The 72,089-nt window shown below is 46.4% G+C and overlaps 1 protein-coding gene across 2 annotated transcripts; it reads left to right on the top strand.

Moving 5' to 3' along the window:
* The first annotated feature begins 24,903 nt into the window (after positions 1-24,903).
* Positions 24,904-60,797, top strand: LOC132385917 (nuclear factor 7, brain-like). 2 transcript variants are annotated; one of them, XM_059958153.1, is made up of 6 exons: positions 24,904-25,320; positions 25,929-26,024; positions 26,435-26,668; positions 28,478-28,500; positions 28,587-28,705; positions 60,205-60,797. In XM_059958153.1, exons 1-6 carry the CDS (start codon positions 24,910-24,912, stop codon positions 60,327-60,329), a joined length of 1,008 nt encoding a protein of 335 aa, XP_059814136.1. In that variant the 5' UTR covers positions 24,904-24,909; the 3' UTR covers positions 60,330-60,797. The 2 variants fall into 2 exon arrangements, 1 of the variants encoding a protein (XP_059814136.1); XR_009509336.1 differs by lacking the exons at positions 24,904-25,320; positions 25,929-26,024; positions 26,435-26,668; positions 28,478-28,500; positions 28,587-28,705 and adding exons at positions 50,922-51,026; positions 52,428-52,662 and having other exon boundaries at positions 60,205-60,341.
* Positions 60,798-72,089: the final 11,292 nt, after the last annotated feature.

The following is a 72,089-nucleotide window of genomic DNA, read 5'->3' as shown; positions in this document are numbered from 1 at the left end:
AACTCCAGCCATTGCTGCTCTGCTGTCCTTCCTGAAAATGTCCCTTTCCAGTCAACTTCAGCCAGTTCCCCTCTCATGCCAATGTAACTTCGTTTATTCCATTGAAATACAGATATATTGGATTTTATTTTTCCCTCTCAATCTCAATGTGAACACGATCATATTGTGACCGCTGTTCCGTAAGTGTTCCTTAAACCTAAGCGCTCTTATAAGGTCAGGATCATACCGAGGTGAGCGTTATCCCAGAGAACATTCTGAGTCTACAATAACGGCGTCCTTCCACGTGGGCAATTGGGCATTTATTCCACTAGGGTGATCACGGCCGATACCAACTCAGAATTGTCACCCCTCACTGGAGGACTCATTGAACCTTCCGAATCAGTTCACCCCTTTCCCTCGCTCCGCAGAATCCAGAGCAATTGTCTTTGAGGTTTTCGCCCCCAGCGATGGGAGACTCGGCTTGCAATTCGGCCCGCTGAACGTCGTCAGCATCCATAGCTATAGACCGTAATCACTTTAACGGACAATAGTTCAGCACAGACTTAAACACACGACCCACTAGCTCAATGCCCAGGGTAATCACACAGCATCCAAAGAAATCGATCGCGCACGATGTCCCCAGAATTGAAGGACTCTGGTCCCGTCGGCTGTGCAAGTCCAAAGAAAACAATCTCTGGTCCCGTCAAACATTCCAGACTGAGGTGCGAGCCCAACCCGAAAACAACTGTTTGTGTGGATGCTGCGTGAATCGTTACCCAGTTTTACCACGAAATTACAGATAGTACCCCGCACACAATCAAATGATTTAGCTTTATATTTATTAATTTGACTAAAGGGTCAGCTGAGAAAAAGCTGTAACACCCTGAGAACGATGTCACTGCGAATGTAACGGTCTTTCTGTAGAAACAGTGTTTGGGTTGTGGTTGGAGATAACGTGTGCTGTGGAATGTGAGCCGTCCCATGCCGGGGCTGCAGTTTCGAGCCGTGAGACCGACACCGGGATGATCCAGGTGGGAGATGAAGCGAGAAGCCGCCGGAGAGACTCGACCCGGAGCGGAGCCATGGTCCGACGAAGGCGGGGAGATCGAAGGCGGATCGGTGAAGGGGAAACCGTGAGCTCCAACTTGTACACATTCGATCGCTTCATTATAATGGGCCCTTATCTTTTTTTCTTCTCAGCTTTTTCTTCACTAACCCTGCAGTCAAATTAAGAATTAATATAAATCGTTTAATTGTACGCCGCTACTGATTAGTATTTCGTGGTGCTGATTTGCAACAGGGTAACAAATCTCGCAGCATCCACACAAACAGGGTTTTTTCGGAGTGGGTTCACACCTCAATCACACATGTCCGGCGGGGCCAGAGATTGCCTTCTCTAAACTTACGCAGCCGACAGAAGCAAAGTGTTTCAATTGTGGCTGTACCGTTCCGGGATCGATTTCGTTGAGCATTGAACCAGTGAGTTGTGTGTTTAAATCTGCGCTAAACCTTACAGTACGTGCTATGGATGCGGCCAGTGCTGAGTCTCCCATAGCTGGGGGCGGAGAATTCAAACAAAAGTTATGTTCGTTTCTGCGGAGCGAGGGGAAGGAGTGGGAAAAATTTTAAAAAGACCCAGTGAGGGGACTGCCTGGCGTATCGAGGAGAACACATTCCCAGCAATATATCAAGGAACACCCTAAAGAAAAAAAAACATGTTTCTGAAGGCTTAGAAGCTGCAGTGTATCTCTGTGGATTTATGCGAGAGCCATGCTTGATACAGGCGCGCAGATCACTTTGCCGTACCGTTCATTTTACAATCAGTATTTGACGCATACATCAGTGACGACACTCAGTACACCAGAGATCTGGGATCTTAGTGCGGGTGATTGACAGTATGACGGTAATTTGTCAGTGAAACTGCAGTCTTCAGAGGCAGATGTCAAACTGGCTAAGGTATTTGATAAATCAGCGCTGGTTTGTCCGGACCCTGTTGAGAGGGGCGGAGTTTCAATCCTCATGCGATCCAATGTCTCAGCTGTGGGGAGGCGAAAGGGAGCCTGCAAGGGGAGTGCTGGAGAGAGCTTTCTGTAAACAGTTCTGTTCACCCGGTGTTTCGAGGAAATGCGCGGCCGCACTCGGCCGGATAATGAGTTTAGACGGACGAGTGTGTGATTCACTCAGTCAAAGCCAGTCCTGTTATGGCTAACAGAAGTAGGGCGAGTGATGGGAAATCTCCAATTTTCCGGAATGCCTGAGGCTGAGGCCCTCCCGATGGTTGCTCCGAAAGACCACGAAGAAGAGTCGGATGTGCCTGCTGGGATACTGGTGAGGCCCGAACTACAGACACACTTGATTGTACTGGCGAACAGGATGGCAGTGATTGTCAGGAACACCACGAAGAATCAGATCACCTTCAAGCGGCGCTGTCCCTGGCGAATCTCTTCCCGATGACCGTAATATCCCGTGTTCCTGTGAGACAGGCGGCGAGAAACCATCTGCAAAAGGAGGGAAGATACCGCTGACTCCCCAGCTCCTCCGGGTTGGAAAAGAACACCGATGCAGAAGATGTGGAAATGGAAGGTGTTCTTCTACCTACGAGTTTGATGTGAGTTGATCCAAGGGCACTCGCCAGACTATCGGGGTGACCGAGGACACCCCGTTCAGAGAAAGCTCGCGGCAACTAGCCCCTGCAAAGGTGGAAGACGTTCGGCAGCATTTGTGCAAAGGGAAGGAAGCCCCAGTGTGTCCCAAATAGTATTGGCCTGGAAGATGAATGTGAAGATACGGAAGTGTGTGGACGACAGGCGTACCGTCCCAGACTAGTATCCGGTCCCGAGAAGCGAAGACGCGCTGGACTCTCTGACTGGTGAGCAGTGGTTCAGTGTACTGGACTTGAGGACTGGGTATTACAAGATCCTCATCCGTGAGGCTGACAAAACGAAGACGGGCATTTATATGTCTCCTGAGACTTTTCGAGCCTCTGCAACCTTCCAGTGTGTCATGGAGTAAACGGTGTGAGGTATGAACTTACGTGAGGTATAGGTGAATCGGGACGACTTGTTCGGTCCACCTGAGAAACATGAAGCGAGGCTACTGAAGGTGCTCGGTTGAGAGCTGAAAAGTTAAAATATTCCCTGGACAAGTGCCAGTTCTGCAAGGTCTGTCTGCTGTTTTGGGCTCAGAGTCTCACGAAATTGAGTAGCTACTGGAGTAACTTCCAGTGTTGTTGTTTATTTCATCTCCCTGCTATGGTTGCAAGGACGAGTCTGAGGATGAACCCTAGTGCAGGACAGAGGCGCGGAGGCAGAGTTGTGCGGCGTTAGCACCGTCGCGAACGGGGAACCGGTATCCAGGAGAGTCTTTACACGGAGACGAGGTTTATGTAGAGTATCCAGGAAATGATGCGGAGCTTAGAACTGACCGTCCCTAGGAATCAGGAAACGAGGTTCACTCACACGAGAGTCGAACAACGAACAGGCAAAGCCTGGCCCTGACGCCCGAGTTTTATCCTGTGTTCGCTAATGGGAACCAGGTGTGTTGTAATTAGTGGAACTGGGAATGATTGACAATCAGATGAGTGGATTACTGCCTAATTAAGGAGGTAAAAGCAAGATGGGGAATTGCCAGACGGGTCCATGATAGTACACCCCACCCCTTCAGCGGGAGCCTCCAGGCGATTCTCCAGGCTTGTCCCGATGGTCCGGATGGAAGTCTTGGATGAGGGTGTAAGCTTAAATTTACCAGACCAAATTACTGCACTACAAACAAGTTTTTATTTAATCTTTCACTCGTTTATTTGTTCGAATTCAGCCGGCGAAAAGGACTCGGAGCCGATCATAAGGAAGACTGAGTATCTCTCTCTCTCCCCGGCGGCTCGCAACAAGCTTTCTGTCTAACACTCAGAAACATGACAATTTATAGAACTGGCGGAACAAAGAACAGTCGGTTCAATGGATATTCCCACCAAATTAGTTACAGCAAAAAATAATTAATTAGATAAGTGTACATTAAATCACAGGTTTTACTTACAAATTCTAGCTTTATCATTAAAACTTCAACAGACAAAGGTGGGAACATAGATCAGTGACGTCACATTGTGGGGCATGATGGAGGCAGCCTAGGGCTAAGGGTAAAACCTTCAACCAAGTCAATCCAGTTTCTGGTGTAAGTTTGGCCAGCTGATCATTCACTGTACTATTGGCTGGTTCCACTATGCCGGCTGCTTTCGGAAGGCAGGAGCAGTGGATCTGCTGTTTTATAGCAAGTTTTTTGCAGACTTCCTCATTTATTTTGGCTGCAAAATGTGGCGCATTGATCGAGTTTATCATTTCTGGAAGTCCACAGCGAGGAATTATTGATTTTAGAAATATTTTCACAAGTCATGGTCGTATTATTAGTTGGAGGAACAGCTTCAATTCATCTGCTAAATGCATCTACTGTCACTAAGCAATACTGATAACAATGTAGGAAATTCTATAAAACCAAGCTGTAAACAAGAAAAAGGCCCGCCAGACAAGGGGGTAGATCCGGAAACACAAGGCACTTCCTTTCCAGCATTCATCCTTTTACAAAGTAAACATGCTTTGGCTCGCTCTTCAAGTCGTCACTTTTATTGTCATTTTTCCATAACTGCTGGTATAGTACATAGTTAAAATGAGCAACGTTTTTCAGGACCATAGTGTTACTTGACTTTACAAAAACTAGACTGAACTACGTTAAAAACAACACAGAGAAAGCTAGACTAGACTACAGACCTACACAGGACTGCATAAAGTGCACAAAAACAGTGCAGGCATTACAGTAAATAATAAACAGGACAATAGGGCAAGGTGTCAGTCCAGGCTTCGGGTATTGAGGAGTCTGATAGCTTGGGGGAAGAAACTGTTACATAGTCTGGTCGTGAGAGCCCGAATGCCTCGGAGACTTTTCTCAGACGGCAGGAGGGAGAAGAGTTTGTATGAGGGGTGCATGGGGTCCTTCATAATGTTGTTTCCTTTGCGGATGCAGCGTGTTCTGTAAATGTCAGTGATGGCAGGAAGAGACACCCCGATGATCCTCTCAGCTGATCTCACTATCTGCTGCAGGGTCTTGCGATCCGAAATGGTGCAATTTCTGAACCAGGCAGTGATGCAGCTGCTCAGGATGCTCTCAATACAACCCCTGTAGAATGTGATGAGGATGAGGGTGGGAGACGGAATTTCCTCAGCCTTCGCAGAACGTAGAGACGTTGCCAGGCTTCCTTGCTAAGGAGCTGGTGTTGAGGAATCCGGTGAGATTCTCCGTCAGGTGAACACCAAGAAATATGGTGCTCTTTACGATCTCTACCGAGTTGCCGTCAATGTTCACTGGGGAGTGTTCGCTCTGTGCCCTCCTGAAGTCAATAACCATCTCTTTTGTTTTTGTTCACATCAAGAGACAGGTTGTTGGCTCTGCACCAGTCCGTTAGCCGCTGCACCTCCTCTCTGTAAGCTGACTCGTTGTTCTTGCTGATGAGACCCACCAGGGTGGTGTCATCGGCAAACTTGATGAAATGGTTCGAGCTGTGTGTCAGCACAGTCATGGGACAGCAGAGTGAACAGCAGTGGACTGAGCACACAGCCCTGGGGCGCCCCCGTGCTCGGTTGGAGATGCTTTTCTCGATCCGGACTGACTGAGGTCTCCCAGTCAGGAAGTCTAGGATCCAGTTGCAGAGGGAGGTGTTCCGGCCCAGTAGGCTCAGCTTTCCAATCAGTTTCTGAGGGATGATTGTGTTGAATGCTGAACTGATGTCTATGAACAGCATCTGAACGCATGTGTCTTTTTTGTCCAGGTGGGTTAAGGCCAGGTGGACGGAGGTAGCAATGGCAGCATCTGTTGAGCGGTCGGGACGGCACACAAACTGCAGGGGGTCCAGTGAAGGGGGGAGCAGGGTCTTGATATGCCTCATGACGAGCCTCTCGAAACACTTCATGATGATGGATGTAAGTGCAACGGGACGGTAGTCATTCAGGCAGGACACTGAAGACTTCTTCGGCACGGGGACGATGGTGGCGGCCTTGAAGCACGTTGGAATGGTGACACTGCTCAGGGAGATGTTGAAGATGTCAGTGAGAACATCTGCTAGCTGGTCTGCAGGAGATGTTGTCCTGTAATTGGTGATGTCCTGGATGCCCTCCCACATGCGCCTCGTGTCGCCGCTGTCCTGGAAGTGGCTGTGGATTAGCTGGGCGTGTGCACGCTTTGCAGCTGCTTTCTGGAAATCAGGGTGCCAGCAAGATTGTAATAATGTATTAACCATTCAACCATTCCCTCCTTGTCCAGGCGTGTACAATTATGTACATAATCTATCACAATAGGTAAGAACACAGAGGGAACACAGACCTGACCTGCAGAGGTCACCCATAAATTGGTCTGCGGATTAAGGTGGCAAACCATGTGGGACCATAGTTCGCGCTCTCCTTCAGGGGCGTTTTCCTGAAACTTACGTATCTCCCCCATGTCTGGCATGCCCGTCCTTCGATTTTGTCTGATAGGAGCTTGCTGGGTTCATGAGGGGTCTAAACTTGTGGGATTCGAGGCTGTCTGTCTAGCTGCTGAATCAGCCCTGGCATTGCCAATAGATATCTCAACAGATTCCCCAGTATGGGCTGCACATTCCATAATAGACAAAACTCGAGGGAGCTGTAGAGTGCTGAGTAAGTTGTTTGCAAAGGCAGGTTAAAACGGGGTAGCCAAAACAAGTCAGGAAACCCTCAAAGCTCCGTAGTCTGTGCATAACGGGAGATTGTGTAAAAGTTCTCATTTAAATCTGTTGCTAGGCTACAGGCACAAGTCAGAGTGAGCAGCTCAGCCTTCTGGTCGGACACAGCTGTTTCGAAAGAGGCTTACGTCACTGTCCGTCATTATCACACAGCCAGAACATCGTTTCCTCGCTGGATTACCAGAGACCTTCCATCCTCATAAAACGTTGCCTCGGGCTTGAGGGGGTAATGCGGAAGGGGTGGGAGAGTCTGTCCTTCGTTCACGGTGATCCAAACAGGGGGGTGAATTTGGTGCCGCCGACTTCATGGACTGGAATTGTCCGGAGATGTGGTACGTCTTGGGTTCGGTCAATATTAAAAGCGTGCCTTACCAGATGTCCCGTCTTCGCCTCTGACTCCTTCCCGTATCGGCATTGGCCCGAGGCCAAGTCTTGCCAGTCTCCATTGGTGCTAGAGGCTTGTTTCGTCAGGGTGTAGGCAAGAAACTCACGCTCTTTAGCTTGAACCCAGGGCAAACCCGAATGGTGGTACGGGGCAGCACCAATCCTGTCTGTCACCGAAAAAATCTGGAACTTCGGCCAGTCATGCACTGCCGACTTTTCCTTTAACCTCTCCAGTCATCTCTTGAGTCTTCCAGGGTGCATACACAGGAATTACTGAGGGCTGTCCCTCCTCCGCTGCTCATGGATTAGGCAGCATTCGGGTGGGCAATTGTCTCTGCAGAGCCATTAACTCTTGGCTTTTATTGGATTCTTCCCTCCCTGACTCGGAATAATCCTCTGTAATCACTTTCTGGATCTGAGGGTATCGACAGCCTCCCCTTCCTCGCTGCCGCTGTTTTACCCGAGCAGCCGCCGTATCTGAGTACTGGGAGGCTTGGTGTTCGGGAGCACCAGGTGCACTCGGCCCCTGGTAAGGTGGGGAGAGTACATTGGGTGCCCACTGCTCATCACGGTCACCGTCCTCAAACAGGGTCGGTATCCGAGACATGGGTTCGGGATCCCTTGTTTCCCCGTCAGTTCGAACGTTAGACTGACGTTCCTGCCCTTCTCTCCTATCTAGGCCAGCCTTGGTTTGCTGATGTTGTTTTTCCTGCTCTCGTTTTCGGCGCCCATTCACCCACTCACACTCTACCTTTAGCGTCTCCCAACCTTCTGCAGTACGTACCTCTCTCCCTTTGTCACACGCATTATCCCTCCAACTTGCTCATCATGTACTGTTCAACTTTGCATCTGCCTTATCCTTCCATTGCCTTTTCAACAATTTCCACTTCTTCCCACAGTTCATCTTCCAGATCAGATTTACTGCGTGTTCTCAAGAGGTGATATCGCCGGCTCCCGCCCAGTGGCCACATTCTTTTCCCCAATCGGTTTATTCAGCGCTGCAGTCAAAATTCACAAATCTTTTTCCTTGTCTGGAAAACTCTCACACACATTGTGTAGGGCTGCTCTCGGTCCACTCGTATCACTCGACTCCATGCCCTCTAAGTAATTTACCCAGCAGGCACCAGGTGCTGAGTTGATAAATTTACCCAGCACGTCTGCCTCCTGCCCAGTTAGTAAAATTAACCCGGTACCGCCTCCTACTCAATTAATAAAATTTGCCTACCTTATACAAGTCTTCCGACAGATACTTTCCCTATCCTGTCAAGATATGCAAGCAGCCCTCAGCGAGGAACCGTGCCTCCAAAGGAACTGACGGTGAGTGACAAAAGGTGAAATACCTGTTGGGCACCCGGTCGGTCTCTGCAGTCCCCGGAGTGGTCCGGCCGCTTACTCAGTCTGTCTGCTTTGCATTGGGATCCTGTTCGTGACGCCCAATGTTAAACTCGGGAGACCAGTTTCCTCTCGGCACCACAGTTTATTGGATTCTCTTGCAAGAGTTTGAAACCCAGTTATCAAAGGGAAGGCATGTCAGTGCTGCCAACCATCTGACAAGTGGACTCTGTCAGTCAGGTTACAGCAGTATATTCATACATAGTAAGCCCCATACATCACTGTTGCAAGCTGCTATTAGAACTGGTACGCCCACCAAGTCTGTTGGTGCAAAACTTAATGTCTTAGATAACAGAGTGCACTAACTCAAGGCTTGAATACAGATGGATATACAGTCCAGTCCTTATCAGCTATTCCCTTTGCAAGGACCTGACTTCATTCCAGACAGATGTTCATTGCTGTCCTTATCGATGAGTCCTGACTCAAACACGAGTACAATATATATTATCAAATTCTCAATGTCCCTCTGACAATTAAAAGGAAACCAGTATAAGTCGCTTACTTTCTTAACTACTGAAGAAAGAGTTTACTTTAGTTCAAAAATTCCTGTTCAGTCCTAATTATTCTTTTATCTAGAGGTTACTTCGGTTCAAAATGATTTTTCATATATCCGCATTTCCTCAGAATGGTTTCTCCCCATTCTGAATTTGCTGATGTCTCGAGAGCTGAGATGAACGACTGAATCCTTTCCCACATTCAGAGCAGATGAATGGCCTCTCCCCAGTGTGAACTCGCTGATGTAACTTCAGTTGAGATGACTGAGTGAATCCCCTCCCACATTCAGAGCATGTGAATGGTCTCTCCCCAGTGTGAACTCGCTGATGCACCTTCAGACTAGATGACCGAGCAAATCCTTTCCCACATTCAGAGCAGATGAATGGCCTCTCCCCAGTGTGAACTCGTTGATGTAACTTCAGTTGAGATGACCGAGTGAATCCTTTCCAACATTCAGAGCAGACGAAGGGCTTCTCCCCAGTGTGGACTCGCTGATGCTCCTTCAGTTGAGATGACTGGGTGAATCCTTTCCCATATTCAGAGCATGTGAATGGTCTCTCTCCAGTGTGAATTCGCTGATGCACCTTCAGTCTAGATGACCGAGTGAATCCCTTCCCACATTCAGAGCAGATGAATGGCCAATCCCCAGTGTGAAGTCGCTGATGCACCTTCAGTCTAGATGACCGAGTGAATCCTTTCCCACATTCAGAGCAGATGAATGACCTCTCCCCAGTGTGAACTCACTGGTGTCTATGTAGTGTGGACGAGTGAGTGAATAACTTCACCTATTCAGAGCAGGTGAATGGCTTCTCCGCGGTGTGAACTCATTGGTGTCACTGTGGTCTGGTTGAGCGTGTGAATGTCTTCCCACCATCCGAGCAGGTCAATGTCCTCTCACTGGTGAACTTTAGGATATATCTTCAGCATCGACAATGGAATGAATGGCTTCCCACTTGCAGAACAGGTGGAGCATCTCACTGTGGTGTGAACTTGCTGATGTATCTTCAGGCTGGATGACTGAGTAGTTCCCCTCCCTCACACAGAGCAGGTGAATGGCCTCTCCCCACTGTGAACTCACAGGCGTGTCTGCGGGTAGGCTGTGAGAGAATCCCCTCCCACACTGAGAGAAGGAGAATGATATCTCATTCTGATCAATTCTTTGCAATTCAGAAAGTCAGACGTTTGAATCCCTTGTACAATCAATGCAGCTGAAGAACTGATCTCCAGTGAACAAATGCTGGTTCTCAGCTCCCCGGTTCCAGTGGATTTCACTGAGTTACAACAGAAAACTTCATTTCAGTGACAGAACACATTACCAGCTGGTATGAGATAATTCTTCATCTCTGTGGATCGACAACAGATGTGTTGGTGTTGCAAAGAAAATATTTGGTCACTCCTAAATTATCCAGACAGAGTCAGCAAAACTGATGTGTTGTTGTGTTTGAGATTCCCGTGCACAAGTGTACTGCCATTTCAAACCTGTAAAAATATTTGCAAAAGACTTCAATGGTTGAAGGACAGTATTTCAGGAGAGATTATAGTCTGTGGTGAGAACATAAGAACATAAGAAATAGGAGCAGGAGTCGGCCATCTGGCCCTTTGAGCATGCTCCACCATTTAATAAGATCATGGCTGATCTGGCGATGGACATCTCTACCTACCGTACTTTTCCCCATAACCCTTAATACCCCTGCTATGCCACAATCTATCCAACCTCGTCTTAAATATATTTACTGAGGTACCCTCCACTCCTTCATTGAGCAGAGAAATCCACAGATTCACCACCCTCTGGGAAAAACAGTTCCTCCTCATTCCCATTCCAATTTCCCCCAAATCTTGTGGCGATGTCCTCTAGTTCTGGCCTCATCTACCAGTGGAAACAACATTCTTGCCTCTATCTTATCTATTCCTTTCATAATTTTACACCTCTATATGTTCTCCTCTGAATGAGAGCTCTGGCATCACAATTTTACCAAATTCAACTCAAGTTGGGGGTACTCATCTTGAGATATACCGCAGGCTACCGTGGGAAATGAGGGAGGAAAATGCTGGACGTCAGCTGATGATCTTTGCACCATCAGTGGGGAGGGGAAAAGTACCAGAGGATGAGGAGACATTGTTCCCTTTTAAGGTCAGCCAGATAAGCCAGGAAATTACAGACCAGTGGTTCATACTTCAGAGGAGGGCAAGTTGTTGGAGAAGCTCCTGAAAGGGCAGCATTTATGAGCATTTGGAGAAGCATAATCTGATGTGGGATAGTCAGCATGGCTGTGTCTAGGGCAGATCGTGCCTTATGAACCCGATTGATTTCTTTGAGGATGTGACAAAACACACTGATGAAGGTCGAGCATTGGATGTAGTGTACGTGGCTTTCAGTAAGACTTTTGATAAGATTCCTCATGCCAGGCTCATTCAGAAAGTAATGACGCAAGGATCCAAGTAGACCTTGCTTTGTGGATCCAGAATTGGCTTGCCCACAGAAGCGAAAAGGTGGTTGTAGATGGTTCGTATTCTACATGGAGAACGGTGACCAGTGGTGTTCCGCAGGGATGTGTTCTGAGACTCCTTCTCTTTGTGATCCTTATAAATGATCTTGATGAGGAAGTAAAGGGTGGGTCAGTAATTTTGCTGATGACACAAAAGCTGAGGGTGTTGTGAATAGTCTGGACAGTTCTCCAGAGGTTACAGCAGGACATCGATAGGATGCAGAACTGGCAGATGGAGTTCAACCCAGATAAGTGTGCTGTGGTTTATTTCGGTACATCAGATTTGAAGACAGAAGACAATATTATTTTAGGACTTTTGGCAGTGTGGAGGATCAGCGAGATATTGGGGTCCATGTCAATTTTACACAAAGCTGCAGCGCTGATTGACATTGTTATTAAGAAGGCCTTCATCAACCATGGAACTTAGTTCAAGAGTGGTGAGGTAATGTTGCAGCTATATAAGAACTTATTTATACCCCACTTAGAGTATTCTGTTCAGTTTCCTCATTACAGGAAGGATGTGGATACTATAGAAAGAGTGCAGAGGAGATTTACAAGGATGTTGCATGGATTGGAGAACATGCCTTATGAGAATAGGTTGAGTGAACTTTGTAGCGACGGAGGATGAGAGGTGACCTGATAGATGTGTATAAGATGATGAGAGGCATTGATCGTGAGAACAGCCAGAGGCTTTTTCCTGGGGCTGAATTGGCAAACACAAGGGGCATTGTTTTAAGGTGCTTGGAAGTAGGTTCGATGGGGATGTCAGAGATAGGTTTCTCACACAGAGAGTCGCAGGTGTATGGAATACACAGCCAGTACAGGCAGATACCATGCAGACTTTTGAGAGACTCAGATAATTTTGTGGAGCTAAGAATACACAGAGTGCAATGCAGTTGGAAAATACGAGGCAGTTTCTGGAATAGGTTACATGGACGGCACACTGTGTATTATATTGTAGATTTCCATGTTTCCATAAGCACTCATCTTCTAACAAGGCTCGGATCAGACATTCTGACTGACCATCAAATTATCTGACTATATCCCTGTCTTTATGAGGATGGGCTGTTTCTGACTTCAATCAACCTGTGACTTGGCCCAATTTGTCTCTCTCCTTTGGGATTATTTCAAGTTCTGGTCATGTTCCACAATACTACAAAGATCACGTGTTACTGCATGTACGATCCTGGAGATTTACTAATTACTTGGATGGCCCCCTCCCCCCACCATCTGCTGATTGACAGTGATGAACCCATCGATGGCAATGCCAATGAATATATAGTGGAGGGCAGTGGTTATTCTCATTGGAGTGCGGCACCTTTGTGATCTGAAAGCCAAAAGTCACTTGTCATCGAGGCAAAGGTGTTTCATATCATTACTGATCCAGAGAGAACTAAATCGGACAGAAGGTTTTATTTCCGTACAGCACTAATTGACATTTTCACTGACTGGGAGGTAAACTCTTCAACCGAGCTTAACTGGGAACTATATTTTTGTTCGGAGTTCATAATCCTCAGATTTACATAGTGGAGCTCGGCAATGTTTGGGAGATACATCCGCTCGCGCTTCCTTCGACTGTACAGAACAACACCGGAAGTAACGCCCATGGCTGCCTCTTTACCCAGAAACCCTCACGAAGAGAAACCTCCATGGGCGCATCGAAAGGCCCGAGAATGCGCATGCGCCGTAAGATAAGCGGCGGCGGCACCGACGCCGGGGAATCGAAAGCTCTCTGGGGCCGTGTACGGATTATGGGGCTGAGAGAGAGGGAGAGGACCAGGACCGTCGTGGGGTGCAGCACCCGTATTTCTGGAAATCACAGTAATTGTCCTTCGGTAGCGTTTCAGACGCCGGTGAATTAGAACCTGCCCGGAACCCGCTCTTACCTTTGTCCGGTCGTTGTCAGACTCTGCTACTTAGCGCATGCGCGATATTCGGGATTGGTGGCCACGCATGCGCAATGGTTTATCAGGCGAGAATCTGCAGATACGGAAACCCAAACCAACAGACACAAAATGCAGAGGAACTCAGGGGGGCAGGCGGCGACTCTGGAGAGGAGTGAACAGTCGGCGTTTCAGACCGAGAGCCTTCTTCAGGACTGGAAAGGAAGGGAGGGAGTCAAAATGTAGGGGGAGATGGGTGATTTGTGAAAACGGGTGAGGGGGAGCAGTAAAGTCAAGAGCGGTGAAGTCGGTGAAAGAGATATAGGGCTGGAGAATAATAATAATAAATACTTTATTGATCCGGAGTGGGAAATTCTTTCGTTACAGCAGCAATATTTAAAATCACACTTAGCAGTGTGAAGACTTTACTAAAAATAGAGAATAACATACACAGTAATACTGTACCAATGTGCAATAATAATGTATGAAACAATATTGCAGAAACTATTGAACAATGATCTGTCGCAGAAAAAGGTATTGAATTGACTTTATTTCTTACATCCTTCGCATACATGTGGAGTAAAACTGTTTATGTTACGCCTCCGTCTAAATGTGCAATGTGCAATCGTAGTATTTCATAGTAATTTATAACAATCAGAACAAGAAGCTATCCGGGAGCCCGTTGGTCCTGGCTTTTATGCTGCGGTAGCGTTGCCCCGATGGTAGCAGCTGGAATAGATCATGATGACCGTGACTCAGGTGCCTCATGATCCTGCGGACCCTTTTTACATACCTGTCTTTGTAAATTTCCTGAATCATGGGAAGTTCACAACTACAGACGCGCAGGGCTGTCCGCACCACTCTCTGCAGAATCCTTCCACTAAGGGAGGTAAAGTTCCCATATCAGGCAGTGATGCAGCCAGTCAGGATGCTCTCAGTTGTGCCCCTGTAGAAAGTCCTTAGGATTTGGGGGGCCATACCAAACTTCCTCAACCGTCTGAGGTGAAAGAGGCGCAGTTATGCCATTTCCACCGCGTAGCTTGTGTGTACAGACCACGTGAGATCCTCGGTGATGAGGATTCTGAGGAACTTAAAGCTGTTTACCCTCTCCACCCCAGATCCATTGTTGTCACTAGGGGTTAGCCCGTCTCCATTCCTGTAATTCACAACCAGCTCCCTTGATTTTTCGAGATTGAAGGAGAGGTTGTTCTCTTGACACCAATGTGTCAGAGAGATGACTTCTTCCTTGCAGTTTGAGATTAGGCCAATCAATGTAGAGTCGTCGGCAAATTTAATTGACAGTTTAGAGCCAGTTAGCAGATGAACTGTTGTATGTGGTTATTACATCTAATAGGAAAGAGCTTCTGTAACGATCCTTGTGACAGCGGTGCTGAGTGAGTCTGTTCGAAAGGGTGCTCCGCTGCCTGTGCAGTCGGTCATGGAGAGGATGTGCCCGATTGTCCGTAATGGATGTCCATTTGTTTAGTGACACCAGTCCTCTCCACCACTCACTCGAAAGAGCCCCGGTTGTGGCCAAGGACGATTCCAACCTTTCTGATGAGTTTATTTTGCATCACCAGCACCGATGCTGCTCCCCCAACATAAAGCGGCAAAGCAGACTGCGGTCGCTACAACAGACTGGTAAAAGATCTCCAACATCCTGCCTGACACATTCAAGGATCTCGGCCTGTTTAGAAAACGGGGACCGCTCATCCCCTTCTTGTAAACAGCCTTACTTCTGTTACTTGTGTTCTCAGCGCCCGGTTCCAGTGGATTTCACTGAGTTACATCGAAAATATTTCAGTCACGTTTCCGGCTGAGATGAGATACTACTTCATCTCCAAGGATCAACAACTGATATATCGGTGTTTCAATGGAAATATCTGGTCACTCCTTAAATATCCGGACAGAGGTGTGTTGTGATTGAGAATTCCCGGACACAAATTGCTGTTTCTTTCCTGTAGAAAGATTGACAGAGGACACCAATGGATGAAGGACTGAATTTCGGGGACGGCATGGTCGTGTACTTTGGTAGAAAAAATAAAAGGACAGACTGTTTTGTAATTCCAGCATCACTCCTTCTGAAAGATGGGCTCTCCACTCCCGCTGCACGATCCTAACCTCTCTATCAAACCCGCAGATAGCGGAGGTGCTGTAGTAGTCTGTCGGACTGACTCCTACGTTGCAGAGGCCCATCGCCAACAGTCAGACACCTCCTCTTACTTACCCCTCGAACAGGACCCCAGTAAGGAACACCAGGACATCGTCTCCCACACCATCACCAACTATTTTGACTCTGGGGATCTCCCAGCACCACCACCAACCTCATACAGTAGCTGAGCCTGCTGGGCCTGAACACCTCCCTCTACAACTGGATCCTAGATTTCCTGACTGGGAGCTCAGTCAGTCCGAATCGGGAGGCAGCATCTCCAACACAATCACACTGAGCACGGGGGTCCCCCCAGGGCTGTGTGCTCAGTCCACTGCTTTTCACTCTGCTGACCCAGAGTCAGTCCACTGCAACACACAGCTCGAACCATATCATCAAGTTCGCCGATGACACAACCGTGGTGGTTCTCAACAGCAAGAACAACGAGTCAGCTTACAGAGAGGAGGTGCAGCGGCTAACGGAATGGTGTAGAGCCAACAACCTGCCTCTGAATGCGAACAAAACGAAAGAGATGGTTGTTGACTTCAGGAGGGCACGGAGCGACCACTCCCCGCTAAACATTGATGGCTCCTCGGTAGAGATCGTAAAGAGCAGCAAATTTCTTGGTGTTCACCTGGTGGAGAATCTCGCCTGGTCTCTCAACACCAGCTCCACGGCAAAGAAAGCCCAGCAGCGTCTCTACTTTCTGCGGATGCTGAGGAATGTCCATCTCCCACACCCCCCCCCCGCCCCCCATCCTCATCACATTCTACAGGGGTTGTATTGAGAGCATCCTGAGCAGCTGCCTCACTGCCTGGTTCGGAAATTGCACCATCTCGGATCACAAGACCCTGCAGCGGATAGTGAGGTCAGCTGAGAAGATCATCGAGGTGTCTCTTCCCGCCATCACGGACATTTACACTACACACCGCATCCGCAAAGCAAACAGCATTATGAAGGACCTCACGCACTCCTCATACAAACTCTTCTCCTTCCTGCCGTCTGGGAAAAGGCTCCAAAGCATTCGGACTATGACCAGACTATGTAACAGTTTCTTCCCCCAAGCTATCAGACTCCTCAATAGCCAGAGCCTGGACTGACACCTTGCCCTACTGTCCTGCTTATTATTTATTGTAGTGCCTACACCGTTTTGTGCACTTTATACAGTCCTGGATAGGTAATGGTAAGGAGTGAAAGTGAGCTTTGTAGGCACGAGAGTGGGGAGGGGGGAGGGACAGAAATGGATGGGTATGGAGTGGGAGGTGCCTCACCTCATCTTGCCTTGATGACGGATGCTGCTTTTCCTTTTGCTATGGCAGAGGTTGATAGACATTCGATCGGTCAGGGCATGAAAGGATACGCAGTGAAGGCCGGAAAATGGGGCTGGGAGGTAAAATGGATTTACCATGATGAAGTGGCAGAGCAGTTTTGATGGGCCGAATGGCCTAATTCTGCTTCTGTCTCCCATGGTCTTGTGGTCCAACAGCAGCCTCTCATTCAATGAGAGCAAGAGCAATGAACTGGTTCTGGACTTTGGAGGAGGAAACAGGAACCCATGAGGCAATCCTCATCGGGGCTCAAAGGTGGAGACGTTCAGCAACTTTAAATTCCACAACGTTAACATTTCAGAGGATCTGTCCCGAGCCCAGGACACAAGTGCAATTACAAGAAAGCAGGAAAACTCTATCCTCAGTAGTATGGCCCAGCTTATAATAGTGGATATGGCCCAGCACATCATGGGAAAAACTCTCCTCACAACTCTCCTCAGTTTAAATAAGACATAATTTCACGTAGCCATTGAAGATGTCTAGGAGGGGTAGACTCCTTCCATTTAAGCAAGAATGCTCTTCTTGCTAAAAGACAGGTAAAAACTAAGACCTGTAGGTTAGGAGTATTTAAAGTTATATCTTCATTTGCAATAATACCAAACAAGGCAGTAAGGGGATTTGGGTCAAATTGGACCCTAAAACGTTGAGAGAAGGTATGAAATACTTCCCGTCAAAACTTTTCAATTGCAGGGCAAAACCAAAACATATGAAATAAAGAGGCATCAGCAGAGTTGCATTTATTAGAAAGTGGAGAAACATTCGGGTAAAAACATAAAAAGAGCACAGAAAGATGATTTATTAACCCGTTTAAGAATTTTATTCCATCTATCATCAGAAATCTAACAATTTAGGTCATCCTCCCAAGCATTTTTTTATTTTATCTAAAAGGTCTTGTGTAGAATCAATCAACAAGTTATAGATACCGGTCATAAAACCAGTAAGGAAAGGTTTTAAATTTAAAAGATCGTCCAGTAAATTTTTATCAGGACTTACAGGAAAAGTAGCTAATTGAAAACATAGAAAATCTCTCATTTGAAGGTATCTGTAAAAATGTGATTTTAGGAGTGCACATTTATTTGACAATTGGTCAAATGATGCAGGAGATCCTGAGATAAACAAGTCCCAAAAACACTTAATACCTAGTTCATCCCAATCCTTAAAGACTTTGTCAGTCATGGAAGGGATAAAAAAATAATTAAGGAGAATGGGAGATTATAATGAAAAATTCGCTAAACCAAAAAAATTTTCTAAATTGAGACCAGATCTTTAAACTTTGCTATTCCCACAACCAATGGACACAATCAACAGCTCTTCATCTCATGTTCTTGATGTTTCTGTCTGGGTTATTTATTAGTTTTATTTCTTTTGTATTTGAATTTTGTTGTCTTTTGCACATGGTTGTTTTGTTTGTCCTGTTGGGGGCGATTTTTCATTCATCTTATAATGGTTCTTCAGTTTACTGAATTTACAATATAATCAAAACCCAGGATTATACATGGTGACATGCCTATACTTTGATAATAAATTTACTTGGCACATTTTAAATTGTACATTTCAATTTGTAAATAACTCTGAAACAGAAGAGCGGGTTGTGAGCTCAGTCTGCTGGGTAAATTATTTTGTTCTGATCTGAATGGTCGGCCCAACACTGTAACCTGTCTTTCGAGGCACACCAATTACTGGAAATATTCCTGAATTGAACTGGAAAGCCTCAAATATTCTGTCTCTCTGATCAAGCATGCGAACACACGTAGACACACACACACACACACACACACACACACACTTACTTAAAAACGTCGACAATCATACCAGTGCCCAAAAATACCAGGGTGACCTGCCTCACCAACTATCGCTCAGAGTCACTCACTACTGTGATGAAGTGCTTTCAGGGGTTGGTCATGGTCAATCAACTCCTGTCTGTGTGCAGGGACCCACTGCAATTTGCCAATCGCCACAATTCTCACTGGCTCACACTCGGCCTTAGGTCACCAGGATAAAAGCAATTTAGGCTGCTGATATCAGCTCAGCGTTCAACTCAATCGAACCCTCAATTGTAATCAACAAGCTCCAAAACCTGGGCCTCTGTACCTCCTTCTGCAACTGGATCCTCACCAGGAGACCACAGTCTGTGTGGATCAGAAATAACATCTCCTCCTTGCTGACAATCAACACCGGCACACCTCAAAGATGCGTGCTCAGCCCACTGCTCTGCTCTCTCTACACCACGTCAGTGTGTGTCTAGCCACATCTACAAACTTGCTGATGACACAACTATTGTTGGTGGAATTTCAGATCGTGACGAGGAGGAGTACAGGAGTGAGATAGATCAGCAAGTTGAGTGGTGTCACAGCAACAACCTTGCACTCAGCATCATGAAGACAAAGGAATTGATTGTGGATTCAGGAAGGGGAAGTCGAGGGAACACACACCAGTCCTCATCGTGGGATCAGAAGTGAAAAGGGTGAGCAGTTTCCATTTCCTGCCTGTCAACATCTCTCAGGAACTATCCTGGGCCCAACATATTGATGCAGTTACAATGAAGGCACAACATCGGCTATATTTCATTCGGAGATTGAGGGGAATCGGTCTGTCACTAAAGACACTTGCAGATTTCTACAGATGTACTGTGGAGAGCATTCTAACTGGTTGCATCACTGCCTGGTGCGGAGAGGCCACTGCACAGGATCGGAAAATGCTGCAGAAAGTTGTAAACTCAGCCAGCTCCTTCATGGGCACTGGACTCCACAGCATCCAGGACACATTCAAAAAATGATGCCACAAAAATGTGGCATCCATCATTAAGGACCCCCATCACCCAGGACATGACCTCTGCTCATTGCTACCATCAAGGAGGATGTACAGGACCCTGGAGACACTCTCACTGGTTCAGGAACAGCTTCTTCCCCACTGTCAGATTTCTGAATGGTCAAAGAACCCATGAACACCCCGTCAGTATTTTCCCTCTCGTTTTGCACTACATTTTAAATATAATTTTACACATTCTAATTGTAATCTGTAGTTTTTATTACTAAATATTGCATTGTACTGCAGACACAAAGAAACAGATTTCACCACAGATGCAGTAAACCTGATTCTGATACACAAACACACACAGCTGGGCTCAGACATACAACACTCCCACATTCCTCCCTTTGTGACACCCTGCTTGCTCCGTGGCCCCTGGTATGAAGCTCAAACTGTTGCAACACCTGCCCTTTAAATTCATGGCTGAGGCTGTGTTGTGTCTGTTTGCTGTTTGAGTTCGATATTAAATGAAGAGCATTGAATGGGAAGGAAGGTTTGAATAGAAGAATAAAGATCTCCTCTGAAGGTATATGGGGTCCTGGTGAGAGCGTACATGGAACACTGTGCACAGGTCTGGTCTCCCTCCCGGATTCAGCCTATGGGGTGAAGGGAATGAGGAGAAGCTTTCAGAGATTGATTTGGGGGGTGCGGTAGTGTCCTCAGAGAGATTACACTGACTGGGCCTGTGTCAAAATTAGAGAAATAACAAGTGGTCTGACTGAGACAGACACAGTCTCACAGGGTATTGACAGGGTGGGGCAGGAATGGCGTTTTTCCTCACTGGGTGTTGAATAAGGTCACAGACTCAGAATCCGATGACATCTGACAGGACTCAGATGAGGAGTGCGGCAAATCTTTGGATCTTTTCCCCACAAGGTTTCTAAATTCACAAGGAATATTGAAGGGCTGAGCGAAGATGGGAACGTTGGAGGAAAGTGTCGCTGAGGTCAAAGATCAGCCAGGATCGGAGCGTAAGGCAGAACTGGGGCAAGGGGCCGAATGGACACGACTGCTGCAGTTTCTTATTTTCTAAAGCACGAATTTACCTTTGCGCCTTGTTCTCCCTTGGCCTTCAGCCCTTCCGATTACCCAGGGGAGCGGTGAGATTACCGGAGATCCATCGGCTGCCGTTGCGGGTCAGATCCGGGCTCCCAGCAGCCGGAGACAGGTCTGGGAGGGAACTCCGGACAATAGGCCCTGATCCTCGGCAGGAAAAGACCGGCCACCCTCCGTGGTGCCTAAACATCTCACAGAATCTCTGCCAGTCTCTTCACCTCCGCCATGGGAAGGATTCACCCGGCCGGTGTTGCAGCCTTTACCCGAAGTGTAGCTCCCGATCTCCAGCCTCTCCCCGGGTCCACTCGCTCTGAGCTCCAAACCTCGGACCGCTCCGAACATTCTTTATCCCGCCTACTGGCACTCAGCCAATGGGAGCAAGACACTCCCAGCGGTGCCGCTGTTTGGCTGTAAGTGTGACTGACGGGCTGCTACCGGGAGCTGGAGATGTCAGTCACAGTTTGTTCTCGGAATCGAAGGAATTTCCCTGAAACTTAAACTTCAGAGTAAATTTTATTATCAGAGTACGGATAACTCACCACATACAACCTCGAGAAGCATTCTGCTGCGGACACAGAGAAGATCGACAGAATAGTAACTATAACTGGATCAGTGAATGATCAGCCAGAGTGCGGAAGACAATAAACTGTGCAAATTCAAATATAAATAATTAGCAATAAATAACAGGAACATGATATAATCGCAGCGGCTGCTGATGGAGCTCCGGAGCTCTCACCGCTCCCCTGTGCAATCCACCGGCAGAAGGCCAAGGGAGAACAAGGCGCAAAGCGGAACTCGTGTGTTATAAAATAAGAAACAGGAGGAGGCGTGGCTATTCGGCCCCTTTTGCCTGATCTGCCCTTCACTCAGAACATAAAACCATAAGACACAGGAGCAGAATTAAGCCGCCTGGCCCATCGAGTCTGTTCCGCCGTTCGATCATGGATGATTCTTTTTCTCTCCTGAACCCCAGTTCCCGGCTTCTCCCCGTAGCCTTTGCTGTCATGTCCAATCAAGAACCTATCATCTCCTCCTTAATGACACGCACTGACGTGGCCTCCACAGCTGCATGTGGCTACGAATTCCACAAATTTACCACGCCTTTATCTAGACATTTCTCCGCATCTCTGTTTTGAAAGGGATCCCCATACCCTGAGTCTGTGCAACAAATTCCACAGATTCACCACCCTCTGGCTAATAAAAATTCTTCGCATCTCAGTTCTGAATGGGTGCCCTTCAATCCTCAAGTCACGTCCTCTCGTACTAGACTCCCCCACCATGGGAAACAACATTGTCACATCCACTCTGCCCATGCCTTTCAACATTCGAAATGTTTCTGTGAGGTTCCCCCTCGTTCTTCTAATATGTTCCTCATATGTTAACCCTCTCATTCCCGGAATCATTCTAGTGAATCTTGTCTGAACCCTCTCCAATGTCAGAACATCCTTTCTTAAATAAGGAGCCCAAAACTGCACACAGTATTCCAAGTGAGGTCTTACCAGTGCCTTATAGAGCCTCAACATCACACCCCTGCCCCTATATTCTATTCCTCTAGAAATGAATGCCAACATTGCATTCGCCTTCTTCACCACCGATTCAACCTGGAGGTTAACCTTAAGGGTGTCCTGCAGGAGCACTCCCAAGTCCCAATGCATGTCAGACCTTTGAATTCTCTCTCCATTTAAATAATAGTCTGCCCGTTTATTTCTTCTACCAATGTCCATGACCATACACTTTTCAACATTGTATTTCATTTGCCACTTCTTTGACCATTCTCCCAAACTATCCAAGTCTCTCTGCAGACTCTCTGTTTCCTCAGCACTGCCGTCCCCTCCACCTATCTTTGTATCATCAGCAAATTTAGCCACAAAGCCATCTATTCCATAATCCAAATCGTTGATATACAACGTAAAAAGAAGCAGCTCCAACACGGACCACTGTGGAACACCACTGGTAACCGGCAGCCAACCAGAATGGGATCCATTTATTCCCTCTCTGTGTTTCCTGCCAATCAGCCAACGCTCTATCCACATATGTATCCGCAGTGCCATGGGCTCTTATCTTGTTTAGCAGCCTCATATGCGGCACCTTGTCAAAGTCCTTCTGAAAATCCAAATACACAACATCCACTGCATTTCCCTTGTCTAGCCGACTTGTAATCTCCTCAAAAAATTGCACTAGGTTTGTCAGGCAGGATTTTCCTTAAAGGAAACCATGCTGAGTTTTGCCTATCTTGTCTTATCACTCCAGATACTCCGTAACCTCATCCTTGTCAATCGACTCCAACAACTTCCCAACCACCGATGTCAACCTAACAAGTCTATGGATTTCTTTTTGCTTCCTTGCCCCCTTCTTAAATAGCGGAGTCCTCCGGAAATAGGCCAGAATCTATTGACTTTTGAAAGACCATTGCTAATGCCTCCGCGATCTCCACAGATACTTCCTTCAAAACACAAGGGTGCATTCCATCTGGTCCTGGAGATTTATCTACCCTTAGACTATTCAGTTTCCTGAGTACTTTCTCTGTCGTAATTGTGACTGCGCACATTTCTCTTCCCTGACACCCTTGAGTGTCCGGTATACTGCTGATATCTTCCTCAGTGAGGACTGATACAAATACTCGTTCAGTTCCTCAGCCATCTCCTTATCTCCCATTACAATTTCTCCAGCATCATTTTCTATCTGTCCTGTATCTGCTCTCACCTGTATTTTTATATACTTGAACAAGTCCTGCTGTTCCTTCCCCAATCCTGTCAATATCCTGTGAGATTGAGCTTGTCCCTTTTGCTTCTCTAATTCTGAGACAGGCCCAATGCGATCAGTATCAGTCAGACCACCTCCGATTTCACTCATTTTGTTACGATGATTCGTTGTGGGAGCATCTCAATGGACGGTAAGTGAGTGCAGTCATCCTGTGTTGTTCCCGAGCCTGATGGTTGAGGTGTAAAAACTGTTCCTGAGCTTGGTGGTGCGAGTTCAGAGGCTCTTGTACCTTCTACCTGATTGCAGCAGCGAGAAAAGAGCCTGGCCTAGGTGGTGAGCATCTCTGATGATGGACGCTGCTCTACTCCGACTGCGTTTCATGTCGATGTGCTCAGTGGTTGGGATGATCCACCCGGGATGTACCGGGCCGAATCCAACACCTTGTGTCGGTTCATCAGGAGGGCGATGCACTACTTTGATCATCGTGCCAAACGTTACCTGGGGAGAGGGAAATTGCTAATGCCTCCGCAATCTCCACAGCTACTTCCTTCAGAACACGAGGGTTCATTCCATCTGGTCTGGGAGATATATCTACCCTTAGACTGAAGGAAATGGCAATCGAGATTTCGAGTTGAGACAGTCCTGCTGAAGGATCTCGACCTGAAAGTCGATTTTACATTTCTCACCACAGATGCTGCCTGACCCGCTCAGTCCCTCGAGTTTCTTACTCGAGATTCCAGCATCTGCAGTCACTTGTGCCTCTCTTTTCAGAACTTGTCCCTTTCAGTCCTGCCTCATACTGAACCAAGCTCTTCTCTCCGGATTATTTCTGTTCTGCTTCTTCTTTAGCCCATTACTTCTACCGGGACACAGGCCGTCAACAGCAGCTCGTCAGAGTCCCCTGTCCAGGGTGAAGGTTACCGGCCCTGTGGCTTCTCCTTTCACAGCAGGACTTCAATCGTCTTCCAGGGGAAGGACCTTCCGGTATCAAGGATGAGGACTTTGGAGGTTCATTTGACATTTCTGTGCACTGCCACTTTTCGGGACGAGGTTGCAAACCCCAGGCCCAACGCCGCTCCTTTAGCAGCCGGGTTCAGGCAGTCCACGGCCGAGTATTCATTTATGTTCTGATCTGTTTAATGTGCTGCTGATCTCACCCTGCGATTGAAATTACCACTATTACTTCCCATTGAACACAACCAGCAGCAGAAGGTTCATTCCCTGAGACTGTTCCGACATGCTTAATCTGTTTGTGATCCCTCCCTGATAGAGATACAATTCCTCCCTCAGACAGCAACATAATGTTCATTCCCTGAGACTGTTCCGACATGCTTAATCTGTTTCTAATTCCTCCCTGATAGAGATACAATTCCTCCCTCAGACAGCAAAATAATGTTCATTCCCTGAGACTGCAGCGCCCGTAGTGGACAATCGCGGTACTGCAGGGGATCAGCAGCTCCCCGAAAGTGAAAGCATTCTGAATCAGGAAGTGCTGGGAGTTAACATGGCTTCGAAAGGACAGGCCGACAGTTTGAGCGAGGAGGTGATTTGTCCCACCTGCCTGGATTTCTTCACCGATCCGGTATCACTGGAGTGCGGACACAACTTCTGTCGCTCTTGTATCACACGGTGTTGGGAAAGGGAGGAGAGAAACTCCTGCCCGGAATGTAGAGAGGTGTTTGCTGACCGCACCCTCAGGGTGAATCGGGCCTTAGCAAATCTGGCTGAAAAAGTTCGGAATCTAAGCCTGAACCCGAAAAGGAAGGAAATTAAACATCACTGCGAGGAACATGAGGAAGAACTGAAGTTGTTTTGTGAAACGGACAAGACACTGATCTGTCTGGTCTGTAGAGACGCGCAGGAACACAGAGAGCACCGCTTCATGCCGATTAAAGAAGCTGTTAAAAACTACAAGGTAAAAACTAACGTTAGTTCAATACTTAACATATTATATTATATTATACTTAACAGCCCAGACCCACCCCTCCCCACAACTCTCCACGCTCTGTAACGATCGTAAGCTCTGTAACTCCCTGATCCATTCGCTCTTCCCCACTGATCTCCCTCCTGGCAATGTTACCTGCAAGTTGGACAAGTGCTACACCTGACTCCTAACCTCCTCCCCCGTCACCATTCAGGGCCGCAAACAGCCCGGTCCCTCCTGTTTCTTCCATGGTCGATTGTCCTCTCGTATTAGATTCCCTCTTCTCCAGCCCTTTACCTCTTCCACCTGTCCCCTCTCAGCTTCTCACTTCATCATCCTCCCCCACGTTCCCCCTCACGTTGTCTCACCCGTCACCTGTCAGCTGGTTCTCGTCCCCAACCTTTTCATTCTGGCTTCTGTCCCATTCCTTGCCAGTCCTAATGAAGGGTCTCATCCCGAAACACCGACTGTTTATTTCCCCTGAATAGATGCTGCCTGACTCACTGAGTTCCTCCGGCATTTTGTGTAATAATCGGGTTTGATCACCTGTTTCTTTTGATGCATCTTTGTTTCTATTTCCTTCACTCTCTGACTTCCAGGATCAGATAAAATCTTCCTTAGACTCTCTCACAAAAAAGAAATCAGACTTCCAGGAAAAGGAGCAGCAACAGAAAGAGAAGATTTCCGGAGTTCTGGTGAGGCATCCTGAGCGGAATTTCTGATATAACTGTCGAGTTTTGCTCCATTTAATGCAGAATAGCCGATTATCGCAGCTCCAGTGACCTGGGTTCGATTCTGACCTCTGTTGCTGTCTGTGTGGAGTTTGCATGCTCTCCCCGTGACCACGAGAGGCTCCGACACATCGCAAGGACATGCCGGATGAATGGCTAATTACCGTTAACCCTGAAAAGGTGGGGAGGGTGTGTGTGAATCAGATGGGAGTTTATGGGTCAATATGTGAGAGTAGGTTTCAGGAAAACGTGAGGGAATGGAGTTGACGGGAATGCACTCAGATGTAGCATGGACTCTGATGGACAGAACCTTATGACAAAAGGAAACAAAACACAGCAATGCAGTATATTAATCTTCACCTTTCCTTCGACAGGAACAGTCACACAGCGTTCAGTCCCACATCACATCCCAGTTTGCTGAACTGCGCCAGATTATCACTGAGAAAGAGCAGAGCTTACTGAGGGATCTCAGGGAAGAAGAGAAGAGGATTCTCAACCCAATGGAGAAAAATCTCCTAGCTCTTCAAGAGAATATAAGGATTATTCAGGGGGAAATCACTAAATTAAAGGAACAGATGGATCAAAAAGACAGTGTGATATTTCTCAAGGTGAGGGATTAAATTTCAATTTGTTTCTGTCAAAGGGCACTAAATGAACAGTGGTATATTTGAGATAAACACAGCACAGCGGCAAATTCTAACAAATCAATTGTAGCTGCTGGTGACCTCACACAAGTTGTTATACCTGCATGATGCGCCCTCCCATCACTCCAATAATGACATTTTAAAATGTCCAAGATACGCTTTCAGTCCTTCATTAGCAAAACACAATCTCGAAGCGATGAAACTTCAGGGTAATTCACTGTAAAGTAAGCTGCAACACAGCGGTCAAGAACAGAATGAAATCCGCCCATCTCCAGATCAAAACCGCCCAGAAGAAAGTACGGAGACGTAACATTTTCCCTTCAGTTTTACCACGTCCCCACTCACGTGACGAGTTACCATAATAAACACGTAACGCAGAATACAATGCAGACAGAAAACAGATGTGTTGCTCCTACACACAGCATTTACAAATGGCAGTAAACTGTTTCTCACCAGACAATTGATGTAACTATTCAGGGTTGTTGTTGTCCCATAATAATAAGATTATGAAGGGATTGGACACGCTGGAGGCAGGAAGCATGTTCCCGCTGATGGGTGAGTCCAGAACCAGAGGCCACATTTTAAGAATAAGGGGTAGGCCATTTAGAACAGAGATGCGGAAAACTTTTTCACCCAGAGAGTGGTGGATATGTGGAATGTTCTGCCCCAGAAGGCAGTGGAGGCCAAGTCTCTGGATGCTTTCAAGAGAGAGTTAGATAGAGCTCTTATAGATCGTGAGGTCAAGGGATATGGGGAGAGGGCAGGAATGGGGTACTGATTGTGTATGATCAGCCATGATCACAGTGAATGGCCGTGCTGGCTAGAAGGGCCGAATGGCCTACTCCTGCACCTATTGTCTATTGTCCCACAACTGGGCTTCCACAACTTCTGCACATCCCAGGACAGAATGCAAATTTCTCTGAAATTATTTACTCTGATCATAACACAGAGCTGCTGACTGTGTCCTTAAGTACGTTTAGTGTCCTCTAAAACTCTCATTAACTCCCATTTCTAGTCACAGGCTGTGAGTGTGTCTTGTGCGGTGGGTGTGAGGGTCTCTTTGTCAATCAGTAAGAACAAAGAATTTGACCCACACATCAGACTTATCTTCTGTATCTGGTTTCCATCAGATTAGAGAAACTATTATTGTTTCTTTACTTTTACAGATAACATTGAAATGAACGTTCAACTGTTCAAAACATAACCAGGCTATTCGGCCAATTTTCTCCTCTCAATTTCCCTGCTTCACAATCCTCCTGCCACTTGCTCACCACAACCAGCAACAGAGCCCCAAAATCTCTGGCCCCTCACGTGCTTATCCAGCCTCCCCATTACATTCAATCTCAAATGTTCCATTTCAACCACTCCTGTGGCAGCGAGTTCCACATCCTCCTCACTAAATTTCTCGTGGAATTTGTTAAAATCCATCTGGAACTACATCTCCCCAAGAGTCTCCCCATAAATAGAGGTACTTCCTCCACCCGCACATAATCACATACATCACTGATCTTAAATTCCTCCATCCTATCACCCTGATGTCATATCCAGATGATAATGCACAGCCTGTCCTGTCTTCCCTGTAAGTTTCATCCTCTCAGTGATGGTCTGACATTCAGAAACTTTCCTTGTAAGTTACCCTGTGGTTCTGTATTGTCCGTGTGTGTGAGTGATTGCGGGAGAGGGAATTTTCAACACTTTGTAATCATTTGGATGAAATTCAGGATGTGGACAGTAAGTCCAAGTCTAATCGCATTTGTGTTTTATTTATTTCAGGAGGAAGCTCGGCGGAACAGGAGGTAGGACAGGCTATTTACTGAAACCCTGAATGGATTTGAAAATAGTTCAGAATAGCAATTTATAACCAGCAGTTTAATATTTACAGGATTAATGACAATATCCAGGAATTGTCAGTGACAAATGAGACCTTACCTGTTGAAAAATTCGATCACCTCTATTTGTTGAACACAGTCCTGAGAGAAACGCTTGATGCTATTAATCGAGGTAAAACTTACAAAGATTCATTTCTCCTTGTTTATGTAGCTCAAATCAGTTCCAATTTGAGGCAAAGATTACCTGTAATACTGGGCTGAAGGGGAACTGAAGTTTATTCCACATCAACTCCACCGACTGGGGGACATCACTGTCACATGGTCAGCTGGAGATGTCAGACCACTGGAGACATCAGCACAGGGTCACAATACAACCAAATACACGGGACTGGCAGATGAACCACCGTGTCCCGATCCCAAGCACACTGCACTAACATACCAGGACATGAGTTGGATCTACCAGAGGAGCGGGGAATTTAATACTGACGATAATATTGTAGGGAATAAAAGAGGGTATCAGAGTAGTGACAGGGATTGTCAGGAAAATACACAAGTCCTTCATGTGCCCTGTGAGTGCAGACTCTGACTGACACAGGTCTTCCCCCTTCCGGATCAGCAACTCTCACTGTTGTTAGAGGCAGAAGAGGGGAGTGGTCGTGATCGGAGACTGAATCATCAGGGGAACAGACAGGAGAATCTATTGATGTGAACGGGACACCCGAATGGTATGTTGCCTCCTGGGTGCCAGGGTCAGGGATGGGTATCAGTGCATTAGGGAATCGTCAGGGGAACAGACAGGAAAATCTATTGATGTGAACGGGACACCCGAATGGTTTGTTACCTCCTGGGTGCCAGGGTCAGGGATGCCTCGAATCGTGTCCGCAGCATTTTAGAGAGGGAGGGAAAAGAGCCAGATATCTTGGTAAATTTATGACAATGACATTGGAAGTAAAAGCAAAGAGGACCTGAAAATAGAATTTGGAGAGCTTGGTAGAAAGCTCAGAAGCAGCACCCCCAGGGTTGTAATTTCTGGATTGCTGCCTGTGCCACGTGCTGGTGGGGGTAGAAACAGGATAATTTGACAGATAAACATGGCTGAGAAGATGGTGCTGGGGACAGGGATTCAGGTTCTTGGATCATCAGGATCTGTTCTGGTAGAGGAACGAACTGCTCAAAAGGGGTGGGTCGCACCTCGACCTGAGGGAGAACAATATTCTCACAGAGAGGTTTGATAGAGCTGTTGGGGAGGGTCTGAACTAATTTGTTGGGGGGGGGGGGTCGGGAACTGGAGTGAAGGGATAGGACTGATGGTAAAATGCAAAGATAGCGTGCAGTCAGACTGTCAGATATGGCGGACAGATGCGAGGACAAAATGTCAGCCAGCAGGGTGAGTGTCAGTGCATTAGAGATGCAGATTTAAAAAGGGTAGCAGATACAGTACACAAAGTGTTATATCTGAATGCATGGAGTATGAGAAATAAGGTGGATGATCTTGTTGCACCATTACCGATTGTCAGGTGTGATATTGTGGCCATCACGGAATCATGGTTGTAGTTGGGATCTGAATGTCCAAGGTTACACAATGTATCGGTGGTGTAGGAAGGTCGGGTGAGGGGGTGGTGTGGCTCTGCTGGCAAATCAGCAGCTAGATGTGACATAGGATTAGAAGATGTTGAATCCTTGTGGGTTGAGGTAAGGAACTGCAAAAGTAAAAATGACACTGACACCAGTCATATACAGGCCTCCCAACAGTCAGTGGGTTGAGGCCCACAGATTACAACTGGAAATAGAAAAGGCTGATGAAAAGGACAATGTTATGATAATCATGGGAGATTTCAACATGCAGGTCAATTGGGGATATCAGGTTGGTAAAGGATTTCAAGAGAGTGAGTTTGTTGAATGCAATGTGATGGCTTTCTAGAGCAGTTTGTCGTTGAGCCTACTCGGGGAACAGCTCTACTGGATTGGGTGTTATGTATTGAACCAGAGGTGAGTAGTTAAAAGAAACCTTAGGAGGCAGAGCTCACAACATGACCGAGTTCAACTTGAAATCTGATAAGGAGACAGTAAAGCCTGACATTGTAGTATTTCAGAGGAGTAAAAGAAATTACAGTGGTCTGAGAGAGGAGTTGGCCAAAGCAAATTGGAAGGAGATGCTGCCAGGGATGAGAGCAGAGCAGAAATGGTGTCTGTTTCTGGGAAAATGAGGATAGATGTACTCCAAAAATAAATAAATACTCAAATGGCGAAATAGTACAACCATGGTTGACAAGGGAAGACAAGTTAATGTAAAGGCAAAGGAGAGGGCATACAACTAAACAAAAATTATTCGGAAGAGAGAGGATTGGGAAGCTTTTAAATATCTACAGAGAGGAACTAAAAGGATGATTGGGTGGGAAAAAATAAACAAGAAATTGATTTGAATTGAACTGGCCTGGTTGAAGAAGCTGTCCCGGAGCCTGTTGCTCCCGGCTTTTATGCTGCGGTACCGTATCCCGGATGGTAGCAACTGGTACAGGTTGTGGTTGGGGTGACTCTGGTATCCAATGATCCTTCTGGCCCTTTTTACACACCTATCTTTGGAAAACAAGATAGCAAACAATATCCAATTATTTTTCAAGTATTGTAAAAAAAATAAAACAGAGATGAGAGTGGATATAGGACAGCTAGAAAATGAGGCTGGATGCATAATAACAGAGGATAAAGAGATGGCAGATAAGCCAAATATTTTGCACCAGTATTCACCGTGGAAGACACCAGCACTGTGCCCGGTGTTGAAGAGTGCGAGGGAAGAGAAGTGAGTGCAGTTACTGTTACAAGGGACAAGCTGCTCAAAAAGCTGAAAGCCCTAAAGTTACATAAGTCACCCAGACCAGATGAACTGCACCCTAGTGTTCTGAAAGAGGTCGCAGTAGAAATTATGGAGGCATTCCAAATGATCTTTCAAAATCATTGGACCCTGGCATGGTGCCAGAGGACTGGAAAATGGCAAATGTCACTTGACTCTTTAAGTAAGGAGGAAGGCAGCAGAAAGGAAATTATTGACCAGTTTGCCTCACCTCTGTGGTTGGGAAGAAATTGGAGTCAGTTGTTAAGGGTGAGGCTATGGAATACTTGGTGACACTGGACAAGATAGGACAAGTCAGCATGGCTTCGTTAAGGGAATATCCTGCCTGACAAACCTGTTGGGATTCTTTGAGGAGATTACAAGCAGGATCAATAAAGGGGATGCAGTGGATGTTGTATATTTGGAATCTCAGAAGGCCTTTGACAAAGTGCCACGCATGAAGGTGGTAACCAGATTAAGAGGCCATGGTATTACAGAAAAGTTACAGGCATGGTCAGAACATTGGCTGATAGGTAGGAAACAGCGAAGGAGAGTAAACGGAACCTTTCCTGGTTGGCTGCCAGTGACTCGTGTTCCACAGGGACACAGGTGTTAGGACACCTTCATTTTATGCTGTATATCAAGATTTAGCTGATGGAATAGACAGTAAGATAGAGGAGCAGAAAAAGGCCATTCGGCCCATTGAGTTTGCTCCAATATTCAGTCATGGGAAGACCCAATTCTTCCGGACATCCACACTCCCCTGCTTTCACCCCATATCATTTGATGCCCTGGCTAAATGAGAACCAGTACATCTCTGCCTTAAATATGCCTTGGCCTCCACAGCCACATGTCGCAACAAATTCCACAGATTCTCCACAGACACTGACTAAAGTAATTTCTCTGCATCTCAGTTCTAAAAGGACGTCCTTCAATCCTGAAGTCATACCCTCTTGTCCAAGAGTAGATGGCTTTGTTTCCAGGTTTTGCAGATGATACGAAGATTGGCAGTGGGGCCGGTAGTGTTGAGGAAACAGTTAGGCCTGACAAGGACTTGGATGAGGAGAATGGGAAAGAAATTGGCAAATTATATACAATGTTGGAAAATACATGGTCCTGCACTTTGGTCGTAGAAATAATGTGCAGATTTTTTTTTTCAAATGGGGAGAAAATCAAAAAAATCTGAGACGAAATTGGACTTAGCAGTCATTCTGCAGAACATCCTAAATGGTAACTTGCAGGTAGAGTCAGTGGTGAGGAAGGCAAATCCAATGTTAGCATTGAATTCAATCGGTTTAAATAGCATTCATTTCAAGAGCAGGGATGTGATGCTGAGGATTTATAAGGCACTGGTGAAGACTCACCTTGAGTATTGTGAACAATTTTGGGCTCCTCGTCTAAGAAAAGATGTGCTGGCATTGCAGAAGGTTCATTTCATAAGGATGATTCCAGGAATGAAAGGGTTATCATACGAGGAACGTTTGATAGCTTTGTGTCTGTACTCGCTGGAATTTAGAAAGATGAGGGGGAATCTCATTGAAACCTTTCAAATGTTGAAAGTCCTAGAAATCTTTCAAATGTTGAAAGTCCTAGACAGAGTAGATGTGGAAAGGATGTTTCCCATGGTGGTGGAGTTTAGGACAAGAGGGCACAGCCTCAAGACAGAGGGGGAATCTATTTAAAACATGTGGAGAAATTTGTGCCAGCAGCTAGTGAATTTGTGGAACCTGTTGGGTGTATTTAAGGCAGAGCTTGATAGGTTCTAGATTGGACACAGCATCAAAGGTTACGGGGAGAAGACCAGGTAGTGGGGCTGAGGAGGGAAAAAAGGATCAGCAATTATTGAATGGCGGAGCAGACTCGATAGGAAAATGGCCTAATTCTGCTCCTATGTCTTATGGTGATCAGACCACTACATTGAAGCATTGTGAGAATGAGCTCGGACTCACCAACAAGCATTGACATGGGTCAAGATTTCATCTCGGGAGAAGCACACACAGCATAAGCGGCCTGGCAAAGCTCCCTCACACACATACACAGGAAGGATTGGCAGATTGTAGTCAGAGCCTCAGCAATGTACGTTGTTATTTCCCTCAGTAACCTGGAAACCAGACTCTTCAGAGACAGTCATTTATTGATTTAAACAACTCAATCATGTGTGACACATTGTCAACACACACCAGACATGTGATGACACACTGTAACATAAAAACTTCTTCAATGTGCATACTCTCCTTCAGTGTGTATACACTCCACACGGATATTTACCACAATCAACACACACACACACACACACACACACACACACACACACACACACACACACACACACACACACACACACACGCACACACACACACGCGCGCGATATACTATCAGAGTGTGACACACAGCCACAGAAATAGGCACAAATTCCCATTTAGGATTGAAATCTGCCGTCCTTACCCAGTCTGTCTGTTCTGTGGCACTGAGCTGCCGTCTGACGTGACGTCACATCAACACTTCACAGGCAGACTCCGGGGTGAGATTCCTCAGGAGGATGATCTGGGAGGGTTTGATGGATGTTGAACTCACGGCCCACTTCATCAATCTGCAAGACTAAGATGTCTTCTTGAGCATGTCCCATTGGTGTGTGTTTGCCCCCCCCCCCCATCCCTCTAACCATTTCCCATCTGTGTATTTATTTTAAAATATGTTATTTTTTACCTGTTTCGACAGCGTCTGAGGGCAAATTCCGTTCACCAACCTCCCTCTCTCTGAGAATGTTACCCGATTTCCCATCTCACTTTCAATCGGAGGCCTCTGGTTCTGTACTCCCATTTCTCGGAAAAAGAACGTTATTTAAGCTCCTTAGAATTATTTACCTTGATAAGGGGTCATACCTGAACATCCTACACTACAGCTGAATAGCCCAAGCTTACTCTCTGCTTTTAACCCAAGCCCCCAGTCCTGGTAACATCCTCCTGAAGCCTCCTGTCCAGTGTAATGACATCCTCCCCATATTTGGGAACCGGAAAAGCAGACAATGCTCCAAGTGTGGTCTATCATCGACATCAAAGGCCTTGCTGAATTTCATGTGGACAGTGTGGAATAGGCTGATGAATACACGACTGAAGGTGGTTTTTTAGATTGGGACAAGAAGGGCGGCGTGGGAGCTAAATTCTGAAGGAAGGCAGTGCACATTAGCTAAAGGTTTAAAAAGTTCATGTGCTTGGTGAAGTAAGTGGGTGAGTAGACCTATCTTTCTTTGTTTCATTCCTGTAGAATTAGGTAGCATGACTGCAGGGTCAGTGCTTTGTTCAGGGTGTCAGATGTGGGAATCCTGGGAGACTTCCAGCCTCCCTGATAGCCACATCTGCACCAGGTGAACCGAGATTCAGCTTCTCGGAGACCGTGTTAGGGATCTGGAGCAGCAGCTTGATGACCTACTGCTTATTAGAGAAAACGAAGAGGTGATAGACAGGAGCTACAGGGCGGTAGTCATCCCTAGGCTACAGGGGTCAGAAAACTGGGTGACTGTCAGGAGAGGGAAGGGAAATGTCAGGGTAGTGAAGAGCACCACTGTGTCTGCCCCCCTCAGCAACAAGTATATCGTTTTGGATGCTGTTGAGGGGGATGACCTGACAGGGGACGGCCACGATGACCGGGTCTCTGGCACTGAGCCTGGCGCTGTTGTGCAGGAGGGAAGGAGGGAGAAGAGGAATGCGGTAGTCATAGGGGATTCCATAGTCAGGGGAACAGACAGGAGATTCTGTGAGCCTGATAGAGATACCCGCATGGTGTGCTGCCTCCCAGGTGCCAGGGTACGGGATGTCTCGGATCGGGTCCAGAATATCCTGAAGGGAGAGGGCGAGCAGCCAGCTGTCTTGGTACATGTTGGTACCAATGACACAGAGAGGAAAAGGGAGGAGGTCCTGAAGAGAGATTTCCGGGAGTTAGGAATGAAGCTGAGAAGCAGGACCTCCAGGGTAGTAACCTCAGGATTGCTACCTGTGCCACGTGCTAGCGAGGGCAAGAATAGTAGGATCAGGCTGATGAACGCGTGGCTGAGAGACTGGTGCAGGGGGCAGGGCTTCAGATTCTTGGATCATTGGGATCTCTTCTGGGGAAAGTACTACTTATTCAAAAAGGACGGGTTACACCTGAACCCGAAGGGGATCAATATTATCGCGGGAATGTTTAATAGAGCTGTTAGAGAGGGTTTAAACTAATTTGGCAGGGGGGTGGTAAACCGGAATGTTAGAGTGGAGGAGAGGGAATCTATAAATCTAAGATAGTGAGCAGTAAAGATGTCAGGAAGGACAGGCAGGTGATGGGGCAAATTTGCAGCCACTGGGATGAGTTGCAGTGCAATCAAAGCAAAACTGACCAAATACTGGACTTAAGGTGTTATACTTAAATACACACAGCATAAGGCATAAGGTGGATGATCTTGTCGTACAGCTACAGATTGGCAGGTATAACTTTGTGGCCATCACTGAGAGGTGGCTAAAGGATGCATGGCTGTGAGAGCTGAACGTCCAAGGATACACGGTGTATCGGAAGGATAGGCAGGTTGGCAGAGGGGGTGGCGTGGCTTTATTGGTATGAAATGATATTAAATCATTAGAAAGAGGTGACATAGGATCGGAAGGTGCAGAATCTTTATGGGTTGAGCTAAGAAATCGCAGGGGTAAAAGGACCCTGATGGCAGATATCTGCAGGCCTCCTAACAGCTGCAGTGATGTGGATTTCAAATTACAATAGAAAATAGAAAAGGCTTGCCAGAAGGGCAGTGTTATGATAATTGTGGGGATTTTTACATGCGAGTGGATTGGGAAAATCAGGTCGACACTGGATCTCAAGAGAGAGAAATTGTAGAATGTCTACGAGATGGCTTTTCAGAACAGCTTGTTGTTGAGCCCACTAGGGGATCAGAGGTACTGAATTGGGTATTGTGTAATGACCCAGAGGTGATTAGAGAGATTGAGGTGAAGGAACCGTTAGGAGGCAGTGATCGTAACATGATTGACTTCACTGTGAAATTTGAGAAAGAGAAGCCGAAATCCGATGTGTCGGTATTGCAGTAGAGTAAAGGAAATTACAGTGGCACGAGAGAGGAACTGGCCAAATTTGACTTGAAAGGGACATTAGGGGGAAGGACGGCCTAGCAGCAGTGGCTGGAGTTTATGTGAGGAGTGAGGAATGTGCAAGACAGATATATTCCAAAAAAGAAGAATTTTTCAAATGGAAAAAGAGAAGTCAAAGCCAAAGTGGCTGACAAGAGAAGTCAAAGCCAAAGTAAAAGCAAAGGAGAGGGCATTCAAAGAAGCAAAAATTATTGGGAAGACAGAGGATTGGGAAGTTTTAAAACGCTTACAAAAGGAAACTAAGAAGGCCATTAAGAGGGAAAAGATGAACTATGAAAGGAAGCTTGCAAATTATATCAAAGAAGATACTAAAAGTTTTGTCAAGTATATAAAGAATAAAAACGGGTGAGAGTGGATATTAGACAGATAGAAAATGATGCTGGAGAAATTGTAATGGGAGATAAGGAGATGGCTGAGGAACTGAACGAGTATTTGCATCAGTCCTCACTGAGGAAGATATCAGCAGTATACCGGACACTCAAGGGTGTCAGGGAAGAGAAGTGTGCGCAGTCACAATTACGACAGAGAAAGTACTCAGGAAGCTGGATAGTCTCAGGGTAGATAAATCTCCAGGACCAGACGGAATGCACCCTTGTGTTTTGAAGGAAGTAGCTGTGGAGATCGCGGAGGCATTAGCAATGATCTTTCAAAAGTCAATAGATTCTGGCCTGGTTCCGGAGGAGTGGAAGATTGTAAATGCCACTCTGGTATTTAAGAAAGGGGCAAGGAAGCAAAAAGTAAATTATAGACCTGTTAGATTGAGAAATGGTTGTAAAGTTTCTGGAGTCAATTGTCAAGGATGAGGTTACGGAGTACCTGGACGCATATGACAAGATAGGCCAAACTCAGCATGGTTTCCTGAAAGGAAAATCCTGCCTGACAAATCCATTGAAATTATTTGAGGAGATTACAAGTAGGCTAGACAAGGGAGATGCAGTGGATGTTGTGTATTTGGATTTTCAGAAGGCTTTTGACAAGGTGCCACACATGAGGCTGCTAAACAAGATAAGAGCCCATGGAATTATGGGAAATTTACATATGTGGATAGAGCGTTGGCTGATTGGCAGGAAACAGAGAGTGGGAATAAAGGATCCCATTCTGGTTGTCTGCCAGTTACCAGTGGCGTTCCACAGGGGTCCATGTTGGGGCCACTTCTTTTTACATTGTATATCAACGATTTGGATTATGAAATAGATGGCTTTGTGGCTAAGTTTGCTGATGATACAAAGATAAGCGGAGGGGACGGTAGTGCTGAGGAAACAGAGAGTCTGCAGAGAGACTTGGATAGATTGGGAGAATGGTCAAAGAAGTGGCAAATGAAATACAATGTTTAAAAGTGTATGGTCATGCACATTGGTAGAAGAAATAAACGGGCTGACTATTATTGAAATGGAGAGAGAATTCAAAATTCTGAGATGCAATTGTACTTGGAAGTGCTCGTGCAGGATACCCTTAAGGTTAACCTCCAGGTTGAGTCGGTGGTGAAGAAGGTGAATGCAATATTGGCATTCATTTCTAGAGGAATAGAAAATAAGAGCAGGGATGTGATGTTGAGGCTTGGACTTGGAATACTGTGTGCAGTTTTGGGCTCCTTGTTTACGAAAGGATGTTCTGACATTGGAGAGGGTTCAGAGAAGATTCACGAGAATGATTCCTGGAATAAGAGTGTTAACATGTGAGGAATGTTTGACCGCTCTTGGACTGTACTCCGTGGAGTTTAGAATGAGGGGGAACCTCACAGAAGCATTTCGAATGTTAAAAGGCATGGACAGAGTGGATGTGGCAAAGTTGTTTCCCATGGTGGGGGAGTCTAGTACGAGAGCATGACTTAAGGATTGAAGGGCGCCCATTCAGAACGGAGATGCAAAGAAATGTTTTTAGCCAGAGGGTGGTGAATCTGTGAATTTCTTGCAGCAGTGGAAGCCAAGTGATTGGGTGTATTTAAGACAGAGATTGATAGGTATGTGAGTAGACAGGTCATGGTGAGAGGGTGGGAGAGTGGGACTAAATGGGAGAATGGGAAAATGGATCAGCTCATGATAAAATAACTTCTGCTTTAAAAATCAAACACAAGAAAATCTACAGATGCTGGTAATCCAAGCTGCACGGGTCCTGATGAAGGGTCTCGCCAGATCTCTCTGACACCTGTCTGGAAAGAGTCGATGTTGGGAGGATGTGGGTGGGTAGAGAACGGTGAGCACAGCCTCCGACTATAGGGATGTCCATTTAGGACAGAGATGAGGAGGAATTCCTTTATCCACAGGATAGTGAATCTGCCACAGGCAGCTGTGGGGGCCAAATAATTGAGTATATTTAAAGCAGAGTAACACACACAAATTGTTGGGGGAACAGCAGGCCGGTAAGTTTCTATTGAAACGAGTAAACAGTCTAGGGTTCAGACTGAATTAATTCATCAATACCTGTGTTGCTTAAGGGTTCCTGCAAATTCATCCCCTGTCCTAATGAGGGGCTGCGGGGGATGGGGTTGTGGGAAAGGGGACAAAGTCATCCTCATCTGCCATCTTTGCCCTCTCCAGCTTCTCATTACGTCTACACACACAGATCACCCACAGGGGTTCCACCACTCCCCCTCCTGGTTCAATCTGCCATTCATCTCACCCATACTGGTTCCCATTGTCACCTCCTTTACTGTCTCAAACCATCACACTGCCCCACTTCACACTCACAAATGAATGTGAACATTGTATGACGGGCCTGTTCCTGTGCTGTACTGCTCTATGTTCTCTGTTCCCAGTTTCGAAGAATGAGAGGAGATCTCATGGAAACACAAAATTCTTTCAGGGATCAACAGGCAGGAGTGAGGGAGGATGTTTCCCCTGTCTGAGGAGTCAAGGGCCAGGGGTCTCTCTGCTCTCCGTCCAGCGGAAAACCCCCGATCCCCGGGGCCGCGCCGTCCGAGTCTCCCCCCGATCCACGGGGCGGCGCTGCCCGAGTCTCCCTCCGATCCCAGGGGCAGCGCTGTCCGAGTCTCCCCCCGATCCCCGGGGCCGCGCTGCCCGAGTCTCCCCCCGATCCCCGGGGCCGCGCTGTCCCAGTTTCCCCCGATCCCCGGGGCCGCGCTGTCCGAGTTTCCCCCGATCCCCGGGGCTGCGCTGTCCGAGTCTCCCCCCGATCCCCGGAGCCGCGCTGCCCTAGTCTCCCCCCGATCCCCGGGGCCGCGCTGTCCGAGTCTCCCCCCGATCCCCGGGGCCGCGCTGCCCGAGACTCCCCCCGATCCCCGGGGCCGCGCTGCCCGAGTCTCCCCCCGATCCCCGGGGCCGCGCTGCCCGAGTCTCCCCCCGATCCCCGGGGCCGCGCTGTCCGAGTTTCCCCCGATCCCCGGGGCCGCGCTGTCCGAGTCTCCCCCCGATCCCCGGAGCCGCGCTGCCCTAGTCTCCCCCCGATCCCCGGGGCCGCGCTGTCCGAGTCTCCCCCCGATCCCCGGGGCCGCGCTGCCCGAGTCTCCCCACGATCCCCGGGGTCGCGCTGCCCGAGTCTCCCCCCGATCCCCGGGGCCGCGCTGCCCGAGTCTCCCCCCGATCCCCGGGACCGCGCTGTCCGAGTCTACCCCCCCGATCCCCGGGGCCGCTCTGTCCGAGTCTCTCCCCGATCCCCGGGACCCCGCTGTCCGAGTCTCTCCCCGATCCCCGGGGCCGCGCTGCCCGAGCCTCCCCCGATCCCCGGGGCCGCGCTGTCCGAGTCTCCCCCCCGATCCCCGGGGCCGCGCTGTCCGAGATTCCCCCGATCCTCGGGGCCGCGCTGTCCGAGTTTCCCCCGATCCCCGGGGCCGCGCTGTCCGAGTCTCCCCCCGATCCCCGAGGCCGCGCTGTCCGAGTCTCCCCCCGATCCCCGGGGCCGCGCTGTCCGAGTCTCCCCCCGATCCCCGAGGCCGCGCTGTCCGAGTCTCCCCCCGATCCCCGGGGCCGCGCTGTCCGAGTCTTCCCCCGATCCCCGGGACCCCGCTGCCCGAGTTTCCCCCGATCCCCGGGGCCGCGCTGTCCGAGTCTCCCCCCGATCCCCGGGGCCGCGCTGTCCGAGTCTACCCCCGATCCCCGGGGCCGCGCTGTCCGAGTCTCCCCCCGATCCCCGGTGATTCTCTAATTCTCTGCTTCTCCCCCCGATCCCCGGGGTCGCGCTGTCCGAGTCTCCCCCCGATTCCCGGGGCCGCGCTGTCCGAGTCTCCACCCGATCCCCGGTGCCCCGCTGTCCGAGTCTCCCCCCGATCCCCGGGACCCCGCTGCCCGAGTCTCCCCCGATCCCCGGGGTCGCGCTGTCCGAGTCTCCCCCCGATCCCCGGGGCCGCGCTGCCCGAGTCTCCCCCACCCCGATCCCCGGGGCCGCGCAGTCCGAGTCACCCCCGATCCTCGGGGCCGCGCTGCCCGAGTCTCCACCCCCCCGATCCCCGGGGCCGCGCTGCCCGAGTCTCCCCCCGATCCCCGGGGCCGCGCTGCCCGAGTCTCCTCCGATCCCCGGGGCCGCGCTGTCCGAGTCTCCCCCTGATCCCCGGGGCCGCTCTATCCGAGTCTCCCCCCGATCATCGGGGCCGCGCTGTCCGAGTCTCCCCCCGATCCTCGGGGCCGCGCTTTCCGAGTCTCGCCCCCGATCCCCGGGGCCCCGCTGCCCGAGTCTCCCCCCGATCCCCGGGGCCCCGCTGCCCGAGTCACCCCCCGATCCTCGGGGCCGCGCTGCCCGAGTCTCCCCCCGATCCCCGGGGCCGCGCTGCCCGAGTCTCCCCCCCCCGATCCCCGGTGCCGCGCTGTCCGAGTCTCCCCCCGATCCCCGGGGCCGCGCTGTCCGAGTCTACCCCCGATCCCCGGGGCCGCGCTGTCCGAGTCTCCCCCCGATCCCCGGTGATTCTCTAATTCTCTGCTTCTCCCCCCGATCCCCGGGACCCCGCTGCCCGAGTCTCCTCCGATCCCCGGGGTCGCGCTGTCCGAGTCTCCCCCCGATTCCCTGGGCCGCGCTGTCCGAGTCTCCACCCGATCCCCGGTGCCCCGCTGTCCGAGTCTCCCCCCGATCCCCGGGACCCCGCTGCCCGAGTCTCCCCCGATCCCCGGGGTCGCGCTGTCCGAGTCTCCCCCCGATCCCCGGGGCCGCGCTGCCCGAGTCTCCCCCACCCCGATCCCCGGGGCCGCGCAGTCCGAGTCTCCCCCCGATCCTCGGGGCCGCGCTGCCCGAGTCTCCACCCCCCCGATCCCCGGGGCCGCGCTGCCCTAGTCTCCCCCCGATCCCCGGGGCCGCGCTGCCCGAGTCTCCCCCACCCCGATCCCCGGGGCCGCGCAGTCCGAGTCTCCCCCCGATCATCGGGGCCGCGCTGTCCGAGTCTCCCCCCGATCCTCGGGGCCGCGCTTTCCGAGTCTCGCCCCCGATCCCCGGGGCCCCGCTGTCCGAGTCTCCCCCCGATCCCCGGGGCCGCGCTGCTCGAGTCTCCCCCCGATCCCCGGGGCCCCGCTGCCCGAGTCACCCCCCGATCCTCGGGGCCGCGCTGCCGAGTCTCCCCCCGATCCCCGGGGCCGCGCTGCCCGAGTCTCCCCCCCCCCCCCGATCCCCGGGGCCGCGCTGTCCGAGTCTCCCCCCGATCCCCGGGGCCGCGCTGTCCGAGTCTACCCCCGATCCCCGGGGCCGCGCTGTCCGAGTCTCCCCCCGATCCCCGGTGATTCTCTAATTCTCTGCTTCTCCCCCCGATCCCCGGGACCCCGCTGCCCGAGTCTCCTCCGATCCCCGGGGTCGCGCTGTCCGAGTCTCCCCCCGATTCCCGGGGCCGCGCTGTCCGAGTCTCCACCCGATCCCCGGTGCCCCGCTGTCCGAGTCTCCCCCCGATCCCCGGGACCCCGCTGCCCGAGTCTCCCCCGATCCCCGGGGTCGCGCTGTCCGAGTCTCCCCCCGATCCCCGGGGCCGCGCTGCCCGAGTCTCCCCCACCCCGATCCCCGGGGCCGCGCAGTCCGAGTCTCCCCCCGATCCTCGGGGCCGCGCTGCCCGAGTCTCCACCCCCCCGATCCCCGGGGCCGCGCTGCCCGAGTCTCCCCCCGATCCCCGAGGCCGCGCTGCCCGAGTCTCCTCCGATCCCCGGGGCCGCGCTGTCCGAGTCTCCCCCTGATCCCCGGGGCCGCTCTATCCGAGTCTCCCCCCGATCATCGGGGCCGCGCTGTCCGAGTCTCCCCCCGATCCTCGGGGCCGCGCTTTCCGAGTCTCGCCCCCGATCCCCGGGGCCCCGCTGTCCGAGTCTCCCCCCGATCCCCGGGGCCGCGCTGCTCGAGTCTCCCCCCGATCCCCGGGGCCCCGCTGCCCGAGTCACCCCCCGATCCTCGGGGCCGCTCTGCCCGAGTCTCCCCCCGATCCCCGGGGCCGCGCTGCCCGAGTCTCCCCCCACCCCCCGATCCCCGGGGCCGCTCTGCCCGAGTCTCCCCCCGATCCCCGGGGCCGCGCTGCCCGAGTCTCCCCCCACCCCCCGATCCCCGGGGCCGCGCTGTCCGAGTCTCCCCCCGATCCCCGGGGCCACGCTGTCCGAGTCTCCCCCCGATCCCCGGGGACTCTCTAATTCTCTGCTTCTCCCCCCAGTCTCTGTCACCCTGGATGTGGAAACGGCGAGTCCGTATCTCGAGGTGTCTGAGGATCGGAAGAGTGTGAGATGTACCCGGACCCGGAGGAATCTCCCTGACACCGGGAAGAGATTCACACACTAGGAATGTGTGCTGGGATCGGAGGGATTCACATCGGGGAGACATTACTGGGAGGTGGAGGTGACGGGGATTCGGGTCTGGGGTCTGGGAGTCGCCGCAGAGTCTGTGGAGAGGAAGGGACCGGTCAGTCTGAGGCCGGAGACCGGATTCTGGGTCATCAGGCGGGTTGATGACGTGTTACATCGGGATTATGACGTGTCCCGTCTCGCTGCCGGTCCCATCCCCGGGAGGGTGGGAGTTTATCTCAGTTACGAGTCCGGGACAGTTTCATTTTACAACGCGAAGACCAAGTCCCATCTCCACACCTTCACTGGGAATAAATTCACGGGGAAACTTTATCCTTTCTTCGCGACCTGGGATGTGAACCAGTGGCTGAGAATCTGCTGCGGTTCCGCTCCGGGTCTGTAAACGGGTCGGGTCCCGGGACCGGCGTCAGGAGTAAAGTCCCCGTAAATATAAATGTGCGCAGAGTGCAGCAAAATACGTGGCTAAGGGGATGGTGCAGGAGGGAGGGCTTCATGTTTCTGGTCAATTGGGCTTTGTTCCCGGGAAGGTGGGACGGTTTGCCCCTGAACTGGGCGGGGGGGGGGGGAATAACATTCTTGCGGGTAGATTTGCCAGTGCTGCTCCGGGGAATTTAATCTAGGTTTGCAGAGGGAGGGGAACCAGAGTGTTAGAGCAGATAGTGAGGAGCAGGAGGATAAGGAACATGAGAGGACTGCATGTATAAACGGAAATGAAAAAAAAAAGCAGATGATATACATATTCTCAGGTACATCTATTTCAATGCACGGAGTATTGTCGGTAAAACAGATGAGTTTAGGGCTTGGGTTGACACGTGGGATAACGTCATTACTGCTATTAGTGAGGGGCAGAACTGGCAGCTTAATGTTCTGGTAAAATTGGAGAAGGGCCAATTTTGTGGAAATGAAAAAGGATCTAGGAAGAGTGGATTGGGATAAGTTTTTTTTTTCTGGCAAGGATGTGTTCAGTAAGTTCACAGGCATAAGAAATTAAATAGAGATTGGGTTGGAAATGTTATAGCAACTTCATTTAATTCAAAATCGAGAGGAGTTGCAATTTCGGTTAATAAATCTTTCCCAATTAAAATACAAAATATAAAAATTGATTCTGTGGGGAGATATGTGATTATACATTGTCAAATTTTTTCAGAATTATGGACTTTTATGAACATTTATGCACCAAATGAAAATGATGCAAAATTCATACAAGAAGTTTTTTTGAACTTGGCTGACGCAAATGATAAAATATTAATAGGCGGAGATTTTAATTTTTGTTTAGATCCAGTTTTGGATAGGTCAACTAAAGTTGTTACAAAATTAAAAGTAATAAAACTAACCTTATCATTAATGAAAGATTTAAACCTGATTGATATATGGAGAAAAATTAATCCAAGAGAAAGAGATTATTCATTTTATTCAAATAGAAATAAAACTTAGATGGAGATTTAATACAATTTTATTAAAACGTCAAGATTTTTGTGATTTTATGAAAAAACAGATTCAATTTTTTTTGGATACAAATTTACATTCAGTTGAGGATAAAATTGTATTATAGGAAGCGATGACAACATATTTAAGGGGTCAGATTATAAGTTATACATCTAAAATTAAGAAGGAAAATTGGGAAAAGATATCATAAAGTCAGAAAAAGAATCTCAAAGATATATGACAGAAGAAAAACAAAGACAACTTGTTAATAAAAAACTACAATATAACTAAACAGAAATATTACGAATTAGGTGAAAGATCACATAAAATTCTTGCTTGGCAGTTGAAAACAGAACAGGCTTTTAAAACAATAAATGTAATTAGAACAAGTGTAAATAAGGTTGCTGATAAACCTTTAGAAATTAATGAAACTTTAATTTTTTTTTATACACTGAACTATATCAATCAGAATCACAAAATAAGATTACTGAGATAGATAAATTTTTATCACAAATAACCCTTCCAAAATTTAATTTGGAAGAACAGAAAGGATTAGATATGCCCTTTCCATTAAAAGAGGTTGAAGAAGCTTTAGGATCACTTCAGAGTAACAAATCCCCAGAAGAAGATGGTTTTCCTCCTGAATTTTATAAAAAAATTTAAAGATATATTAATTCCTCCCTTTATGGAATTAATATACCAAGTGGAAAGAATGCATAAACCACAATCTTTTTTAACAGCGATCATAACTGTATTGCCAAAAAAAGAGATCCTCTAAAACCAACATCATATAGGCCTATTTCTTTGTTGAATACAGATTATAAGATAACAGTAAAAATTTTATCTAATAGAATATCTAAGTATTTACCAAAATTAATACATATGGATCAAACAGATTTTATTAAAAACAGACAATCAATGGATAATCTAACCTGGTTACTTAGTATAATTCATCTGGCACAAAAAAGAGAGGAAATGAGTGTGGCATTTGCTTTGGATGCAGAAAAAGCATTTGATAGATTGGAATGGGATTTTTTTGTTTAAGGTATTGGAAAAATATGAGCGAAGAAAATCTTTTATACAATGCATTAAAACCTTAAATACTAATCCTCAAGCTGAAGTAGTTACAAATGCTCAGATTTCAACACCATTTTGCTTAACGAGGTCAACTGGACAAGGCTGCCCGTTATCACCTGCTTTATTTGTATTGGCAAAAGAACCGTTAGCTGAATTAATTAGAACAGTTTCAGATATTGGCGGTTTTAGAGTTAATCAAGAAGAATATAAGATTAATTTATTTGCTGATGATGTTTTGATTTATTTAACAAACCCATTACAATCTTTGCAAAGATTATCTTTTAAATTTTAAGAATACGGGAAAGTATCAGGGTATAAATTAAATTGGGATAAAAGTGAAATTTTACCCCTTACCAAAGGAAATTATAATCAATGTCGATTAGTAACTCAATTTCGATGGTCAATAAATGGGATAAAATATTTAGGTATCAGAGTTGACAATGATGTAAAAAAATTATATAAACAAAATTATTTTCCATTATTAAAAAATTAAAAGAGGATCTTGACAAATGGATGATGTTACCAATAACATTAATAGGTAGAGTTAATGCTGTAAAAATGAATATATTCCATAGATTGCAATAGTTATTCCAAACTTTACCAATACAATTACCGCAGAAGTTTTTTCAAGAACTAAATAAATATGTAAGGAAATTTCTTTGGAAAGGAAAGATGTCAAGAATATCATTAGAAAAATTGAGATGTAAATTTGATTTAGGAGGGTTACAACTTCCAAATTTTAAGAATTATGATAAAGCAAATCAACTTAGATTTATTGCATCTTTTTTGATGAAAAAAAAAACCGGCATGGATTAGAATAAAATTAGATAAGATAGGAGAAAACATACCAGAAGATTTTACATATAAATGGGAATCCAAATTGATACGGGAAAAAAAAGAATCTCCTATATTAAGACACTTGATTGATTTATGGAATAAGGTAAATATGGACGATAAGATAAAGAAATCTTTATTAGCAAAAACAAACTTTAATTCAAAATAGGCTTATTCTTTTTACAATGGATAATAAACTTTTACATAATTGGTTCCAAAAGGGGATTAAATATATACGTAATTGTTTTGAAGGAGGTATATTGATGTCGTTTGATGAATGAAAAAATAAATATAAAATATCAAACAACACTCTTTTCTCTTATTTTCAATTAAAGGACAATTTACGAGAAAAGCTGGGTCAAACAATGTTGATGCCAAAACTTAGTGAGTTAGAAATATTAATTCAAAAAGGAAAAAATTTAAAAATTACATCTTGTATGTACAATTTGATTCAAAAACAGACTGAATCTGGAATTCATAAATCAAGACAAAAATGGGAAACTGATTTGAATGTTAAAATTGTTGGAAAAAGCTGGTCAAGATTATGTTCTGATAGTATGATAAATACAATAAATGTTCAAATTAGATTAATACAATATAATTTTTACATCAATTATATATAACACCACAGAAAATAAATAGATTAAATTCAAATATGTCTGACCAATGCTTTCGATGTAATCAAGAAATTGGTACTTTTTTACATTCTACTTGGTCTTGTTTTAAAATTCAACCATTTTCGATATATCTGACTTTTATTGGAACAAAGTACTGTAGTTCAACTCCCAAATAGTCCAATATTATTTTTATTAGGAGATATTGAAGGGACAATACTGAAAATTAAATTGAATAAGTATCAGAAAAAACTTATATATATTGTATTGGCAGTAGCTAAAAAAGTTATCGCAATTACTTGGAATTCTGAGTTATATTTAACTATGGATCAATGGAATAATGAAATATATAGTTGTATTCCACTTGAAAAAATTACATATAATCTAAGAAATGAATATATATTTTTCAAAATTTGGCTCCCATACCTACAAAAGAGATTAAATATATAGGTCCTTTGAAGATAAAATTATAATGTAATTGGGGAAAGTAAGAATAAATATTAAAATTATTTTGAACTCCATGGAGCATGTGGGTATCCTCCAATATCGAGGCAATCTTTTTCTTCTTTATTTCTTTCTTTAGATAAGGGTTAAGGTGGGGAGGGGGAGGATTAATATTATTTTTCTTTTTCTTACTAATTTTTCATTACATTTATTCTTTGTAATTTTCTAAAAAAATAATAAATAAATAAAAAGAGCATCTCAGTAATCCAACAGCCCACTCACCTTTGCTACCCTTTATGTTATTTCCTTATGTTTAACACAATTATTACGTGCCTTTTCCAGCTCAAACTGTGAATTGATTTAAAGTTAGTCCCATAATTTAATAGTTTTTATTTGAAAACTATCTACCCTCGCAAAGATTGTACTGAAGACTGCATTTGATTTTTCTTCAGCCTTGTACGCTTCACATTGAAATAGTATGCGTTTCGACAGTTTCATAATGACAAAATGTACACGACACAGAATGAAGTTTTCCAATTAGTTACAAGGCATAAATAAGCATAGTGTGGATATTTCTATGTCATGTGAATATCATTCCTTCCCTTGTTTTAAGCCCGTCTTCTGTAAACCCAACAGGTTTATGTATTCTGTAAAGGTGTCTGTCTTTACGTCCATTATCCTACGTCTCGCCATAAGCCCCTAATTCTTAACACTACCAACCTTTTAGCTTCTAATTTGCTAAGTGGCAAGTCTATATCCACAGCTTAACATTTAACAGCTTATGGTGCTAAACAGTCAACATCATCATTTCCCTCAACAGTGTGATGTGCAGAGCCCATAATGTGCAGACATATAAATCAAACTTTATATATGAAATACCGTTTGACAAGTTTCCAACAGTCAATCTGACCGACTGCCAGAATGACCTGTTTAAGACTCATCAAAACCGAAATATATTCTGAGCAAATTTTAAGGACCAATTTCCTCCCCCCACTGTAAGCCTAAACTGTTGGGAAAGAATTCTGCTTCCTATGCTGATAAATGGCTATAAGTCATTTCTTTATCATTACCTGCAATTCAGTCACACAAAAACAGGCACACCAACATCCCCAGTTAACTTATCATTTGATTCATCTGTAAAAATAGTTACTGTATGATAATAACTTTCATTAATATACTGATGAACCAACAGACTCTCGGGCAGAACTGAATCCGATCGTGTAACCTAAAATCAACTGAAGTCATTGGAAAAAACAAGGTAGGGTTACAGAGAAAGCTACAGTGGGACATATTGTATCATCAAATACACCCGTATTCCCAGCGTGGAAAGAACACAGCCACCCGAAACAAAAAAACACTCTTCTTGTGATGTCCCCAACCGCCCTCCAGCACACCTTTAACAGGATGATCATTTCCTTGCCCCCGCAAATTAATCCAGTATGTTGACATCAACTTGAACCTCTGCTACTTTGAGGGCAATTGTCCCATTGCAATCAGTAACGCCAAAGCAGGAGACAACATTACTGCACTAGAAAACAATCTGACAGTCTGTAATTGTATCACATACAAACATTTTTTTTTTTAATTTTAGGATGAAGCTGATCCATTAGCCACACAGACATAATCAAGAACAGATCAAATTAAACAAATATAATTGGTCAACAAAGATTTTCATGTTGCACCCAAGAATACCCACATAGATGCCTGAGGAGATTTAAAGCTCCTTTACATTTATCAATTACTTTACTGATAGGTGCTTCCACGTCAGCTTATTATCCATCCACATACTGAGAAATCTTACCACTGACACTTCCTCAAGACATTAATCATATAATTTAAAGTCAAGTGCAAGTCTGTTAATGCTGTTTGTAAACCACGTAATGTGTTTTAACAACTGAAAGCTTAAAATCCTCATCAATCTGTACACTGTTTGACATATTAATTGTAAATTGCAATCAATACCTCTAAACTATAAAGCTATGTCATCTGCATATTGTGATTTACTCAGGGTATCCCATTTTCCCATCACAGAGAAAATATCGTTAATCATAATATTAAATAATGAAGGGCTACAAATACTGCCTTGTGGGATCTCATTCTCTGTCTCATAGAAACACAAACATAACATGCCGACCCGTCCTTGCACAGTCCGTCCAAATAAAAAAAAACTCTGAAAAACTATACAATTACCCCTCACTCCCAATTTCCATAATTGAATCAAAACTCCTTCCTTCCATATCATTTACCCTTTCAGTATCAAGAAATACTGCTATTACAACATCTTTATTTAATTCTGTTTTCCGAATATCATCTTCCAAACCTAAAACTGAATCTAATGTCATTTCACCCTTCCAAAATCCACTCCAATAAAACACTTTGTCACTACTCTTTCCAAGATATAACTCAAGTGCTTGATTACCATACATTCCATCAGTTTACATAAATGAGACATTCACGATCTGGGCCCCGAAACCAGAAGGATCAAATGGGGATCTGCCAGGTTTTAGAATAGGCACTACTATTTCCATTTTCCATGAGGAAAGTAGATGCACAATTCAAACATTTCAAATATCACTCTTTCCTGGGGACACCTGACCTGCATTATTAATAGACTTCTCAAATTCATACAAAGAAATCTCTCCATCAGTGATACTATCATTGCTGCAGCTGACTTCCAGCACATCAGAGTATTCACTGAAAAACATATCCCTACATTGTTTAACCTCTTCACTTAAATTATCCTGATTATGTATCTCAGCAAATGACCCAGCCAGTAACACAACCTTCCCTGTTTTAGTACCAATCATTTTGCCCTCATTAATCAACACTGGAATATTATGATCCCCACAAATCCCCCCATTTTCTAAATCATATCCCAAACAATTCCAAGTTTGATATCCCTTCCAATATTATCTCCATATAACCTCCAGTAAATCACCTACTTCCTCACCACGGCCTTTGCCCTTTTATTGTTAATAATGTAACTCGGAGACTGATGCACCATCACATAAAAACTCACATTTCTCCCAATTTGCTTCCTGTCCCGTTATAAATTCAAATCCAAACTCATAAAGACAGGAAGGATGACTGACGTTCACATAAACTAATCACCCTCTGAGTTCCCATTTGAGCGACAGGCACTGCAGCCAATGACAGCAGGGATCAGTGTTACGTCTGAGCTGCGATAGGCTGGAGGAAATCGGCCCATCCTCCTCTTCCGCTCCATCGCCATGGCGGAGATCAGCGAGTCGCTTCTGTCGGTGTCGCCGGCCTCGGCGCCCACAAGGACGGGTGTGATTCCCCTTCGCACTCAGTGGGTCTGTTTCGGTGCCGTCTGTGGTGGCTGACGAAACATGTTTCGACAGGGAGCGAGCGAGGATCAATGACTACAACTCCCAGAAGGCCCCACTGATGACGTTGACGGTGTTGTTTCGGGGTAAGGTATCAAAGCAAAATGGAGGAAAATGTAATGCATTACGTTTTCTGTACTGTGTCGTGCCTTCAATAAACAATTAAACTAAAAGAGAGATTCCAGCGAGAAATAGAGAGAAAACAGAACAATACAGCACAGTACAGGCCCTTCGGCCCACAATGTTGTGCCGACCCTTAAACTCTGCCTCCCTAAACTTAAATTCCTCCATATACCTGTCTATAGACTCTTAAACTTCACCAGTGTATCTGCCTCCACCACTGACTCGGGCAGTTCATTCCACGCACCAACCACTCTCTGAGTATAAAATCTTCCTCTAATATCCCCCTTGAACTTCCCTCCCCTTACCTTAAAGCCATGTCCTCTTGTATTGAGCAGTGGTGCCCTGGGGAAGAGGCGCTGGCTGTCCACTCTGTCTATTCCCCTTAATATCAACTATACCTCTATCATTTCTCCTCTCATCCTCCTTCTCTCCAGAGAGTAAAGCCTTAGCTCCCTTAATCTCTGATCATAATCCATACTCTCGAAACCAAGCAGCATTCTGGTAAATCTCCTCTGTACCCTTTCCAGTGCTTCCACATTCTTCTTATAGTGAGATGACCAGAACTGGACAGAGTATTCCCTGTGGCCCAACCAGTTTTATATAGCTGCATCATTACATCGCGACTCTTAAACTCTATCCCTCGAGTTATGAAAGCTAACACCGCATAAGCTTTCTTAACTACTTTGTCTACCTGTGAGGCCACTTTCAGGGATCTGTGTACATGTAGCCCCAGATCCCTCTGCTCCGCTGCACTGCGAAGTATCCTGCCATTTACTTTGTACTCTGCCTTGGAGTTTGTCCTTCCAAAGTGTACCACCTCACACTTCTCTGGGTTGAACTCCATCTGCCAATTCTCAGCCCACTCCTGCACCCTATCAATGTCTCTCTTCATTATCCACAACACCACCAATCTTTGTGTCTTCTGCAAACTTGCCAACCCATTCTTCTACCCCCACATCCAGGTCGTTAATAAAAATCACAAAAAGTAGGGGTCCCAGAACTGACCCTTGTGGGATACCACTAGTCACAACCCTCCGATCCAAATGTACTCCCTCCACCAGAACTCTCTGCTTTCTGCAGGCAAGCCAATTCTGAATCCACCTGGTCAAACATCACTGGTTCCCATGCCTTCTGACTTTATGAATAAGCCTACCGCGTGTAACTTTATCAAATGCATTACTAAAATCCATGTAGATCAGATCCACTGCACTACCCTCATCTATATGCCTGGTCACCTCTTAAAAGAACTCCATCAGGCTTTTTAGACACGATCTGTCGTTAAGATAGCCATGCTTACTGTCACTGATCAGACCATGATTCTTTAAATGCCAATAAATCCTATCTTTCTGAATCTTTTCCAACAGCTTTCCCACCACAGATGTAAGGCTCAATGGTCTATAATTATTGGGACTATCCCTACTATCCTTTTTGAACAAGGGGACAACATTCGCCTCCCTCCAATACTCCAGTACAATTCCCGTGGACAATGGGGATATAATGATCTTCGCCAGAGGCTCAGCAATCTATTTCCTTGCCTCGGATGCAGAACTGGGAAGCACAGATGGAGTTCAACACAGATGAAGAGGTTCATTTCTGCAGGTCAAATTTGAACACAGAATATAATATTAATGATTAGACTCTTGGCATTGTGGACGGTCAGAGAGATCTTGGGGTCCATGTCCATACGACACTCAAAGCTGCTGTGGAGGTTGGTAGTGTTGTTAGGAAGGGGTCTGGTGTGATGGCCTTTATCAACCATGGGATTGAGTTCAAGAGCTGTGAGGTGATGTTGAAGCGATATTTCTCCTAACCTGTACATAAGTAATTGTACCCCAACACGGCAGGGCTGTGGGCTTAGTTGGATCCCACTTGGGAGTCCTGTGTTCCGTTCTGGTGGCCCCACTACAGGAAGGATGTGGATACTATAGAGAGTGTAGAGTAGATTCACAAGGATGTTGCTCTTGGATTGGAGAGCATGCCTTATGAGAATAGATTGAGTGAACTTGGCCTTTCCTTCTTGGAGCGATGGAGGATGAGAGGTAACCTGATAGAGGTGTATAAGATGGTGAGAGGCTTTGACCATGTGGATAGCCAGAGGCATTTTCCAAGGCTTGAAGTGCCTAACACATGGGGACGTAGTTTTAGCTGCTTAGAAGTCGGTACTGAGAGAATGTCAGAGGTAAGTTTCTTACACACAGAGTGCTGGGTGCGTGGAATGCACTGCCGGCAGCGATGGTGGAGGTGGATACAACAGGATATTTTAATAGACTCTTAGATAGCGTCATGGAGGTTAGAAACACAGAGGGCTATATGATCGGGAAATCCGAGGCAGTCTCTAGAGTAGGTTACATGGTCGGTACAACATTGTGGGCAGAAGAGCCTGTAATGTGCTGTAGATTTCTGTGTTCTGTGTCAAAGACAGGCAGAGGGATTAGTTTAAATGGACAGGAAGACAGCATGAGAAGGTTGGGCCGAAAGGCCTGTGTTAGCGCCGTAAGTGACGGGTTCTGTCCCAGCCATCGACTCTATTCCCCTCAACAGATGCTGCCTGACATGATAACATTCTTGAAAAGTTGCGTTCAGTTCCGTTTAGCATTCTGTACAAAGGATGTTTTGTGCTGGAAGAGTGCAGAGGAGATTCATCATGATTGAGGGGGCTTCTGTTCATAAGTCCATAAGGCATCGGAACAGAATTAGGCCATTCAGCCCATTGAGTCAGCTACCTTTCCATCATGGCTGATCCCAGATCGCACTCAATTCCAGATATCTGACCTCCCGCCATATCCTTTGATGCCCTGACCGATCAGGAAGCGATCAACTTCCGCCTTGAATATACCCACACACTCGGCCTCCACCGCAGTCTGCCGCAGAGCATTCCACAGATCGAAGACTCTCTGGCTAATAAAAAAATAAGCTGCTTATTTCTGTTTGAAAAGGTGGCCCCTCAATTTTGTGGCTGTGCCCCACCACAGGAAATACCTTCTCCACATCCACCTTATCCAGTCCTTTCAACATTCGGTAGGTTTCAATGAAATGCCCCCGCATTTTTCTGAGTTCCAGTGAGCACATGGTCAAAGCTGCCAAGTGCTCCTCATATTTTAACCCCTTTATTCCCGAAATCATCTTTCTGAACTTCCTCTGGACTCTCTCCAATGACAACACATCCTGTCTGAGATGTGGGGCCCAACACTGTTGACAATACTCCCAAGTGTGGCCTGACTAGAGTCTTATAAAGCCTCAGCATTATCTCGTTGCTGTTATATTCATGGGGTGAGATTGGACTGTGTTGATCTACAGGGGGATCTTGGAATCTGAGATCATAACTCCCAGATAGTGGTTCCATTGTCAGGCAGTTATGTTGCAGTTGTATAAATCTCTAGTTTATCCACATCGGAGAATTGCATTTGAAGACAGGAATAATGCGGAGTTTTTGGATGGTGAGTGGAAGAGGCTTAACAGGATGCTGCCTGGATAAAGTGAGACCGGACAATCTCGGGGAATTTTCTCCGGAGTGGCAGAGGCTGAGGGAGGTCTGACAGACGTTTACAGGAATGTGAGAGACACAGACAGAGTGGAGAGCCGAGATATTTTCTCTAAGGAGGAAATGTCCAATGCCAGTGGGCATGAACTTCAGGGGAAAGGGGGAACACATCCTCATTGGTCCTTTTTGCACTATTGTATTTTGTGATTTAGTGTAATTTTGTTTTTTCTCTGCATAGCTGCTGTTGGAGAAAAACAACTAGAAAAGACAATGATGTTAAAAACTTGACTCAAAATGTTTAAAGAAGATTTGCGGTTCAAGTTTTGTTTTTCATTCCCAGAGTGGTGGGTGTCTGGAGTGAATATCGGGTGGTGGTGGAGGCAGATGTGATAGAGGCTATTGGATACCACGTGGATGAGAGGAGAATGGAGGGATGTGCTCCTTGTGTTGGCAGAAGGGATTGGTTTAGTAAGGCATGAAGTGACCAGTTCAATTGGTTCAGAACAACACAGTGAGCAGAAGGGCCTGTTCAAGGACAAGTACAGCAAGCAGAGCAGGTAAACTGGATAAAGTGATCCCACTCAGAGAACAGACTGTGACGTCAGTGGATATATGCCGGCATCACAGTTCTCTCACCAAAGATACTTCACTGCTGGATAAAATGAAGTTTGTGAAGTTTATAAACAATCTGGTGAATTGTACTGATCAGGCATCTCATCCTACTGAGAAAATTAAAATTATTGTGAAAGCTGCAGAAAGGTATCTTGGTGTAACTGGTGTTCTGTGGGAAGCTGTAAATGAAGCTCTGAGTTGTGGGGTTTCTGCATCCCAGTCTACTTGTGAAGATATGTAATGGGATTGAAATATTGAAGTGAAATGCAAGAAGCCTGATTTTACATGGTCAACACTTTCAGCAGTTTATTTCTGATTTGTCAGATTCTTCCGATGTTATATCTGTTCAGGAAACCTGCACATTTTAAGTTTTATTGCTGTGCAGGATTATATTGTCGTTTGGCTTGACAGGTCAGTTGGTAGAGGGGTGGTGTTGTCAGTTTTATAAGGAAAGGGGCAGAGTATAGTGTTGTGAATGGGAATAAAATGCATCATGAACTTGTCGAAAATCTTGATTCAACAGGTATGTGTGTAATTTTCTTTTGAAAAATATTAGCTTTCTGAATCGTATTTGGAGGGTTGGCTATCCACTTTTCTCATGGAAAATGGTTGTAGTAGTTCCCATTCTAAAACCTGGATCTCCCCGTCTGATCCTCCTTGTAGGCCAATATCATTAAAGTCTCATTGTTGTAAACTTGTAGAATGTATGGTAATCGAATGTTTGAATTATATTTTCGATAAAAGAGGTAACTTCATGTTTTATCAGAGGAGAATTTGGAACGGTAGAATAAGACCATAAGAAAAAGGAGCAGAAGTCAGTCATTCAGCCAATCGAGTCTGTTCTGCCATTTAATCATGAGCTGATCCATTCTCCCATTTAGTCCCACTCCCCCACCTTCTCACCATAACCGTTGATACCCTGGCTACTCAGATAACTAGCAATCTCTGCCTTAAATAACATTGGAATCAGTTTGGGTTTGGAAGATCATAATAGGAAAGTACAGTTAAATAAAGATGTTGTAATAGCAATATTTTTGATATTGAAAAGGCAAATGATATTTATTGAAGGATGGACTTTTGATTAATTTTTGGAAATGCAAATGAGAGGGCTATTGTACAATTTTTTCTGATTGTTTCTATTTGTACGTCTTGTAAAGGTCTGGATGGGCAAGTATGACATTGAATTCATGTTTATATTTGGAAGATGGTATTAGTAAAGCCAGTTAAATATAGAAGTTGTAACAGCAGCATTTTTACTATTCAAAAGGCAGATGGTATTTATGGAAGGAAAGAATTTTTATGAAATTGTGGAAATGAGGATGGAGGGGCGATTATCTAACTTTGAGTTGTTTTAATTGAATGTTTTGTGTCAGGTATGGGTGGGAAAGTTATATTCAGGTTGTTATGAGATAGAGACTGGGATCCCACAGGCAGTATTTATTATTTTATATTGTTATGAATCCCGTAACTGGAGAACTTACCAGCAGAGATAGAGAGGTCCGTTGAAGTCTGATGTCACTATTTTCAAACGTTTTACTCGTAAAGGGACACAAAAGTAGGGTTAATACATACATTTAGATAGTGCACATTGTCAACATTCAATCTAAAGCGCGGGTATTGTAATCATCATCATTAAGAAGTGAGCTCTGCTGGTGTCTAGGGGTTAATAGATTGTCCGTTGGAAATATAAAAGTCACTCTGAAAGTCTGCAGGCCGCAGCCCTTTGAAAATTGCTGGGTTTTGCGTGGGGCGACCGAGAGAGAGAGATTGGGCGGGGGAGAAGAGAAAGAACTTGCCGAGTCTTGATGAATCTTCCGTGAAATCGGGGAAGCGTTGGTTCCCTCTCCCCGATGTTAGTTCAAAGCGGTTTCCTGTGATTCCAGCCACAAATTCCAATCCCGGAATCTAACGCACGTGGCTTCCTTCAGAATGGCATCCCACTACTGCGGGATCGCTCTCTCGTGTCTTCTGGGTGCGTCAAAGGGGCTGTCCCCCTGAGACTCTCCTTTATACTTCCTCACGGGGTCGCAGGTGTCAATCAGGTTGGGATGATGCAATCTCTCTCTCAACCAGCCCACCTTGCCCGAGGGCTTTTCACGTGGTCTCCATGAGACAATAGTTGCTGGCATCTTATTCTGTATCCCTGGTGGGGCGTGCAATTTTTCACGTTCCTCTCTCTCTCACTTCCTGGGTCTACTGACCCCCCCCCCCCCTCCTCAAAGGGTGCTCTTGCGATTCTCACAAAGGAGGGGGCTGGGATCATAACAATATTATAATTAATAATATTTTTCTCTGAGACAGGTTTTTCATTGTGTAAATCACTATGTGCAGATGATGGAGGTTTATGGATACTTTTACTGTATATAGGATGCTTTAGCAATTAGTAAGGTCGAACAGTCGGCGACTAGATGGGATTTAAGCTTTCAGTAGCAAAAACACAAGTTATGTGCTTTACAAACAGGATTAATGGACCTGCACTTGATTGGAAATGATATGGTCAAACTCCTTAAAAGTTGTCAGTGGTAAGATTTCCAGGCATGTGGACGGATAATAAGCTGACATTGAAGCATCGGATCAGAAAATAATTAATAAATGTAAAGAAACATTAAATACTCTTCGTTATCCCTGTGAGTATTCTTGGGTGTGACATGAAAATATTTATGACCAATCTCGTTTGTTTAATTGGATCTGTTCTTGATTATGTTTGTGGTTTATAGATCACCTTCTTCTTCAACTTTATGATGTTTGGGTGTGATACATTTCGTGCTTTAAGATTGTGTTGTGGTTAAGTCAGGTCGTCCCCTGTTTCGGCTTTACTGGTTGAAATGGAACAATTGCCCTTCCAGGGACAGAGGTGGAAGTTGACGTTAACAAATTGGATTGAACATCCTGTGCTAAAGGGTGGTGGGGAACATCACAAGAAGAATGCTTTTAGTTCTGGGTGGCTGGGTTCTTATCACGCTGGGAATATGGGTGTATTGGATGATACAATATGTTCCACTGTAGCTTTCTCAGTAACCCCACTTTGTTGTTTTTTCAAATGACTGCAGTTAATTTTAGGTTACACAATTGGATTCCATTCTGCCTGAGCGTCTGTTGGTTCACGAGTATATTAATGAAAGTTATTATCATACGGTCAGCACTTTTTACAGATGGATTAAAACGTAATTTAACTGGGAATGTTGGTGTCTCTGTTCTCATTTTTTGTGTGTGCCTGAGTTGCAGGCAATGATAAAGAAATCACTTACCAGCCATTTGTGGGTATATGGAGCAGAATTCTTTGCTTTGATTTTAGGGTTACAGTGTGTGGAGGAAATTGGTCCTTGCAAACTTGTAATTTGTTCAGATTCTCTTTCGGTTTTGATGAGCCTTAAAATAGGACATTCTAGCAGTAGGTCAGATTGACTGTTGGAAACTCATCAAGCATTATTTCATATACAAAGTTCGGTTCATATGTCTGCACCTTATGGGCCCTGCACATCGCACTGTTGAGGGAAATGATGGAGTTGACTGTTTAGCAACAAAACCTGTTAGAAGTTCAACTGAGGATATAGACATTCCACTTCGCAAATCAGAGGCTAAGGGGATGGGAGGGTTAAGAATTCAGGACTTATGGCAAGATCCGCAGTAAAATTGACATAAGGACTGACGCCTTTACAGAATACATAAACAAGTTGGGTTTTTGGAAGAAGGGCTTAAAACAGGAAGGGAAGGAATGATATTGACACGACTTAAAAATGCCAACACTATGCTTAATTATGCCTTGTATCTAATTAGAAAACTTCATTCTGTGTCACAGGACCAGAGAACACTACAGCACAGAACAGGTCCTTCAGCCCTCCATGTTGTACCGACCCATATAATCCTTAAAAGAAGTACTAAACCCACAGTACCCCATAACCCTCTAATTTTCTTTCATCCATGTGCCTGTCCAAGAGGTTCTTAAATACCCCTAATGTTTTAGCCTCCACCACCAACCATGGCAAGTCATTCCAGGCACTCACAACCCTCTGTGTAAAAAAACTTACCCCTGATGTCTCCCCTAAACTTCCATCCCTTAATTTTGTACCTATGTCCTCTGGTGTTTGTTATTGGTGCCCTGGGGAACAGGTACTGACTATCCACCCTATCTATGCCTCTCATAATCTTCTAGACCTCTATCAAGTCCCCTCTCATTCCTCTACGTTTCAAAGAAAAAGGTCCCAGCTCTGCTAACCTTGCTTCATATGACTGTCGTGTACATTTTGTCATTATGAATCTTTTAAGTGTGAAGCAGATACAGGTGAAAAAAATCAAATGCATTCAGTACCATCTTGGAGGGGTTGATAGTTTTCAGATAAAAACTTTATTAAGTTAAAGGACTGGCATTAAATTAATTCACTGTATTGAACAGGCAAAGGCATATTGGAATGGAAACATCCCAATTGTTTTGGGACGTTACTCTGGGGATGACGGCTTAACAGAGGTGGCTGACGGATGTGGGAATACCAGGAGAGACATGTCCCACCAAAGAAGTTCTCCAATGGCAGTGGTGGGAATCCATGGCTGACAAGGGAAGTTAACGACTGTGTTAACTCTAAGGAAATGACATATAGGTAGCAAAGTTCAGTGGGATGTTGGATTATTGGGATGGTCTTAAAATCCAACAAAAGGCAATGAAAAAACCATAAGAATGGTCAAGATGAAATATGAGGGCAAACTGGCCAATAATATAAATCAGGATACTAAAAGTTTAGTTTTCAGTTACATGAAGAGTGAAAGGGAGATGAGAGTTGATACTAGACCACTGGAAAATGATGCTGGTGAAGTAGTAATGGGGGACAAAGAAATGGCAGATGAACTTAATGAACAATCTTCACTGTCTTTTCTGGTCAGCACCGCCACCACTTGTCCCATTTAACCTGTTTCAGTTCGTGTGGACTGTAGCACCCGGGGGAGCTCAGGACCCTATTCTATTCTGTTGTTGGACGCGGTGAACGAGTTAAAATTAATGGATCGATAATTCTCATCTCATGATTATTTCACTCTCCGCTCATTTACACTTACAGTGATCTTACTCCTGACGCCGGTCCCAGGACCCAACCCATTTACAGACCTAGAGCGGAACCGGAGCAGATCCTCAGCCACTGGTTTCCATCCCCAGTCGCGAAGAAAGGATAAAGTTTCCCCGTGAATTTATTCCCAGTGAAGGTGTGGAGATGGGACTTGGTCTCCGCGTTGTAAAATGAAACTGTCCCGGACTCGTAACTGAGATAAACTCCCACCCTCCCGGGGATGGGACCGGCAGGGAGACGGGACTCAGGGGAGGTACGAACTTTCATCATGTCATAATTCCGAAGTAACACATCATAATACCGCCCAATGACCCAGAATCCGGTCTCCGGACTCAGTCCGACTCCTCTCTTCCCCTCCAACGACCCTGCGGTGACTCCTAAATAACAGTCCCGATTCCCTGTCACCTCCACCTCCCAGTAATGTCTCCCCCATGTGAATCCTTCTGATCCCAGCACACAAGCCCGATTTGTGAATCTCTTCCCGGTGTCAGGGAGATCTCTCCGGGTCCGGGTACATCTCACACTCTTCCGATCCTCAGACACCTCGAGCTCCGGATGCGCCGTTTCCACATCCAGGATGACAGAGACTGGGGGGAGAAACAGAGAATTAGAGAGTCCCCGGGGATCGGGGGGAGACTCGGGCAGCGCGTCCCCGGGGATCGGGGAGAGACTCAGGCAGCACTGCCCCAGAGATTGGGGGAACACTCGGGCAAAGCGTCCCCAGGACCAGTGGAAAGCCCGTGGGCCTTCGGTGCAGTCGGTTTGCCGATAGGCAACCTTTCCCAGGGAAGCAGGTGGGCAATTAATATCTCTCCAATATCTTTCCGCTGGACGGAGAGCAGAGATTTCCCGATCAAACAGACACAAAATGCTGGAGGAACCGAGCGGGTCCGGCAGCATGTGTGGAGAGAGATGGACAGTCTGCGTTTCAGGTTGACATCTTCCCTCAAGAACAGAAATAAATAGGGGAGAGAGACAGCAGAAACGAGTGCAGGAAAGGGGTGGATTAAGATGGGAAGGGGGCGAGTGAATGGATTTAAACAGGAGGTCACAGAGGCTCTTCGGCCCAACTTGTTCATGCCGACCAGCTTGCTTTAATGAGCTGGTCCCATTTGCCCATTATTCCTTTCCCCCTTTGTTATCCACGTCCCTGGCAAGATGTATTTTAAAACATTGTCACTGTACCCAACTCTACAGCTGATCAAGAGCCCGGTGTACTATACCATGAATTTTAGTGTCACCCACAAACCTACTAACTATGTCATCTACATTCTCATACAAATCATTAACATGAATGACAAACAACCCGGCCCCAGCACCGACCTCTGCAGGTCACAGGCCTCTAGTCCTCTGTGTTTAAGAGACACTTGGACAGACACTTCAACAGGCAAGGCACAGAGGGAGACTGACCTAATGCCGGCCAATGGGATGAATGTAGATGGGTAAATAGGTCAGCATAGAGGTGATGGGTCAAAGGGCACATTTCTATGCTGTACGCAACGCCGTACGGATAATTCCAAACAGTGACCCCTGACCTTTGACTCCTCAGACCGGGGAAACATCCTACCTGTATCCTGCCTGTTGATCCCTGAAAGAATTTTGTGTTTTCCTGAGATCTGCTCCCATTCTTCTAAACAGGGAACAGAGAACATAGAGCAGTACAGCACAGGAACAGGCCCATCATACAATGTTCACATTCATTTGTGAGTGTGAATAGGTGGGAACTGCAAAGAAAACGTGGCCCTGGACTGCCTAAGCCCGGCTGTGAAAGCAGGCGGGTTGGGCTTGTGAGAAAAAAAAAGTGCAACAGAAACGTCGACTGAATCTCCAAAGGACTCATCCCTGGAATCAGAAGGACCATCCCTGAAATCAGAAGGACCGTCCCTCGGACCAGACGGACCGTCCCTGGGATCAGAAGGACCGTCCCTCGGACCAGACGGACCATCCCTGGGATCAGAAGGACCATCCCCTGGGATCAGAACGACCATCCCCGAGATCAGACGGACCATCCCCGGGATCAGACGGACCATCCCCGGGATCAGACGGACCATCCCCTGGGATCAGAACGACCATCCCCGGGATCAGACGGACCATCCCCGGGATCAGACGGACCATCCCTGGGATCAGACGGACCATCCCCTGGAAGACGATTGAGGTCGTGTGGTGAAAAAAGAAGCCACAGGGCCGATCAACCCAGGCCCTGGATTGGGGTCTCTGGCGAGCTGCTGTTGGCGACCCGTAGGCGTGGTGGGCTGAAGAAGAAGCAGAACAGAAATGAAGCCAGAGAGAAGAGCCTGGTTCAGTCTGAGGCAGGACTGAAAGGGAGAAGTTCTGAAAAGAGAGGCCCAAGACACTGCACATGCTGGAATCTGCAGTAAGAAACATGATCCTGAAAGAATTGTGGTGAGAAATGTACAGTCGCCCTTCCTGGTCGAGATCTTTCATCTGGAATGTCGATTGTCCACTTCCCCCCACAGATCGCTGCAATTGCTGCCTGACCCGCTGAGTTCCTCCAGCGGTTTGTTTGTTTTTTAAATTTTCTCGGGAAATAAATAACGAGAACATGAAATAACTGCAGCGGCTGCTGGTGGATCTGAGGTGCTCTCACCGCAAAGGCAAACTTGTGCTTTAGAAAATAAGAAACAGGAGGATGCATCGCCATTCGGATCATGCCTGACCTTTCACCTCAGCGCCACTTTCATGCAAAGTTCCCAACATCGCTGAGACACCAAATTTGCCTTTTCAATTCAGAAACCTTGTGAGGAAAATTCAAAAATATTTGCCGCACTCTGGGTGAGAAACTTTCTCCTCATCTCTGTCCTGCTGAGCTGACCTCTGATTTTGAGTCTGGATCCTTGGTTCCAAACCACAGCCGGGAAACATCATACCTACCGCTACCCTGTCCATATAATCTCTCTAAGGACACCTCCTCATCCTTCCCTCCCCCCAAATCAATCTGGGAAACCTTCTCTTCATTCCCTTCATTCCACAGACTGACTCCGGGAGGGAGACCAGACCTGTGCACAGTGTTCCATGTACGCTCTCACCAGGACCCCATATACCTTCAGTGGAGATCTTTATTCTTCTATTCAAACCTTCCTTCCCATTCAATGCTCTTCATTTAGTATCGAACTCAAACAGTGAACAGACACAACACAGCCTCAGCCATGAATTTAAAGGGCAGGTGTTGCAACAGTTTGAGCTTCATACCGGGGGCCACGGAGCAAGCAGGGTGTCACAAAGGGAGGAACGTGGGGGTGTTGTATGTCTGAGCCCAGCTGTGTGTGTTTGTGTATCAGAATCAGGCTTAATATCACGAACATATGTGTGAAATTTGTTGTTTTGTGACAGCAGTACATTGCAATACATAGTAATAAAAAGTATAAATTACAACAAGTATGTACAACATTATATTTAAAAAGTAGTGCAAAAGAGAGGAAAAATACTGAGCAACTGTTCATGGGCTCATTGTCCATTCAGAAATCTTATAGCAGAGGGAGAAAAAGCTGTACCTGAAACAGTGAGTGGCTCTTTAGGATCCTGTATCTCCTCCTTGATGGTAGCAATTAGAGGAAGGCATATCCTGGGTGATGAGGGTCCTTAATGATAGATGCCACCTTTTTGTGGCATCATCTTTTGAATGTGTCCTGGATGCTGTGGAGTTCAGTGCCCATGAAGGAGCTGGCTGAGTTTACAACTTTCTGCAGCATTTTCCGATCCTGTGCAGTGGCCTCTCCATACCGATATATCACCATGTGCTGCATGCTGCATTTACTGAAATTGTGCAGCGTATTAATTTAAAATAAAGGACCCTGTGATTTCCAGGTGTTGATGATGTTTAAACTCTTCTCAGGCTTCCAACCGGGTACAGTTGTCTATTTTAATCAACAGTCCAATACCAATCTCTGCATCTTCGTCAGGGACGACGCCTGGGCATGTCTGATCGGGGCGGCTGACGGAAATATATATACTACTGGAATAGACATGCCAAGGCATCATCCCCAGTGAAGATGGCAGAGTTTGTAATGGAAACATCGGTTAAAGTTGACACCTTTACCCGGCTGGAAGCAGGAGAATTTATTATCCTGTTAAAAAATTCATCATCATCAAAGTTCCTTTATCTTATTATAGAAGTGATCGGTTTTTCAGAAGAGCTGTTTTTTTTTGCCTTGTGCTTCTTGCCATCGTTCTCAGCTCTTTGTTTAGTTTGCTGAGGATTTGTATGTTTGTTTGTACTCTAAGATAACCATGAATTTTGAAATTAAGCTCACTAGTTATTCTTCACTCCTGGAAAAACTCTAAGCCTCAGAAATTAAACAGAGTTTCCACAGGAGAAGAAATCAGTCATGATGGGATGGCAGGCAGACGGGAAGGGCCGAATGTTCTAATTTTGCTCCTTTATCTCATCGCCCTTCGGTCTATGAACTCGTGCAGCTGCATTTGAGGCTCCATGACGATGGGAGACCATAAGATACAGGAGCAGGATTTAGCCATTCGGCTTGTGACGGGCAGTGCTCAATAAACACACTCCTGACACACACAAACATTGTCTTTTCATTCTGTTGTCATTCAGCTGACTGTACGCACTTTAATGTCTTCAACGTTATTTTTAATAAAATGTTTTAAACTGGGTTGATATGCTCAGGTTGGCTTTGTGGTGCCTTTCCGAACATACACGGTATCAATGTCTCTGGTGATGGGGATATGTAAATGTGTATATGTTGTTTGTATACCGGAGACAGATAGATAATTATGTTTATTTTGTAACTACATTGTGGGGTGCATCATGGTCTAATTTGGGTGCAGTCTTCAATAAACTTTGTGGCCAATTAAAGATGATGTGTTCTGGTTCCCAATAAATGGGGCTGGTCGCTCTTGCAAAAATGTGAGAGACTATTTCAGACATTTTTTCATTGAAGGGGAAGGTGAGGTGGGAGCATTCACTCAGGGGGTGAGAGTGTGGAACGGGCTGCCAGCGCAAGTGGTGGATGCGGCTTCAGTTTCCACATTTAAGAGTGATCTGCACAGGTAATGTGGGCTGGAATTTGGGGAGAGATGCATCCGGTCGATGGGTCGAGGCTGCACGGTAGTTTGGTGTCTGAATGGCCTGTTTTTGGTTCTATAATTCTATGTTCACGGTCAGAAGCGACTCTTTAACGGTGTGTCCCACATTTCTCTCCCCTCACGCTGCTTTGCCCAGGGTAAAGCAGACAAGAATCCGTGACAACAATTGGATGTGATTCGGCTATTTTTAATTGCTTGTTTAAAATTTGCTTTTTTGTCATTTAAATATGGCTCGTGGTTCCTACATCACGATGGTAGGATGTCTGCTGATGATCAGCCTTCCACCCTGAGTGTGGCCAGTCTCACAGGTAACAACAATCCAGCTCATCATTCCAGAAGCTTCTGTCCACTGCATCACTATACGGACACGGCCCCGGAAGAACCCTGAGGATCAGAAATCAAACAGAATTTGCACAGAAGAAATCAGTCATGGTGGGATAGCAGGCAGACTCGATGTGCCTAATGTTCCCATTGTGATCCTTTCTACCATGGCCTCTCGGTCTATCAACTTGTGCAGCTGCTTTGAGGGAATCCTCCAACGTCCTCACATTCAGGAGTGTTGGAATCTGCCGAGGGAGATGGAGGGTTAATGTAGAACTGGCTCGTCTACAGTGAGGGATGTTTACATTCCAGCAGCCTTTCCCCGACCATTTCAAGTTCCAGTTCCAGTTTGCCGTGATTCAACCGTACATCCGCATACTGGCAGAAACAAAACAATGCCCTGGGTAAATTTCCTACTCTCCCTCTCTAAAACCTCCACGACTTTCCTATCAGGAGGAGACCAGAAATAACACAAAACTCTCAGTGTCGTCTAAATAGCCTTTCAGAAAGCTCAACATGGCCCTTGAGACTAATGTCCCGACTAAAGAAGTCCAACACTCCATACGCATTCTTAAACACCCGACCAGCTTCATTGAAAGGATGTGATGATGTGGGCAGCGGGGAAAATATCCCTCTAGGTTTATCAACCTCCTCGTGGATACACCGTATCCCTTCACTATCCCAACTTTGAGATGGCCCACGTCTTCATTATCCATGTCCCCAAGTGTCTTTATTGGGATCTTTCTCCTCGTTAACCCTATTTTAAAGTTTTAAGTTACCTGTATGTTCAGCTGGTGGGGTTATTAGTGATGGGCTGAGAGAGACTGCCCTGTCCTGTGGTTTTCTGAGGGGAATCTGCTTTTCACCCCTCAGCCGGGCTCCGTTTAAAGTTGGGATTCTGTGCCTCCCCCTCCCAGAGTGTTCTGCCCAACCCCCAACAGTCCTCGGCATTGTTTTACCAAACCTGTCTGTCTGCTTCAGCTGCAAGTCCTTTCTGTTGCTAGGATACGGGCCTGTGTGTTTGCTTCGGCTGCTCAAGGTATGTTACACAGAAACACAGAAAACCTACAGCTCAATACAAGCGTTTCGGCCCACAAAGCTGTGCCGAGTAAGTCCCTACCTTAGAAGAAACTAGGCTTATCCATAGCGCTCTATTTTTCTAAGCTACACATACCCATCCAGGAGTCTCTTCAAATACCCTATTGTTTCCGCCTCCAGCACTGCCGCCGGCAGCCCATTCAAGCATTCACCACAATCTGCGTTAACAAACATCTCCTGACATCTCCTCTGTACCTACTTCCAAGCAGCTTAAAACTGCACCCTCTCGTGCTAGCCGTTTCAGACCTGGGGAAAAAGCCTCTGACTAACCCCACGATCAATGATTCTCATCATCTTGTACACCGCCACCAGTTAGAGGCATTCCTCAGGTTCAGTTTTACGAGAATAGTTGCCCCTCGCAGTGATTCAAACACTGTGGTAATTATTGACAAGTGGGAGTGATCACACTGTTATTTTTGTTAAAGCCACTATAATCGATGCAAGGTGTCAGATGCCCATCTTTCTGATCACACAAAGAACCCTGCTCCCGCTATGGAAGTGCAGGATCTGAAAATCCCCGCGGAAAGAGCCTCTTGAATATACTTGTCCTTGACCGGCATTTCGGGTCCTGAGGAGTCTTCCAGGCGCTGGGCAGATCCCTAAAATAACTTCATGACACAAACATAGCGCCGATGGGGCGGTGTGTGCGTTTGCAATCTATTTACTGGAAACCCCGAGGAGGTCGGAATACTCCTGGGAAACATCCTGGGATCGTCATAGGTCGAAAACTCGGGAATGTCAGAGGCAGGAACGGAAACGGGTTACATTCTCGGGAACTCCGTGAGCTTCTTGTAATCGGCCCAGGATAGAGCCATTCCCATGTTTCTGACCGATGATGATCCCAGGATGTTTCCCAGGAGCATAACGGGGCCATGTTCTGAAAACCACAGAAACCCTCAGCAGAAGCGGACCCCAGGGGAATAGATAAAGTGAAATCTGTCTGGACCTCAGAGACGTGACAAACGTGGTCTCTCGTCAGGAGCGCTGGTACTCAGGTGATGGTCTAACTCAGAGACTGGTACTCCTACTGGTCGAGTCAACTGCAGATCGTAAAAAAAAATACCTGTAGATCTGGAGTCTATAAATGGCCAGGGATGTGGGATTTTAGGGACCGTCACGAAACTCAATCCAACAACCAGTAGATCTTTGGACTGTGGGAGGAAACCCACACCGTCTCGGGGAGAAAGTACAAACTCTTTACAGTCAGCGTGTACTCTATGACCACCTGTACTGTGCGAACCACCACGCTACCGTCCCGTCCTGTACACAGGAGTACGGCCGGATTACAATTATACTTCAAAATGAACTTGAGGATTATTGACAGTACCCGCTATCAATCGGACAGGGGGGTATTTCCACGTTGTCTCTTTCTGCACCGGAATCACTCCGTCTACTGACACTCACGTCCCAGTGGGATTTTGTACCGCTCGGTACCAACGGATCCGGAGCAAATTGTTTTAGGTGTTTTTGTTTATAAAGAATGAATCTCTGTTGAAGCGTGTTTAATGTTAATGCACTGTTCATTTCAGGTACTGTGGGTACTGAGCTATAATCGATATTAAAATGCCGCTTCAACAACACCATGTCCAATTGTATTTCTAAACCAGAACCCCTTACATACCGAGCGGACTAAACGAACACACAGGCCGGTATCCCAGCAACAGTAAGGACTTGCAGCCGAAGCAGACAAACAGGTTTGGTAAAACAATGCCGAGGACTGTTGTGGGTTGGGCAGAACACTCCGGGAGGGGGAGTCACAGAATCCAAACTTTAAACGGAGCCCGTCTGAGGGGCGAACAGCAGATTCCCTTGAGAAAGCGACAGGACAGAGCGAAACAGTGCAGTCTCTCCCAGTCCAGAACTAATAACCCCACCACTGATAATGTGGACTAAAATGGATTTAACGAGGTGGAAGAATCCAATAAAGACCAGTGGCGGGCGGATCTGGACAATAAAGAGGTGTCCAAATCAAAGTGGCAGGGTCAAGTGAGGAGGTATGTCCACTAGGAGATCGGCAAACCTAGAGTGGTATTTTCCCCCTGCACGCATCATCACATTCTTATAACGAAGCTGGTAGGGGGTTGAAGAAAGCGGATTGTATTCTGACCTTCATTAGTCGGGGCTGAATTACGTTGCCGGTCTCTAAAAGTCTAGGTAGGGAACACTGATAATTTTGTGTCAGTCCGGGCTTCATCCTGAATGGACAGACGTGACAGTTTTTCGAGTGGGTGCATATAAAATTATTCTTTAGTTTTAGCTGCGTGCTGAATCACTTGAAGCGGTCGGGGAAAGGCTGCTGGAATGTAAACATCCCTCACTGTAGACGAGCCAGCTCTACATTAACCCTCCTTCTCCTGCAGCAGATTCCTGCACTCCTGAATGTGAAGATATTGGAGGATTCTGCACAAAACAAATCAAAGCTCATGGAATGTATGAAAAACGATGCAGGAAGAGACAGAGACGGACAAAACAATCAATGTGCAGGGAAAATAAAAGATGCAAATAAAAATAAGAAGACTACACTGAGTTGTAGACTGTGAAAGTGAGTCTGTAGGTTGTGGAATCAGTTGAGATTTGTTGGTGATTTAAATTATCCACACTGCTTCAGGAGTCTGACGGCTGTAAGATAACGACTGGTCCTGAATCTGGTGGTGTCAGACCGAAAGGTCTCCATATGTAGTGGTGATAAGAGGGCATATCCTGAATGCTGGGCGTTCTTGATGATGGATGCTGCTTTCTTGAGGCAGTGGTCATTCTGAATGTATTCAATGGTGTGGAGTGGTTTGCCTGTGATGGACTGGCCTCTGTCCATCACATTCTCTTCACCAGGTTCCTGAAGTAAACATGACTGTCGGCTGTCCCTGAATATCAGAACGTGGAACAAGTTGATGAATCAGATGTGCAAAGGGAGTTGGGAGTTGATCAAAAGTCTGAAAGTCTAAAATTGCAAATATCACTCCACTCTTCAAGAAGCGATTTAGCCGATAGCCTGAGCTCAGTGGTTGGGAAGGTGTTGGAGTCGATTAATAAGGAAAAGGTTTCGGGGTACTTGGAGCTCCATTATAAAATAGGCCAACAGCTGCACAGTTTGAGTAAGGGAAATTCCTGCCTGGCTTATCTATTGGAATTCGTTGAGCCAATAACAAGCAAGATGGACAAAGTAGTATCTGTGGATGTTGTGTATTTGGGTTCTCAGAAGGGATTTGACAAGGTGAGGCTGCTAAACAAGGTGAGAGTGCAGGGTATTACAGGAAAGATACCAGCATGGATAAAGTATTGGCTGACTGGCAGCAGACAAAGAGTGGGAATAGTGGGAGCCCTTCCTGGTTCGCTGCCACATGGGTCTGTGTTGGGGTCGTTTATTTTCATATTGCATCTCAACGATTTGAGCGATGGATTGGTGGCCAAGTTTGCAGACAATACGAGGGCAGGAAGGGGGCGTGGGGTGCAAGTCGTGTTGAGGAGATAGGGTTATACCAGAAGAAATTTGATAATTAGTAAGGTAGGAATCAGTGCACAATTGTAGGTAGTTTTAAACCCCTAATACAGGAAACATTGGAGAGGGTTCAATAAAGGTTAACAATACTGATTCAGAAATGAAGGACTTATATGAAGAGTGTCTGAGCACACTGGGCCTGTATTCACTGGAATTCAGAAGAATGAGGGGTGCTAATTGAAACCTACTGAATATTAAAATGGCCTAAAGTCGATGTAGAGTGGACGTTTGCAGTGTTGCAGCCTACGACCAGAGGACACGGGTTCAGAATAGAGGGACATTCCCTTTGAATGAAAATGGGGAGGAATTTATGAAGAGTGTGGTGAACCTATAAAATTTCATTTTACAGACGGCGCCGGAGGCCTCATCACTCGGTGTATTTAAGGCAAAGGTTGATCGTTTCTGGATTGGTCAATGTGTGAACATTATGGGGAGAAGGCAGGAGGATGTGGTTGAGAGGGCTAATAAATCAGCCATGATGGAATGGCTGAGCGGAGGTGATGGAGCAAATGACCTAATTCTGCTCCTATGTCTTATGGTCTAGTGATCTAATTGATTCTGGAAATGAATTATCTAACCGACTTTACTTAAGGTACAGGCGCGGGAAACTGGAATTGCTGACACTGTAAGGAATGGTGTTGGTCGAAAACAGGAAGCTTAAAGGTCCCTCATGCAGACCTTAGCACAGCCGGACAACAGTGAAAGCTGATGTACCTGAGCATGAAGTTGGTACAGCTTTTACATTCCCATTTGACAAAATTACAAGTAGAGCTCAATTTTGATAACAGAAATAATTCATGAAATAATAGTCTAGGTCCTGATGATTGAATAAAATGTTTATGCACAGGTCTAAAAGTGCAACAAATTCTCTATGACAACAAATGGTGTACACCATAACATCATTAGTGAAGTTCCTGAAACTTGGGTGTCGTCACTGTTCCAACTTACTGTTACTTACAATTTGAAATTACTCTAATACTACCTATTTGAGCACTACAGCACAAAAAGGCCATTCATCCCATCTAGTCCTTACTGAACTATTATTTTGCCTGGTCCCACCGACCTGTACTGGCCAATACCCCTGCTACACATGTGGTAATCCAAACCTCTCATCAATGTTGAAATTGATCTTCCACTGGCAGCACATTCCACACACAACACACCCCCAGTGAAAAAGTTCCTTTAAATTTTTCACATTTTACCCTTAATCTACCATCTCTAATGTTGAATTTTTGAGGATGTGACAAAGTGTATTGAAGTTAGAGCAGTGGATGGGTGTATTCAGAGAGTCAGGAGGCATGGGATGCAGGGAGACAATGCTGTGTGGATAAGAATTGGCTTGTTTCCCAGAATTAATTTATAGAAGGCAGAGGGAGGGTGCATATAAAGGGTATTTTGCCTAGAGGTCAGGGACATGTGGTGTTCTGCAGGGATCTGAGCAGAACAATTGTTCTTTCTGATTTTATAAAGGTCAAATGCACACAAAATGCTGAAGGAACTCATCAGATCAGGCACCATCTATAGAGATGAATAATGAGTTAATGTTCATGCTGGAAGGTTGGAGACTTGTCAGCCGGAGTATGATGTTTCTCTTCCAACTGGGGAGACCATGGGCAGGCGTGTTTTAATGGGAATGGGGAATCGTAGCAGATCAGGCAGCATCTATGGAGATGAATGATAAATCTACGGTTCAGGTCGAGACCCTTCTTGCGGACTGGAAAGGAAGGTGGCGGAAGGGAGAATGAGGATGGTTTGGGAGGGGAAGGAATGCAAGCAGACAGGTAATAGATAAGTGGGTGAAGGAAGAGAAATGAAGTAAGAAGGTGGGAGGTGATAGGGAGAAGAGATAAACATCTGAAGAAGGAATCTGAGAGGAGAGGAGTGTGGACAATTGCTGAAC

Source organism: Hypanus sabinus (genome assembly GCF_030144855.1).
Source record: "Hypanus sabinus isolate sHypSab1 chromosome X2 unlocalized genomic scaffold, sHypSab1.hap1 SUPER_X2_unloc_5, whole genome shotgun sequence".
In the NCBI taxonomy this organism is placed as follows: Eukaryota; Metazoa; Chordata; class Chondrichthyes; order Myliobatiformes; family Dasyatidae; genus Hypanus; species Hypanus sabinus.
Note: the sequence above shows the minus strand (reverse complement) of the source record. Positions and strands in the feature narration are given on the sequence as shown.

Coding starts and splice junctions, on each gene's coding strand:
- LOC132385917 (XM_059958153.1), top strand. CDS start 24,910: ATGGCTTCGAAAGGACAGGCCGACAGTTTGAGCGAGGAGGTGATTTGT. Junction 26,669..28,477: donor ACAGTGTGATATTTCTCAAG/GTGAGGGATTAA, acceptor TATTTATTTCAG/GAGGAAGCTCGGCGGAACAG. Junction 28,706..60,204: donor GCTTGATGCTATTAATCGAG/GTAAAACTTACA, acceptor TTACACTTACAG/TGATCTTACTCCTGACGCCG.